We start from the raw sequence: 72,089 nt of genomic DNA on the forward strand, positions 1-72,089 counted from the left end.
AGTTGTGCAGGGCCCATCGTGATGTGTGTGTACCATCCAACCTGTCCATCAGTTGTGCCCCCCCAATGTTGGGCTCAAATCAAAGGAAGCCTGATTCAAAACTCAGGTGCACCACACAACAGAGAACAATGTTGAACAGTTGAGAAGGGGATGGCCACCACAAAAAATTTCAATATAATCGACCTATTTAATAGACTATTAGATAGTGCTTGATTGTAATTGACTTATGAAATAGTCTATTACATTACACCTGTGGGAATTTTATACTCCCATCTAGGGCTGTCAATGAACCGGCTTGGCCCAATAAGCTTCTGGAACTGGCCCGCCTCGAGATGGGCTCAGGCTGGAGTATGTGGCCCGAGGGCTGGGTTCGGGCATAAAATTTATGCACGTTTTTCAAGCAGGCTCGGCTTGGACTTATCCATCCAAAGTCTGTCAACCCAGCCCGGCTCATTAGTTTTTCAAAAGATTCAAAATACTCTCTTCCTTCCCTCTCTTTCCATGGACTAATGATCTCCAAGCTGTCGTGAGGCCCATCCATGATCTCCAAACCCTAAATCAATCGACCAGATCTCTCTCCTCCCCTGGCATCCACCAACAGTCAATTTCCAACCATTGGAAGCTTTTGTTGCAGAGAAAAGCTCCTCTCACCCTCCCATCTTTCTCATCTCCTTCCCCTTGCATCCACCATCTCTTCCTTGTGCTCCTTCCTCTGCTCCTTGGTGGGATCACAAAAGAAGAGACATTTCGAGTCGGTGGGGACAGTGAAGATGATAGCTTGGAGAGGCAAAGATTGAGATCAAACCGAATCCAGCAGCACCGAGATCCAAGACTGAAATCCATAGCTTGGAAAGGAGGAGAAGGGGTTCCCCATGACAGCCCCTTTGGAGAATGATATAACAGTTGGAAGGACATGAACCATTCTCATTGCGAATATGTTTGCAAAGATTCTGTAAGGACCACCAATGAGGCTTTTAAGCCGATAATCTTTAAAACCCGCGATCCCCTCTTTTCCCGAAATGAGGGTGATGAATATTGTTCCCATCTCCTTTCCAAGTCTTCCCCCTTGAATAAAAATCCAAGAGGAAATCAAGAAGATCAGTCTTCACGTCTTCTAAAAAGTCATATAAAAAGCCAATGGAAAACCATGAGTCCAGTAGCCCACTCACTACGCAATTCAAAAACAGTGGATTCAAGAATAGCAATTTCAGATTCCGATATCAAATCAAACTATGAATTGTCTGGTTTCGGTTGATGCTAATACTCTGCCATGTGCAACCTGTTGCAAAACTCCACAATTGCCAAACATATTTCAAATTGACTTCCAATCAACTGCCTTCTTCTTTAATTGCTTGGATTCAATTATTTCTTCTATCAAATACCATCCTATGAAAGAACTTACCATTCTTGTCACTTCCTTCACCCCCGTGGCTCTTGAGCATCCTTGCCATTTTAATTCTTCTTCCCCAACTTCTCTTTCAACGTTTTCTTTCAGAATCTGAGACCTGCCTTTTATGTCCTCGGATAACTCCCATGTTTCTTCCACTATCAATGTTTTAAATTTCTTCTAGAATATGGTCTTTGGACTCTTAAACCTCCAGAAAATTTTCTTTAGAATATGTTTCTTCCACTATCAATCTTTTATTCTATATCATTATATTTAAGGGCCAGTGTCTTGCTTCCATTTCCTTTGTAATTGAATGAGTGAGACCACTCTCTAACTTTATCCACTAAGTGGCTAAGCCACTCTTCAAAATTTAAAGGTCTTGTCAAGGACTCCATTCTCGAGTCAATTGGACAATTATCTGAAGTCTATTTTGGGATCACGTTTTCACATCCTGAATGCTTATCCAAGTGTAGATTGTGCCCATCAACCCCCTCATGGAGGAGTCAGCCTAACACCCAAAGTGTTAGCTAATCTAACTTAGGTAAGAGAGCACATAAGAGAGAATATGGACAAAAGGACTTTTATTGCTACGAGCTCAAGAGCTTACAACTTTTTGAGGTGCCTCCCAGATGAGGACCCCCCCTTCATATGTAGGGACAGGAACTTCTACCTACTTTATAAGAATGGCTAGGATGAAGTCATGTGGCACAATCCTCTCTCTACAACACCCCATTAGTGAACTCTAGAAACATCTAGAGATCTCTAAACTACTTTTCACACTTATACCATTCTCCAAAATTCTCTATAATTCTCTACACATAATGAACAAGCTTCTTAATCTATAAGAGATGAATTTGGCTAAGTTCCTAAAATAGCCTCTTGAGATTTATCTGGTCTGTGACAACTAACAACACAATGTAAAACTCTTGGAAGTGGCAATCCCAATCAGCAAATATCAAGAAGTGGCTGATTATAATCATAATTGGATTCTCTTGTTATTAGAACAAGTAAAATGATTCCCTCCCAATGGCGACTCCATCATTTCATCTCTTTCTAATCACTTAGCTAATTCACTCACACTTCTTATAATCTGAGTACATTGGAAAATGACGATGTTGAAATCTCCCCCAATGCACTAGGAAATCTCCACTTTTGACCCAGTATATCACCAACTCCTCCCATGGAAAATCCCTTTTAGCCGGATCATAAAACTTACACTGACATGAAGACCCAACAAAAACCATCTTGCACTGATTTCAATAGCACAAAAAGAGCGAAGTAAACCCACTTGGTTCTCCTCCTTTTGGACATGATCAACATATCATAAGATAATGTGCCCCCAAAGGCTCCCTCCAAGTTCAAATCAATCCAAAAACAAACTAACTCCACTCCAAACTAACCTGGTTAGGGAGTTTGATACCTCCACTAACTTAGTTTCTTGGAACGACACCAAGTAAGCTTTTTAAGATTTGATGATTGACTTCATTATCATGCCCTTCTCAATGGGAAACCAAGGCCTCTCTCACATTCCAAGGGAGCATCTTCATCCAATACTTGTACCAGTGCCTTTCCCCTGGAGTCCTTGACTGCTGTAACCCCTCGACCTACCTTCTATGTTTGTATGTTTCACCCAATGTTCAAAGTATCAATGTCGTTACATGTATTGGTAACTTGGGATTAGGAAACATGTATCAATCAGTGTTTTAAATAGCTACATTATGTAGCATGTAGCTTATGCTACATAGCGTAGCTTAGCCTTAACACTATGTAGCTCATGAAAATAGCTTAAGTCACATGTAACCTACACTACAAGATTATTTACATATGCTACAGGTTACATGCTATGTACCTCACATTACAAGTAATTTTTTAGTACAACATTAAAATTAATTAATGTTTTCAATGATTTGTTACATTTTTTTTATTTAAAAAAAAAATAGTTAATCTTTTCAATAGATTTAGTAAAAATAATATAAATAACAATATTAAATTTAATTAATGTTTTCAATGCTTTGTTGCATTTTTATATTTTCAATTTTTTTAAAAAAAACAGTTGATCTTTTCAATAGATTTAGTAAAAATAATATAAGTAATAGTATTAAATTAGTTTCGTTGCTCTTTCTTTACCTTTATACTTAATGATTACCTTTTCATATTAATTTAGGTTGCGTTTGGTTGCACCAAGTATCATAAAAGTTTGTTAAATTTCATTCTTAATCAGTCTAATTTGATGAATATCATGAAATTGAGGCAACCAAGCGCAACCTTGATTAAAAATCTAGAAGTAGCATGTAGCATACGCTACATGCTATGTAGCTTACGCCTCATGCTTCAAAGGGTTCAACGCCAGACTACACACTATTCACTTTTTAAAACACTGGTATTAATATACTCGATAATATCTAAAATAGTGTTGTCTAAGGGAAACAAGGTGGAATTTTTCAGTGAAGCTCTAGGAGATGTTAAAAGACACATTTATACACTTAGGACTTAATATTATAAAAACAACTACACATAGTAGTTTTCCATTCTATAGTGACCAAAACCATGAGCTATCAACAAAAGCAATTTAATGATCTAGTTAGGAACATCATTTGAATATTTTTCAATTAAAAGACCATAGTGATTTATCCATCCACCCATACATACATACATACATACATACATACAACCATACATAAATACAAACATACATACAATCTACCATCCATCCATCCACTCATAGCCGTAAGAAATAATTTATGAAATAACTTAATTATTTTTTTTTAAAAAAAATTTCTTATATTTTTAATATTTAAATATTTTTCAAAAAATAAAAATAAAAATTTGTGGCTAATTGATATATCGGCCAACACTCTTTATATATAAATTTTACACATTAGTCAACACTCATAAATATCTTTTTTTTCAAAATAAATAGTTATTTATTTATTTATTTTTAAATGATTAAAAAAATAATTGATGCATGACTGATGCATGAACCAAAGAACATGTGAGATCAAGTAGTAGAATTAAGACAATTAACAAAAAAAAAATACAGACATTGCCATAATTATCACAAATCCCATGAAAACCAAAAGAACATCATGCATAATCCTAGCCTAAGTTACCAACATCGTCACACAAGATCATTAAATAAGAAGAAACTACGATCTAATGGATGTTGGGACATCCAATTAGCATAGGGTATAGTTTATTTTAAAATAGAAAACCTCGTACGACCTAGGGTAAAAATTAGGGTTTGGGTAATTTGGGAAAGTAGGAAAGTTAGGGATTTTAAATTTAGGGTTAGGGTTTCTGATGCGGACACAGGTGCATTCAAGGTGTACCAACGAAGAAAGCGCCAACCACAAGTGCCGTCTTTGTGGATAAGCGAATATTGAGGAGTTGAAGACCTTTCACATGTGATTGGACATATAGAAGACCCCACTTAGGGAAGACACCTGTGAAGGAAGATTGGAGAAAGAAGACCGAGCACCCAAACTTTCCCATACTTATGTTATTTGCGCGTTTTTTGACTTAGTTAGGGGTCTTTTAGTAATCTTATATCTTTATTTGCTTATCCTAGGGGTATTTTAGTAATTTTATGTCTTTATTTGCTTATTTAAGTGGGGTAAAGCCCTAAACACGAATTTCAACTATTGATTAATGAAAAGCAAACCCTTTGATGGCCTCCTTCCTCTCTTCTCTCTAATGGTGTTTCTTCTCTCCCCTTGATCTTCTTCTTCTAATTTCTTCTTGTGCCCCTCCAACTTCTTCAAGGTAATAATTTTCTTCCTTCTATTTTTCAGTTTTGGCTAATCCTTCTTCGATCAAAATCTTGAGAACCGATCTAAACCCTAAATCCCCAAATTCTCAAATCCCTAATCCGAGAAACTTCTTGGTTCTTCGGACTAGTGATCTTCATTGATCGATTGGGTGTGACCATGCAAGATCGGGAGGTCTCATCCCTCGCTGGATCCAACCCAAGTAGTAATTGAATTCCATAACCCATGGTTGTAGTGATGGCCCGCTCCATTGCACGTTTCCTTTATGATTTTCTCAGTTATAATGATTACTGTTAGAATTTTAGATCATTTATTCCTTTTATTTCCGCTGTTTAATTGTGTCCATGAGCATGTATCATAATTAGGGTTGTCCTGCGTCAGTTTCGGAAATGGAAAAAAGGGGTTTGGGAGAAGACTAAGGCTAAGGTTGTAAGAATCGAAAAACTTGTAGACATTATCTTGGTGGAGGGGAAAAGAGATGGTGGTGTGGGGATAGATGGAGACCTCGCACCTCCATTGATGAAGATTAGCCTCACACCAATCTCCTTTCCAAATCTCATGAAAGTATCTTCAAATCGCATGAAGATGGAAAAAGAAGAAAGCAAGAGTCTTCCCTTTTTTAATCACCAAACCTAATGAGGGAGAGGGTCACACGCCCACCCTCTTTTTATAGTTTTAAGAAAGCTGAAAAATTACAATTAAAACCCTATTTTTTGAATTTTGACGAAAATAGCCCTAGTCTAACTAAAACACTCATAATGATGTCCAAACAAAACATAAACAAAACTAAATCCTATAATGTTGATAAAATCTAAGAAACTAGTGTGGATGATCCACGATCAACAGCTTGATCATGTGATCCAATGGCTCGATCATTACATCCCTCCAATCCAACGGTTTGGATCACTCCGTAAAACACCCCATGTGCATCTTCCCAGTATGGGGTCTTCCAGATGCTCGCGCATGCATATGGGGTCTTCAACACGATCACATGTACTCGCTTAGCCACAGGAAAATAGGTGCGGCCCGCCTCCTCCTCTGATACATAGGCAAGGGTGTACATGACGTAATGTCCTCATCAATAACTTTTCAAAAAAAAAAATTTGTGGTCAATCGATGAATCAACCACCACTCATGAACATATCAAACTTCCACACTTACGATCACATTTTTTAGGAGAAAATTGGAGAACAGCAGGATTTCCCCATTTTCCATCACTTGAATTTTGATTTTTGTTTTCACCTCAAATCCATGTTAATGCATGAGAATGATGCATAACCATGTATTTCCAGTGAAATTCATGCTAACATGTTGAAAAATCGAATTTTTCTCATCCTCAAGCCTCACCTTGGAGTTCCAGCCTATTTCCGCTCTCAAGTTGAGATTTCTCCCCAATATTTGAGATTTGATTTCAAACACCTCAAGAGAAATTATCTAAATCACCCTATAACAGATCCCTTAAAAAAACAACCATTTTAAAAAAAAAAAACTATTGGATTTTTTTTTTTCCAATTCTCTCTATTTTATAAGTATCTACATAGGATGTTCTGATATCGATGATGATATTGATAATATCATAGATGCCATGTATTTATGCTAAAGGGGTTGGCATCATATTTTCTGATAACCAAAATATCGTGAAATATCAATGATATTGTCAACAATATTGTCATTACAGTGTAAATTTTGCCATACCTATTATCTATATCATTGACCCAACAATCGATATTACCAATATCTAGAACATTGGTTTCACTCTATCATAGTTCACTAATGAAGACAACTTGAAAAGCACTTTCTTTCCTTTGTTTCTTCTTTAAGGTTGTTGCGGTTAATGTTTGCAGTATAGATAATATCAGCCGATATTATTGGTATCATAGCTCAGCCTGCTCAGCAATACGAAACGTTGTTGGAGTATCAAAAACCCATGACATCGTTAAATGTATCACAGTGTATCGTGCGATATCTCAAATGTTGCAATATATCCTGAGATATCGCTATTGTTTCTTTACCTTTTTTCCCATGTATATATCGACAAATATCGCGATACCATCAATAACCAGCGTTCTATTGAGGGAAAAAAAAAAAAGATTTTGTCTTTTTCCTTGTTTCTTCCCTATTCTAAACACCTGCAGGGTGGATTTCGGTCCACCTCTTGAATCTTTTGGGAGAAAAACAAAGTTTTGGAGTCGGAATCAAGATCAAATTAGATTTGGGGCCGGCTTCAATTCAGTGAGTATCTTCATATTTTGATCCTTATTTTTTATTTATATCATATCAAATCAATGCAAAAAGGTTAGAAATGGTTGATTCTTCATGTTTTGCATGGAAAAGCAAGGATTTGAACCTTCAATTTCAATATTTGATAGTAGATGGAGGAAAAATTGAAAATTCTGCAATTTCTCCCAAACTGGTTGCAATTTTACTGTCCAAACATGAAATCGAACATGTATGAGGCCTGATCTACTGATTCATGCAGTTTTGGAGATTTTTAGAAAAATATATTTTTTTAATTAAAATTTTAAAAAATATATTTTTTTAAAAAATCGAAATTTCTTTTCTATCAACGGTCAATTGACCGCATTTTTAGAACATTTAAGGGTTTTTTTAATGACTTTTTAAATATAATTAATAATTTAATAATTTAATTTTAAAATAATTAATAAATGTTAAAAACTATGGGTGATTTTAGGCTACCGCGCAGCTTTATGTGGGTCTGAGTCATAGCCACACATTATTCACAGGTATATTTCTAGTTTTCTGCTTCTTTTGCTTATGTATTGCTTGTATTTCCATACATGTTTTCTTACATTTATAAATTATATGAATAGACTATAAATATACTTGCATCAGTCTAATCAGACAGCGTATAGCTTAGGACCCTATACAAAGGAAACCTATTATGTACACTTGTTTTTTATGATGTTATGATTTAAAAGTGTGTATTAGTGTGTTTTTTAACAATCCTTGAAGACAAATTCGACCAATTTCCCAATGTTTTCCCATGTTTCCCAAAAAGTGCGATAAATTCGACGATACGACCAATATATCCCATGCGATAACCGATACGTATCCATATCCCAAGGGTGAGATACCGATACAGTAAACTCTAGTTGGGATTGCATCTTTTCCTTTTTCCCTTTATTCAAGAAACTAAAACAAACGACAAAAATATATTCTATAGGCTCAAATAAAACACCCATTGTTTGACAACTGATTCCCCATCACGTTTGTCCAAAGAAAGTCTTAAAGAAGGTTATCTCTATCATCTTGGACTTCTTATATAATAACTTTTTTTCTTCCTTTCAAAGTAGCTCCTTTTTCCGTCCCAACTTCAACGTGGAAGGGGAGTTGTGCAGGGCTGCCATTTTCAACATCCCCTGCAACATTGGAGCTCACTGGAAGGAAACTGTAGGTTATTTTTTCTTTCCAACAATGGTCAAATCTCAAAGAACCAAAAAACTTATTCTCCCACTCCTGTTCGATCTCCTTTGTGAAGCTCTGATCTTCAACCTAAAGTTGATAGTTTTCTTTCCTACCCACACTTGGGAGTGCCGGATTTCCACTTGAGCGCACTCAAACTTCCTCAGAGATCATGTCGAGCATCTGTGCTCCGAATTGCAGCAACTTTCAGGTTGGACACAAAGGAAACCCAACTGCAATTTGAAAACCACATTAATTGTAGGACATTCTATTAATCATTGCCATATCTTGATCAAATTGAATATTTGCATTTCCATTCACTCGGGCATCAACACAACCTAAAGTACATGACATGTACAAACATAATTTTCCCAATTCAACAACACCCTGCAAGTGACCCAAACACACCCAAACTGCTCCTAGAAAATCAGCTCACTAAGGGCCTGTTTGGTCGCTACTTAAAAATGAGTTCATATCATTTTAGCTAATTGTAATTATGCATTTTAGAGATTATATTTCTTTTTGGTAAGAATTAAAAATAATCTTGATAACCAACAACCTTGATCACCATTACATAATTACAAGTAATTAAGATGAGATGAACTCATTTGTAAGTGGGACCCAAACAGGCCCTAAATCTGTTCATTAATTCAGATTGAAAGTTTCAGTCATTCTGCAAATCCAAATCAATCAATTCGTGGAATTCCCTGCAGTCTTTCAGTAATTTTTTTAATTACACTTGAAATTCTTATCAAGGCGAGAAAATTCGATATCGTTTGCAGTCATCTCCACATACCAGCAACCAGAAATCCATAAATTAACAAAAATACAAAGAAATCCAAAAAAAAAAAAACCCCACACCTGAGAAGCCCAGTCGACTATAGGTGCAATCAACCGACACGGCCCGCACCAATTGGCAATGAACTCAACAAGAACAGGGGACTCCGACTTCAAAACCTGCTCCGAGAACTCGTTCTCGGTAATCACCACGACCTGGCAGCTCACCGCCAACTTCCGGACGGGGAATCCACAGCCGGTCTCCGGCGACAACCGGAACCTGGTTTTTCGACGAGTCTGCTGCCGGAAAACGAGATTCCTCGAGGGAGCCCGCAAATTCATGGCGAGGGCGGTTGTAGCGGCGGGTGGGGAAGAGAATCGAAGGGGCACCGTTGGATTGCAGATGGCGGTCGCCATGATCGGGTTTTCTAGGGTTTTCAGAAATGGAGGTCCAGAGGCTTTAGGGTCTGGAAAGGAAGGGATGATGTTGAAAATTTTCCAGCTCTTCAGGGGGTTTTCTGGAAATTTCTTCAGTTATATTATCCGAAGCCATTTTGAACGGAGAAATGGTTATCATCGGTTGTGTGGCTTTCGTTATAGCGGTACCAGAATCGTCTACTACACCTGTTTTACGCGGTGCGTAAAACACCAAAGCCCTGTGGGGCCCATCATGTTGTATATATAAAATCCACTCCGTCCATCAGCTGAGAAAAATTATTTTAGCCATAAATATAAAATATCATCCTAATATAGAACTCAGGTGGGCCTGATAAAAATGTATTATTGTTCCAAAAATCTATGTTCACGTGGTGTGGCCCACGTGTTTTGGATCAGCTTGATTTTTGTATATTTCCATCACTCCAATGAATTACACCTGATTAACGAGTTTTGTTAAAGACAAAAACCATGATAGCCACACAGCAAACCTACGGTTGGAATATCATCTCCATTGTTTTCGATGGTGTTGCCCATCCAAGTTGTAGATCTCTCTTATTTTTTATAACTATATCTAAAATCAAGGATAGAACATGATGAACGGAGTGGATTTTTGCACATACCACATGGTGGCCCCACAGAGTTTACGCGCTGCGTAAAACAGGTGCTGTCATCTTTAGACGAGGAAGCTCCCGAGGAAGAAGTAGGCACATGTGGCACCAGATCAACCACAGATTGTAGCTGCAGATGTCGTGGGTCCCACCCAGCATCCTTGCGCAGGAACTTCCTGCGATTGCGTCCTACCCCAGCTGGGAACGGGCAGGAGCTTTGAGTGGCCACCGTGATGCACGTGTTTTCCATCACTCTGGGAGCGGATTAGGTTCGGCGCCGGCCTCAGCCAAGAGGGTTGGCCCTTACCGTGGGGAAACATTGATGTATGTATTCTATATCCACGCCGTCCATCACTCTTGCCAGATCATTTTGAGGCATGAGCCCAAAAATGAAGCAGATCCGATTCTCAGGTGGGCCATACATTAAAAAACAATGGCGATTGACCATTAATGGGATCACACTGATATTTGTATTTTACCCTTCATCTAGATTTACGTGACCATATTTAGTGGTTGGATGGCAAATAAACACTACAAAACGATAGGCCATAGGAAGCTTTTAATCACCATTTTTTCAATTTTGATATCTTTATTTTTTAGCCTCATACCCTAAATTGATCCCCAAAACGGATGAACGGCATGGATATAGAATATATACATCAAGGTTGGCCCCATGATAAGGGCAGCACTGTCTTTGACCCGTCAGTTCCTTAGTACACGTGACAAAGCTATTTTAGCCCCACCGTCATGCATGTGTATTTTTATTTTTATTTTTATTTTTATATTTTTTTGTTCTATCCATTCATTTTAATGAATCTTTTGAAGCATGAGTTAAAAATTGAGACAAATCTAAAACTCAAGTGAACTACTCCATAGTAGTAGTGAGGAAGTTCACTATTGAAGCCTTCTTACAGTGGGGCTACTGTGATGTCTATCTGTCATCCAACCTATTTATAAGGCTACAGTGACCCAAGTGTAAGAAAAAAACAAATATCATTTGATCCAAAACTTCCGTAGCCACCAAGAATTTTTGAAAGGTAATCATCATTGTTCGTGTTGTTGTCACTGCTTGCTTTTTGTGGTGTGGTCCACTTTAGCTTTACATTTACTTTTTTATTTTTTTTCTCATGCCTTGTGTGGATAAAGCACATACATTATTGTATGCTTGCAAAGCTTCCCCACGTGTATTAAATACTAAGGGCTAAGCTGTGCTCTACCAACTCATTACAAGCGCCCTTTGCTAGGCCGGGGGGAAAAATCTGCCTACATGGAAATTCAAGTGGGATACACAGGAAGAAATGGTTAGGAGGAAATGCCCACCCAATAAAACCTTCCCCACTGTGTTGCTCATATTCCATTCATGATACGCTCGCTGTCCAGACAAGGGTCTAGCTGAAAATCAGGCCATTCAAAAAACACCCCAGGTCAATGGCTTGGATTGGATTCGTGGTTGATGCACTCCCACAGCAATCGAGTATCATCACAAGTTGGCGTGGTGCCCCCGTGAGTGCCAATGTGGCAATATAGTTGAGATGATGAAAATCTTGGGATAACATCCCAAAAATACACTGGATGCTATTGTTGCCGCATAATAACAATATTTTCAAAATATCCTGTATGTTTGGTTGCAGTAAATATCGTGAAATTCTTTGAGTCTAATTTGTGGCAAAATATCCCAAAAAAATTAAAATACACTAGATATTATTGTCACGGGATTGTAACAATATTTTCAAAATATTCGGCATGTTTCGTTGCACCTAATATTGTGCAATTAGGAGATTATTGGTGCACTAATTTATGCAATCTATTTGTTAATAATGTGAGTCCTTGTGTCATGTAGTCAGTTGAATCTTTAAAAGCTGAAGATCGAAGATACAATTGAAGGTGAAACATTAAGGAGCAAATAACAGGTAAACGTCGTACATTGGTGACCCTAACCCCTCACCCAAAACAATATAAACCTCTAAATTATCTTAAACTTAATAGGTAAACCTTTTATTGATCATCTATTAAGTCATATGAGCCTAAATTGCACAAATTCGGTAATCTTCAGTCCCATCGAGACCACCTTTAGTATGATTGAAAACAGTTAAAATAGGATAGCGCGCTTGGGGAGAATTTTGAGTAATTCAGTTGCGACTGAGTGCCACCTTTGGTCTCACTGAAGACCACTTTCGGTGCGACCAAAGACCACTTTCGATGTGACCAAAGATCACCATCTGTTGCACCGAAAGTACCTAAGTCTATCCAACAGCTTTAATGTCTAAATTTGATTCGATTGAACCTCAATTTAGTGCAACTAAATATAATTCGGTGCGATCGAACATGCCCTCAGTGCAACTGAAGACTAGCCGTTATAGATTCATCAGAGCATTTTCCTATAAATTTAGCAACCAGATCTTTATGGAAATGATAGATTTTAACATTTTAGAGACCCTAGTGCATCCCAAGTTTTACCAAACCTACTAAGCTCTATCCCAATGAGATATGTGCTCTCTTCTTAATGATTTTTTTACTTTAATGAGCATTACAAACTCCTCTACAAGAAGACCATGATCTCGAGCCCTCTCTAGAGTTAAGACACCATTTTTTCTTGCTAAATCCAAATGTTTATCAACCTTTAGAGTGCCCATCAAGTATAATCTCTTAGGGTTTACAATTTTTTATTAGTTGTAGGAGATTCTACCTAACCTCCAATCACCTTGGTCACTGCATCGGAGCATCACATGTAAGTTGTTTGATCTTGGAGTTGAAGCCTTGACAAAGCATTGATATCATGATTGGAGGAGTTGATTGAAGCACGGGAAAGCATGATCAAGCAACCCGAAAATTCACTATAAAAGAGGCTCATTCCAAAAAATAAGTTATCATGTGTAAGAGTTCATATAAACTCATTCCTTGTGTAAGAGTTTGAATTGACAAACTCGACTAGGTTAGGGCATAAATCAAAGTCCTTATATAGGCCACCAGACACAGGTGCATACGTGTTAGTCTTCGTGGGAACATCCAGCAGGAGTAAACATAGGTCCTTGGATTGGAACCGAAGTTATTGGTTAGCCTATAGAAAATTAACTAAAGTCTCTTGTGGGAGCCTTCAGCAATAGTGTACATCAGTAGGTTCTTTTGTATGACCGAGGTTCATAGAGAGCCTATAGAAAACCACGTAAAGTCTGTTACAGGAGCCAGTCCTTGCATTGGATTGTAAAGGTTAGAGGTGAACCTGATTTAAAACCTCTAATAGTGAAATCCAATATACTCATGGGTTGACTGTGTTCATCGGGAATAGAGTAGGGAAACCGAACAACTATACATGCTTGTGTTTGGAATTGTATTTAAGTACTTATTGAATTATGCTTATGTGATAAATGTTTAATGATATGTATGTAATATTAGGAGTTGATAAATAACGCATCCTACACACACATGTACACTATCATGTCTATAGAATAGTTGCTCAATTGCCACATCTTTTGTAGTCTATGTGATTAGACCATCTATTGGCTTAAAAACTGTTTACAACCCCAACTGTAGGGTCGTGATGTAGTAATAACTCGGTAAGACCGAGGTCAAATCCACAGGGACTAAACTTGAACGTATTCTGAAAATAACTAGAACTAGAATTAGAATAAGATCTAAATCTAAATTCTGAAATAATTGAAAGTGAGTGTGAATAATGTTGATTAAAACTTATGAATTTAAAGGTGGAAACTAGAGTATCAAGGATCCACTTGTAGCTATCAAGATGCTACCTTACTTAGATTCAAGCAACACACTTGGAATTGGAGTCCTATCCTATCCAATTGGAAGATAAAGCAATTTAAATCAAATCTGAACTTTTCATTGACTTAATTCTCAATAGAGGAGAATCGTGATGATTGGAATGAATTTCATCACCCTACCATGCTCAGGAGACAATGGTGAATAATAGGATTTACTAATCTCACAACCTCAAAACAGGAGAAAAAAATGACATCCAAAGCTATCATAGCATCTATTATAATTTAAGTCACAATAAATCATAAAAAACTAAAAATATTCCTTTAATATCAAACTAGAATTCAATGAAATTCAACATAAGCAAAAATTAAAGTAAGATGAACATCTCAACAAGTTACAAGCTTCACCTCTTAGCCCTGGCTAAGAGGTTTAGTTAACTATAGACATGATTAAACTAAAAACTCTTAAGTAAAACATGAAAATAAACTAAGGAAGAGGAAGAAAAAATCTTGAGAGGCTTCTCCACCCTTTGGCTCAACTCCTTAAACCTTAGAAGATGATTTGGGACATCCCAGGGAGTCCTATTTATAGTTATGAAACAATATCTTTTGCACTGCCTTGGAATTTTCGCAAATCGACCTTAAAACCGCCTCAAATTTACACAGTCGCGTTGTGCTTCAGTCGAACCGAAGTCGGGTTTGAATCGTGACAGGATTTTGTTTCATCAGTTGCCCGATTTCGATCACATTGAGCTTAGGATTGATCGGATCGAACTTAAGTTTTGGTCGAACCGAATTAATCCTCGGTCGAACCGAATTAACTCCAAAATTCATCGTTCTTCATTGGAGCTTTTTGTACACTTTCGGTTGCACCAATTCTTTCCTTTGGTAGGACCGATCTTGATCTCGGTCGAACTGAATTAATTTTTGGTTAAACCGAATTAGATCTGAATTTCATCGTTAGTTGCTGGACTATTTTGTGCAATTTCAGTCGGACCAAACCTATCTGTTTTCTGCTGCGGATTTTAAAATCTTTTGAGTCCCTTCTTCATCCTTTGTACTTAATTTCTTTGGATCTTTGACGTGTGAATTCTTCATTCTTGATCTCCTAAAATCTATCCTTTGACTTGGTGATTCTTGAGCATCAGATCCATGCTTTTAACATTCTTTTCAATCCAGGCTCTCAGATTCACCTCGCAACACAAACATGAATAAAATATGCCTATTAAGAATTATCATGTTCATAAAATGAAGATATAAACAAGGCGAAATAAATATTTGAAACTCAACACACCCCTAACTAGCATTTTGCTAGTCCCAAGCAAAACATGCGTGACATAATCTTCAATTCTCAATGTTCAAACCTCTTCCGGAAAACAATCTTTTGTGTAAACAAGTATAAATGATTATAATCCACTAAGGCGAGAGTGAAAATTTGTAAACCTAGAGCCAAATTAAGCGAGCGATCAATCAAATAGGTTCTTCATTAATCACTTAAGAGCATGAGTTCATATATCAAGTTTTTCCAACGTGCTCAGTGATTTCCAACTTACTTTCCATAAAAAATACTATTATTTTATAATGTTAGCCATGCTCATCACCTCAAGACTAATTAAATAATCAAGTATTGATTCTAAACTTATCCCATTTTTCTTCTTTTTTCAGTTTTTGATTTTATATCAATAGTCTCTTTTTATTCATTTAGTCTTTTCAGATTTTTCATTCTTTTCCAGTATTTGCATCATACATGACCTTTTTGTCAATCTTCTATTTTTTAACTGGTTTTTTTTTATCTTTTTAAGGTGGATAAGATTCTCCAGACTCAATCCTCAACATCTATCAATGATCGTCATACTAACAATCAAGAATTCTAGCATCATTCACAGAAGGCAAATTGAATGCATCTTATGATTTAGATTAATATGATATTCAAACTTCCTCTTAATCGATTAAATGAAAGAACTTAAGTGATAGTTTACTTAGTTGATCAAACTCCAACATTTCAAAATTCAATCTCCATCTTATCATTCACACTCAAGGCATTCTTAAATACACAAACTATCACTTTCCGAACAGGTTTTTAATTGAAAATTTTTAAAATTTTTGTTCAACGACTAAGAAAACACGGATTAGTTTACCTAATCCGCACTCCTAACCTAAAATTTACATTGTCCTCAATGTAAAAGATATAAACACACAATGCATATGAGACAATGAAAAGAAAGGAAAAGTAATGGAAAGATAGTACCTAAAGAAGGAGAATTGAAGCTTTTCTAAAGTTCTCAACATCAAATGGGTTAGCACGAAGACTAAACAAATTGAAAGCAAACTATCATAATCATAAATCTTATGAAAGTAATAAACCTAACTACATCTCCATCAAATTAGGAGGTCAATCCTGATACATAAGATCAATCAGAAGAATGGACATATCCTCTGAATCAAACTTCTCAACAAATGGCTTTAGATAATGTCCGTTCACTTTGAAAACATTGTCACTTGTCAGATTCTTTATCTTGACGGCCCCATGAGGATAGACATTAGTAACAGTGAAAGGGTCGGTCCAACAGAGCGAAGTTTTTTCAGAAAAAGATGTAATTGATAATTATATAGAAGAACTTTTTGACCGGTTATGAATGATTTCTGAAGGATGTTCCTGTCATGGAACACGTTCATCCTGTCCTTATAAATTTCCAAGTTCTCATAAGCATCGTTCCGAATTTCCTCAAGTTCATCTAGTTGAAGCTTGCGTAGCGAGCCAGCATTGTCCAAATTAAAGTTCAGATTTTTGATAGCCCATTAGGCTTTATGCTCCAGCTCCACAGGCAAGTTGCAAGCTTTTCCATAAACGAGTCTAAAGGGAGACATTTCAATGAAGGTCTTATAAGCTGTACAGTAAGCCCATAAAGCATCGATCAAGCAGATTGACCAATCCTTACAGTCAGGATTAACTGTTTTTTCTAGAATTTATTTAATTTTCCTGTTGAAAATCTCAGCTTGCCCACTACTCTGTGGGTGGTATGGAGTACTCACTTTATGAGAGATGTCATATTTCTTCATTAAGTTCGCAAATGGTATTTTACAAAAATGTGAGCCTCCATCACTAATGATGGGTTGAGGCATTCTAAACCGGAAAATGATATTTTCTTTTAAGAATCGAATAATCATTTTATGATCATTATTCCGGCACGGGATCACTTCAACCCACTTATTGACAGTCTACTTCAATAAGATGTAATTATTTCCAAATAATTGGGGGAATGGCCTGACGAAATCGATGCCCCAGCAATCAAATGCTTTAATGATGAGAATTGGGTTCAGTGGCATGATATTTCGACGGGACAACCCTCCCAATTTTTGACAATGCTTACAAGCTTTACAAAACACATGAGTATCTTTGAACATCGTGGGCCGGTAAAAGCTGCACTGTAGAGTTTTGGCCATGGTCTTTTTAACAGAAAAGTGACCACCACAGGCCTGAGAGTGACAAAGGGAGATTACGCTTTAATATTAGTTGTCTAGCACACATCTTCTTAGAATTTGGTCTAGGCAATATTTGAACAAATAAAGATCATCCCAGAAAAACTTATGTACCTCAGCGAAGAATTTTTTCTTATCTTGAGCAGTCCAATATGTTGGCGTGAAACCTGTGGCAAGATAATTCGCAATGTCAGCGAACTAACGTAATTAAGAGAGTTTAAACAGTATTCATTAGGGAATATATCATTTATTGGTGTCGGCTCAAGGGAATCAGGGAGATCAAGTCTAAAGAGATGGTCAGCCACTATGTTTTTTACTCCATTTTTGTCTCATATTTCTATGTTGAACTCTTAGAGTATGAGGATCCATCTTATCAAGTGGGGCTTAACATCATTCTTAAAAACAATGTACTTTAGTGCCGCATGATCAGTGTAAATGATGATCTTGGATCCAATCGAGTAGGACTGAATTTGTTCAAAGCGAACACTATGACTAAGAATTCCTTTTCCATAGTAGAGTAGTTCACTTGAGCAGACTTTAGAGTTCTACTTACATAGTGAATAACGTATGGTTTCTTTTCTTTTATCTGGCCTAACACCGCCCCAATAACATAATCAGATGCATCACACATAATCTCAAAAGGGATGTTCCAATCAGGTGGCTGCATAATAGGTGCGGTAGTCAACATGCCCTTGAGCTTAGTGAAAGCTTCTTGGCATTGTTTAGTCTACTAGTATAGTGCATCCTTTTGAAGTAGATTACATAAAGGACGAGAGAAGTGACTAAAGTCCTTTATGAATCGTCTGTAGAATCCATCATGTCTTAAGAAGGATCGCACATCGCGTATGCTTTTGGGAGGTGGTAGGTTAGAAATAAGATCAATTTTAGCCTTGTCCACCTCAATTCCCTTGGACGAAATTATATGTCCAAGAACAATTCCCTTGGGAACCATGAAATGACACTTCTCCTAATTTAAAACCAAATTCTTTTCTTTGCATCACTTTAGCACATTTTAAAGATTTTCTAAACACTCACTGAACACTCAAATCCATAGCTTAAGTGGTAGACTGATAAAGATACCTCGTCTCAACACTAAGGTCTTGGTATCGATTCCCTGGTGGGGGTGGCTAACAGTGAAGTATGAACTAACAATGGGTGTACTAACAAGCTAAAAAAAAAAAACACTCGCTGAAGGATGGACCAAAAATAGAAAAGTCATTCATGAAAACCTTTAAATATTACCCCACCATGTCAGAAAATATGCTCAATATACATCGCTGAAATGTGACAAGGGCATTGCACAGCCTGAATGGCATTCTTCGGTAAGCAAAGGTGTCAAAGGGGCATATTGTAACACCCCATACTCGGGTGTTACTGTGTAATCTAACTTAATTGAATGTTACCCTGAACTAGGCTAAAAACCCTAGGAATCATCAACGGTTATCTCTAGAATTGATCTGACATTTAAGTTATCAAGGATAATTAGTAGACACTCTAATCTGAGAGTTATGGTCCAGCTAAGCTATTGATGGTCTCACTGTCAGGCAAGTAGGCGATCATAAATTGTTAGACTTAATGGATGAGTTAGATTCCTGGAGAGATCACTGCGAACCCCTAAGACCATTCTAGTTCAAGTTTGAGAACAATCTAACCATTGGGTTACAAATGCAATTGTCAAAAGTTCACTAAACTAGTACGGAAAATATTAAGTGCGCTTAGGATCAATTTTGAAATTATCCGATCATTAGACTGGTCAGCCAATTCAGAAAATATAATATGTAATAATTATTAAATACATATAACTATATATATATATTATGTAATCTAACTATTTAATAATCATTTATAATAAACAAAATAATACAACAATATATACACTATGAAATGTTATTTATACACTTTATAAATATTTAAAATTACATATTAAAATGAGAAATAACTATAATCCATACTATATTCATACACTTATAACATCATTAATAAAAATTACAAATTATAGAATTTATATTACATAAAAATAAAATATACTATAAAATTTTATAATAAATAACAATTTAATAATTTATATAAAACTAAAACAAAACACGTATATAACTATATAAATAATATATATAAATCTTTGCTTACTAATATTCATATAATTTATATATTAATAATCTGTGATAATATAAACAAGTTACATTATTACTTGTGATTAATATAATAAAACAATATAATAATTGTAAGACCCATATCCTAGTCCGTACTGTTTCGTTGGCTTCCCTGGTCCTTCCGGTCGAATTCCGGCAACCTTCACACTGTATCAGATGTTTGCGCGCGATCCTAAGCCGAGTCCCGCTTACCGAAGTTGGCTCGAACCAAAACCTGTACCTTGGCGACCACGCCGTCACCTCGGTTCCAACGCCACAACTTGCGCACCGAACCGATACCCAGGCCAGGAGATGTGGGCCTACGTTCATTCCGAAGAAACGCCGCATGTTGCGAATATCAAGAGAATCTCTACGATATGTCCCATCGATCAATCAATCAATCAATGTCAAGTACAACCATACCTCAAGTACAACACTCATCCCTCCTTTTCCATAAGTCAACTCTCTCTCTCCCCTCACCATTCCACTTTTACTAAAATTTCAACCCAACCCATACCTCTCCTTACAACCACCACTCCACCCATCCTTTCATCCATTAATTCTCCATTTCTCTTATTTCTTAAAAAAACTCTCTCCCAAGCAACAAAATTTCATACGTCCAAGCTTCCCCCTCCCAAATGCTACGTGTGGCCCACTTTCCCTATTCTCTCATCTCTCATCCACACCATCAAAATCTCATAAACCACCATTAAAAGTGAATGCAAGGAGCATTGAAGGCTAAGGGAGCAAGGAGGAGGCATGGAGGTGGGTGATCTTTGAGTTTCTACCGTTGATTTCATGATTTGTGGGTCCACTTGTTGGTGGGACCCATTTCGATGTATGTGATGTATCAATGGAGGGCCCATAGTGGCGGGGTCCCTCCTCTCTATCACCGTATCTCTCTCTCTCTCTCTCTCTCTCTCTTTGAATGGTAATGATGATGAAGGGGTAAGTGTGGCCCACCATGAATCATATAGTTTATGTGGGACCCATTGGATGAATGTGTTGGATCTACGTCATCCAGCCCATTAGCGGGCCAAGATGAAGGAAAAACACAAGTATCAGATTGATCCAAATCAGGTGGGCCACGTTTATGTGGGACCCACCTTGACTAAAATGTGGGCCACGTGCATGTGGGGCCCACCATGATGTTGTGTATATTCATGCCGTCCAGCGTCCCTGGATGCTGGACGTGAGGCAGCGTGGTTGGCTAACGTGGAGTGTATGTACTGACATGGGTGTGTACTAATAAAGCTAATAAAAGAAAATTTTTCTTTTGGGATAGGCTCCCCATGTAGACTCCACCTTGATGTATGGGGATGATCCACGCTGTCCATTCCATTCTTCAGCTCATTTTAGGCGTTGAGCCGAAAAATGAAGTTGATCCCATTTTCTGGCGGGCCATACCATAGGAAATAGTGGTATTACCATTAAAATCCACCTTGATCATTCTATTCGCCAAAAACAGGCCGCATATTGGACTCTTTTGGTCCGTCTTGGACCATGGAATCCAATGGTTGGAGAGGATTCAGCTGATGTGGGTTCCACAGGGAAAAAACCATAGAATTTCTACTTTTCAAAAAAAAAAACAGCCAAGAGGCAGCACTGCTGTTGCTGACACATCAGCAGGCAGCACCTACGGCGTCTGGGCGGACGGACAGGCTGGGCCTCACGGCTCCAGCTGTGGGCTCCACCATGATGCGTTTCAAACATCAACACCATGCATTTGATGGGTCCCCTCGGACCAGGAGGCCGCCCCAAAAATCAGCTGTATACGGAACTCAGGTGGGCCACACCATTTAAAATCATGTGAAGACATGCCTAAACATATAAAAACACTTGGTGGGGCCTACTTGAAATTTGGATGCGGCTGAAACTTGGTCTGAACCCTCAGCCGAGTGGGACACACATAATGGGTGGGCTGGATTTGCAAACCACATTGCGGTGGGCCCCTGATCGTGACCCTATGAACAGTTTGGGTCGCAAATAAACGTTCCAGTGGGCCCCTGGTCCAGACCCTATCAACAGGCTGGATGCAAATAAATATTATAGTGGGCCCAGTTTCTCCCTTGGTCCACATGGCCTTGTGAACAGATGGGATGTAAATAAACGTTATGGTGGGCCCTAGTCCATGTGACCTTATGCACAGATTAGATGTAAATAAACATTACAGTGGGCCCAGGTTGGGTGGAAAATAAATATTTCTGTAGGCCCCAGGTCTGAGTGACCTTATCGATGGGTTGGATGGAAAATAAACATTATAGTAGGCCCCACATGGGACCCACTTATGTATGTATTGTAATCCACACCCTCCATTAGTGTGGGCTCCATCATGATGCATGTGTTCCATCCAAACTGTCCAACCATTTTGGAGATAATTTAAGGCTCATTGTTGAGGCCCATCTTGATGTATTGGTGGTCCTTGACGAGGCCCATCTTGATGTATTGGTGGTCCTTGTTGAGGCCCACCTTGATTTGTATAAGGCCCATATTATGAGGCTCATTGTGACGTATGCAAGGCTCATGTGATCAGGCCCATTTGATGTATTTGGGCCCTTAGGTCAAGGCCCAACAAGATCTATATAAGGCCCATTGCAATATGTGATTCATGGCAGGTCGTGCCTTGGGAGCAATGATGGTTTGATGTCCACATTGTAAGGATAATGTTGGTTAAATGTCTGCATTGTCACTCTCTCCCTAAGCCCATTAATAGGCCCATATCTGTAACATATAGGCCGTCTGGGCCCATCTTCTTTTTTATCAGAGCCCATCACCACATAACATGTATAGTATAAATCCATGATTCATGATCATGCGCATCATATGTATGCCATTATGAGAAGTGACTGATCATAGCATATGCCTTCGAGCAGATCGTTTATGGGCTCCCTGATAGGCGAAACTGTCCCACATGAGCGCTCGGTACACGCAGGATTGTTGCATGTCTGATAGCATGATTCATGCACTTGCATTAGTGTGATTGTGATTTATGTATGCCCTAGTGACATCAGGGCCATAGCCTCTACAGACACATCGTGGGTGACTGGATTAGATACCGAAAATATTGTTACTAAGCATCAGGGCGTCATAGATGTCCCTGGGTGAAAATCCCTAAACCCGATGGTACCAGAGGATGACTCCAACGTCGAGACTGAGTGGATATATGAGCGCACGAGGGCTGAATACCAGGAGGCCGCATCTCCCACTATTTCGTGGTCGGTTGAAAATGGGTGTGGCCTTACTCGCCCAGGGGTAGGGGGCAATACTAGGCTGAGTTTGACCAGCTTGCGAATGGGTCCGCTATTGACATGCCGGATAGGTATTGGCAGACTATTGGTCAGGCAGATAGTGAGGTTTCTTACGCTCACTTGGACTGTGCGGCTAGGAGAGCGGCAGTGCCACTTGGAGTGTACTAAACCCCGGTGATTACCCAGAATGAGAACTGTACTGATATATGATGAGGATTGGCATGCTTGAGTTGCATCCCGCATCGCATGGCCGTGTTATGGCCGATAGCATTCTTATCTTGCACCGCATAGCCTTGGTACGGCTGATTACATTCATGTACTCATCAGCATGATTCCGCATGACTATGACCTTACATTCTGAGTATGCTTATATTGCGAACATACTTACACCACCCTCTAAGCTTTCTATAAGCTTATGCACGATTGATGCGTGCATGTGACGCCAGGACGCAGCCGTAACATAGTAGCAGCAGGAGCGTGCAGACGAGCTTTTGAAGTTTCTATCTTTTGCATTATCTTGTATTTTCCTTTCTACGCCTTGTACTTAAAAGTTTTTTATCATAGTAGACTTTGTGATGGTGTTCTTGTGGTTATTGTTTGTAGGTTATGCTTATGGTTATTCTTATTACAATTAAACTGATGATTTGAAATCCTCATTGTAGCATCCCAGGATCGGAACCTGGCGTATGGGTGCCGGGAGCCGAGAATGGGGTACTACGGAGGCTTTCGGCGCTGGGTTCGGCGATCGGAAATTTTATGAGCCCGATTTCTGAGTTCGGGGCGTGACAATAATATCTAATTAGGATTTGCTATTAGATTCCATGTAATCAACCCTCAAGGCCCCAAATAGTCAATTAAACTATAATAGGAAAAGATTCGACCGTTAAACTTTCAAGGATCGTCGAGTATCATCACTAGATGCATCATACCAATATTATGGCCCACCTGAGTTGTAGATTGGACCCAGTTTCGGCCTCCAGTCATAATAAACCCCACACAGGGTGCGCGTGCACCACCAGTCTCGGTGCACAAAGTGCACAGGACCGCGCTGCTGGTTTGACCAGCTTGAACCCAAAAATCTCTTTAAAAGAGAATCTCTCTTATTCTCCCGCCTACGGGCTGTTTTAAACGGACACCGTCCGTACGCCCAGTTCGTGGCCCACTATCATGGTTGGAGGCACGATTTGGTCCGTCCATCTGGTAGAGGGGTCATGAGGGACCCAAACCTTGTGGGTTTTACAAGAGTATGGGCCCGATCACACAAACGACGAAGACCCAAGAGGACCAACATACAATGGAGATTGTGCTTCCAGCAGCACCTAAATCAGACCATGGAGACCTACACGGGCCACCTTGAGGTGATTCGGACCGTCCATCAGGTAGAGGACTTCCGTTCGACCCTGACCACGTCATCCGTATGCACCCATGCACACGTGCATGGACACAACGAAAGATGCTAGGGGCATGCGTGTGGTTGATATATTCTGAGAACGGAGACACTCTTCTGTTTCTCCTTGCCACGAGGGCAATCCACGTGCGTCCCCTTCTTTTCATCTCGGCCATCCGTTGAGAGTGCTTCTCTCGGTGCCAAAAATGGGCAGATAGCCTGTCTGGGGGGTGGAAGGGACGGTCAGGTGTTCCCTTTTGAGAAACCCGTCTAGCACGATCCAGGCCCTCCACAAAGCCACGTAGAGCAATCCCCACCATTCTTAGTAGGGCAGCAACGTCTCCCTTAGGGAAGCCTCCCATCTCGCAAGAAAACTTCGAAGGCGAGGAAAATCTCACGAGATGGGCGTAATTGTGACGAACGGCGGAAAAAGTGAGCCCCACAAGGATCAAGGGTCCCATCCAACCCATCCAGATAGCTTGGATCACCAGATGAGACCATTGATGGTAGTCCGCCATTGACGACCACTGCATCTTCCCCGTCCAACCAAAGGACCCACCCTGATGAAATGGGGCCCATTTCTTGATCAAAGGAGTCCTTTTGGTGTCCCTCAGTGGTAGAAATCCATCCCTCGTAGCAAATGGGACCCATACACGTAAGAAACAGAGAAGAGGACGTGAGAGATGCCGCACCAATCGTGACCGTTAGTTGTAACGGTGTAAGCGAACCCTAGGGCTATAAATAGGACCCTATTCTCTTGGGATTCCCACTAAGAGCCTAGAGAGATAGGGATATAGAGAGAGAGAGCGAGAGAAAATAGGGGAGGAAAAGTATGAGGGAGTGTCGGGCAGACTCTGATGCAGCACAACGTCAAGATTGTTCGAGTTAACTCGAACTCGGGGCGAGTTGCGGAGGGACCGGCCAGTAGCCCCGGCTCCGTGAGGAAAGAGGAGAAGAAAAAGGAGAAGAAAGAGGAGAGAAAGAGATAGGGAGAGAGAGAGAGAGAGAGAGTTTGAATGCGGTAGCAACGCCGTAACTTGCGCGATCGTGGCGTGACTCGACTAAGTCGCTGAGAGTGGCGAGTTGAGTTTAGTGTCTGACCCTGTGCATTCGGAAAAGGAAGGGAAGGAGAAGCATTGCCAGCTGTCACTACGCTCGGCAGAGATCGAGCAGTGAGTCAGTAATATTACCGACTCAACCCTCCCAGTCGCTATTGTTGTGCTCTTTCCATCAACCGTCATTCTCAACAACAGCAGCAGTGTGTCGTGCTCGAACCAAGCCAATGCAACCACTCTGCATCCTCACTCTCGTCGAACCCAACGTCATTCAACCAACAGCTTCCTATCGGATTCAACTTGATCCGCGCCCTAGAAGCCGACTCGGTCGATTGGCGAGTCACAGGGAAGCCTGGATTTAATTCGTTGTAGAAGATGTATTCGGATTTCCCACCTTACTGTCGGAAGAAGAGAACCCCCATCCAAGTAAAAAGAATAAAAACTCTCTATTCACAGTTAGAGATAGCTCAACTCGTTAGTGAGTCAACTCAGTAATTACTCAACTGAGTTAGGTTCATCTTATTTTCAAATCAGTACTTTGAGTTATTTAAGAAGTTGGGTGGAGATACTATCAAACTCATGGACGGAATGATCCAGGGACCAAGAACAGGTATTACCTCTCATTCCCACCATCTTACAAACTAAGAAACTAGACTAAGTTGACTCAGTGATAACCCGTTAAAATGGTGCATCCAGGTATACACCTAACTGCCTACACTGAAAGCTAATCCGACCTCCTCTCCTCTTTGACGAACGATCACCATTCATGTATAAAGAATAAAAATCAACACTTACTATCCGGTTTTAAGACCTTTCTTAACTCAGTTGTGAGTTGACTTGTCCAGTTTTCCAACTGAGTCGACTTAGCTATTACTCACCAATGCCTAGTGACATCCTATTCAGATACTACCTGAAATTGTCTACCTTGAAGGACACCCTTGCCTTCAATCAGTCCAAACAAGTAGAAGATAAGGTTTATTTAACTATTAAGCTAAATTTGAGTTGGAATTAAAAATATGGACTTATACTTGATTTGATTTTAGGATCATCGCTTTCACTTCATAGGAACATTACAAATCAGAGAAAATACCCACCAAGGGTGATGATTTCTTTCCCTTGAGCTTTTTATTTTTCCATTAGCTTAAGTAATAGTTTTTAATTTAATTTCGATTGATATTTGATATCTTTATCTTACAATCACATGTGTTAATTGTTGGATTTGAATTGTTAGATTACATGCTTAATATTTATCCTGCATAATTTCTCATGCTTGTGAACTACTTGTGGATTGCTTATGAAACTTAAATTGGTACATTAGTGGGAAACCCCCACTTATAAATGTACACCCATACTTAGGATATAACTCAATTGATCATGATTGTAATGGACCTTCGACTTAGTGGTTATTGAATGGTGGTTTAAATCGAATATTGATGTGGGCCTACCATCTAGGGGTTGTTGTGTCTAAATGGTTTTTAAGGATGGTCTTTTATTGCATGGTTTTGATATTTGCCCTATGTGGCTTAGTCTTGATATTTGCCCTACGTGGCATAATTTGATATTTGCCCTATGTGGCTTAGTTCTGAAAATTGCCCTATGTAGTATTTTTTTGGTATTTTTCCTATATGGGTTCAATGTCTTATTTTGTGCAAACATGCGATGGTAAGCCCCATATACTAAAATATGATTGGTCACTAGTCGACGAGTTTCCATTAAACATCTTAAGGTGGTAACCTCATGAGTCGAGGATGGTGGTATGGGACCTATGCCCTAGTTGTCGGCTTACGCTGGGTTATAAACCCCCCGTAGTGACCTTTGAGCTTTATTAAAATGGCTGATTGTAAATGGAGTAATAATGGTTTGCCTAATCATGCATACATGACATATTTACGATGACGGGTGGATATTTCTGAATGTTGTAGCACGTGTCTCCGAGTTATTAGGGTATCGTTTCGCTATCTGCCAGACCATCGACTATCGATTTACGTATGTGATGTACGATAGGCAGTCATTATGCGGTATGTGATGTAAGCACGTGATGTGCTTTGCTAATGGTCAGCCTTTGCATGTGTGACGAGCCCAATTGCCGAATGGATGAGCATTCCAGGGTTGATGATGCATTCACGCATCCATGCATCTAATAAGACCGCATCATGTATTGTTTTATATGCCTTGTTATGTTTTTATAACTATCCTTACCTAATGCGGCGGTGTTTAATCTTGAGAGAAATTCACACTGAGTTGGTCACTCATCCATCAAATATATAACCGTACAGATAGCACAGATGGCTTAAGTGATATTCAGGTTCAGGCTTATGAGGAGCTGTGTATAATTGGCAAGGATGAATGGTCGTACCTACCCAGAGGAGTTGCGTGATCTTGTGGCTCAAATTTATATGCTTCTTTTTATTTCTTTTATATAAATTATGGAATTCTTGTATTTATTATTTTCGAGATATTGGTTTGTATAAGTCATTATGGGCAGCCGCTTGTATATTCTAAATGTAAATGCAAATTTTCCATTATGTATAATTTGTTCATTCTACGCTAAACTGCTAACTCTGAATGAAAGGAAAGAAAATAATATGGAATCTGACTCTCTATAGGTTTAAACTCGGGTTTTTGGGAAACGAGTTGTATACTCGGGTCCTGAAAACATGGGGCGTTACACATGTGAACATTGTCTTCTTCTGATCTTCAAGGGCTATCTCTATTTGATTGTAGCCCGAATATCCGTCAATGAAGCAATAGTAAGAATGACCAGCTAGCCTTTCCCAAATTTGATCAATGAATGACAAAGGAAAGCGGCCCTTCCTTGTGACGGTATTCAATTTTTTGTAGTTAATGCACATTCTCCAAACCGTAGTGACTCCAGTTGGCACGAGTTCATTGTCGGCATTGGCCACGATAGTGATTCCGGACTTCTTAGGAACCACCTGAGTTAGACTCACCCATTGACTGTTAGATATAGGGTATATGATACTAACAACTTAAGTACCTCTACCTTAATTACTTCCTTCATGTTTGAATTTAATTGACGTTATGGTTGTCAGGAAGTTTTTGCAATATCCTCGAGATGAATGTAGTGAGTACAAATTAAAGGGTCAATTCCCTTGAGGTCTGTAATTGACCATCGAAGGGCTTTTTTATGCTCAATGAGAGTGGAAATAAGCACACTCTCCTGTTCTTTCTCAAAGTGAGAAGAAATCACCACCGGATGTCTCATCTTGACCTAAATAGACATATTTAAGATTGGCTGACAATGGTTTTAGGTCAAGTTTCAGTGCTTTGAGGCTAGATGGTAGAGGCACTACATTCGTTTGGGGTAATTTTTCATATTATGGCCTCTACCAGTTAACTTCAAGTATCTGCACAGCATCAAGCAAGACATCTATCTTTCTAATTGTTTCATCATCTAAATCAGGGGAATGAGCCAAGCATGTCTCTAGAGAATCAGGGTATAGAGTCAGGAGTGCTCTATCTTCCACGAAAGAGTCTATCAAATTAATATCATGAATATCATCAACATCCTCTAACTGTTTGCTTATGTTAAAAAAGATATTGAGCTTCAATGTCATATTTTCGAAAGGTAAATTTATAATTTCATTCCTACCATTAATGATTGCATTTGATGTAACAAGGAATGTACGACCAAGAATGACGGGAATTTGAGTGCCCATATCTACGATGGGTTGAGTATCCGAGGCAATATAGTCTACTGGATAGTAAAATTTATCAACCTGTACTAACACATCCTCAATCATCCCTCTCGGTACACGAACTGAGTGATCGGCAAGTTGTAATGTGGTCCGGGTGAGTTTTAATTCACCTAGACCCAATTGTTCGTAAACCGAGTAAGGAATCAAATTTATACTCACCCCTAAGTTAAGAAGTGTATGCTCAATCTAGTGATTCCCAATTATGTAGGTGATAGTTGGGCTACCAAGATCTTTATATTTCTGTGGTACATTTTGCTTGAGGATGACACTCACCTTTTCTATCAGAAAAATTTTCTTTTGAATGTTTTTCCGTCTTTTAGTAATGCATAGATCTTTCAGAAATTTGGCATGTGAAGGGATTTGTTTAACGGCATCAAGTAGATGAATATTGACCTTCACTTGCTTAAACACCTCTAGAATATCATGTGAGTTAGTTAGAGGTTTTGCTGCAATCAACCGCTGGGGAAATGGTACAATTGGCTTACTCAGTCTTTCTGGTTCTTCCTCATGTGGGGCATTGCTAGGTCTATCATTCTTAATTTCTTCCATGTCCTTCGACTTTTCAGCCCTCGTCGGAATAATTTTGTCAATAATCTTCCCACTCCTAAGAGTGGTGATAGATTTAGCTTGATCCATCTGATTTGAAGAGCTTGGGTCACTTATTTCATATTTCTAGGCTGGGGAGAGGCTGGGCCGGAAGGATCCCTTTCTCCCCAATCAAATTTTTTGTCTCAAGCCCTTGTATGGCCTTTATAAGGTCTTAAAAGGCTTACAGCATACCCTAATTAAAAACTCTTGATTTTGAATATGTTTTAAAACTGGATCCTCTTGAGGTTTCCTTTGATTTATAAATTAATTAAGGATCCCTTGAGGAGTAGCTGTTTGTCTGTTCCTCCAACTGAAATTTGGATGGTTCCGCCAACTTGAGTTATATGTATTTGAGGTGGGACCACTGAAAGGTCTTTGATAGTTGTTTATATCATTTGATTGTTCATTCAATATCCCTTTAGAAGTAGGAATTGTTAGACAATTCTTAGTTATATGTATGTTACAGGCATAAATACCACAAACAACTTCTGCAGCCTTTTTGGGTTCTACCTTTTTAAGTTCAATGAGTTTAGCCAATCTTGTGTTTATATCATCTTCCTCTTTTAAAACATAAATTGCTTCCCTTTCCTTTGATTGAGTAGGCTTAGAAGTGGTAGTTCTTGAGGAAGTATCCCATGATTGCCCGTTTTCAGCGAGTTTATCAAAATAATCCCATGCATCATCGACTTCCTTGTTCATGAATTCTCCATTACGCACCATCTCTACAAATTAGCGTATGGATGAGGTCAATCACTCATAAAAAAAAGCTCGTTATCCTCCATGTTTCATACCCATGTTGTGGACATAAATTTATGAGATCCTTAAATCGCTCCCAACATTGGATGGTCTCATTCTCTTTTTGTGCAAAATTCATGATTACTTTCCTTAGGGTATTCGTTTAATGATATGGAGAGAACTTTTTAAGGAACTCCCTTATCATCTCAGCCCATGTGCCAATGGACCATGATCTTAAGGAATGTAACCACGACTTAGCCTTTTCTTTCAAAGAGAAAGGAAACAATTTCAATCTTACTGTGTCCTCAGACACGTTTGGGAAGTGTAATGTAGATATTATCTCATCAAACTCTTTAATATACAAGCATGGACTTTCATATTCTAGTCAATGAAACTTAGGAAGGAGTTGAATCACCCCCGGTTTAACATCCACGGTTCCTGCATTTAATGAAAATATCATGCAGGAAGGTGCGCTGACCCCCGCCAATTGTAAATAATCATGTAGAGTACGAGGTGGGGGTGCATGATGCACCTCGTTTTCATCTTAGGCTTCCTCAACTAGGTGTTGAGGTGCAACCATAACTTTTATTGACTCAGAGGATCTCAGGTGGTGTCTAATCCGGTGATGGATAGGCAACCCTTCGATTAATCTTCCTTCACTTAAAAGACGTAGAGTGTTGTCATGGACCCACTTGGGCATGAAACACTCTCAGTCCTCAAGTAACTAAAGAAAACTAAACATAAGAAAAATAAAACTAAATAAAGCAAATAAGAAATCTAAAAAAAAATAGAGAGAATTGGAAAGAGGTCACCGAATTAGAGTTGCTATGTTAAGATCCTATAAAACAGAAAACAATGTTAGTTTCTAAAAACAATTTCAGAAAAAATCCTAACTTAAAAACAAAGCCAAAGGTTAACCCTAATCTTAAACTAATTCTAATACCAATTAATTTCAAAAAAATGTAGTCGTAGTCCCTGGCAACAGTGCCAAAAACTTGTTCACAACCCCAAGTGTAGGGTTGCGATGTAGTAATAACTGGGTAAGATCGAGGTCAAATCCACAGGGACTAAACTCGTACATATTCTAAAAATAACGAGAACTAAAACTAGATGAAGATTTAAATCTGAATTCTGAAATAATTGAAAGTGAGTGTGAATAATGTTGATTAAAACTTATGAATTTAAAGGTGGGAACTAGAGTGTCAAGGATCCACTTGTATCTATCAAGATGTTACCTTACTTGATTCAAGTAACACAGTTAGAATTGGAGTCATATCATATTCAATTGAAAGATAAAGCAATTTAAATCAAATCTGAACTTTTCATTGACCTAATTCTCAATGGAGAAGAATCGTGATGATTAGAAGGGATTCCATCACCCTACCATGCCCAGGAGACAATGGTGAACAACAAGAATTACCAATCTCACAACCTTAAAACAGGAAAAAAAAATATCTAAAGCTATCACAGCATCTATTATAATTTGAGTCACAATAGATTATAAAAAACTAAAATTATTCCTTTAATATCAAACTAGAATTCAATGAAGTTCAACATAAACAAGAATCAAATTAAGATAAACATCTCAACACGCTACAAGTTTCACCTCTTAGCCCTAGTTAAGAGATTTAGTTAACCGTAGACATGATTAAACAAAAAACTCTTAAATAAAACATAAAAATAAACTAAGGAAGAGGAAGAAAAACTCTTCGGAGGCTTTTCACCCTTTCGCCCCACTCCTTAAACCCTAGAAGATGATTTGAGACATCCTAGGGACACCTATTTATAGTTGTGAAACACTATCTTTCGCACCACCTTGGAATTTCCGCAAACCGACCTTGAAACCGTTTTAAATTTATGCAGCCACATTACGCTTCAGTCAGACCGAAGTCGAGTTTGAATCGTAATAGGATTCTGTTTCGTCAGTTGCTTGATTTCGGTCACACCGAGCTTGGGATCGGTCGGACCAAACTTAAGTTTCGGTCGAACCGAATTAATCCTCGGTCGAACAAATTAACTCCAAAATTCATCATTCTTCACTAAAGCTTTTTGTGCACTTTCGGTTGCACCTATTCTTCCCTTCGCTCAGACCGATCTTGGTATCGGTCGAACCAAATTAGCTCTAAATTTCATCGTTGGTCGCTGGACCGTTTTGTGCAATTTCTGTTGAAACGAACCTGTCTATTTTCTGCTATGGATTCTGAAACCTTTTGAGTCTTTTATTCATCCATTGTACTTGGTTTCTTTGGATCTTTGGCATGTGAATTCTTCATTCTTGGTCTCCTAAGATTCATCATTTGCCTTGGTGATTCTTGAGCACCAAATCCATGCTTTTAACACTCTTTTCAATCCAGGCTCCCAGATTCACCTTGCAATACACATGAATAAAATATACCCATTAAGCATTATCATGTTCATAAAACCAAGATATAAATAGTGAAAAATATGTAATATTTAACACTCAATGGAAACCTTAGAGTTAATTAACTTAGTTTAATTTGCATATTAGTTTAAGCAGGCAATTGTGATTTAAAATGCATAATTTTTAATTGGCCCTAATCACCTCCCCCCATCTAGGACAGCCATCATTCCTTAGCTCCACCAAGCTTCCAAACGTAGTCGCAATTTCATTAACTTGCCTACCAGTCTCTAGTATTTATCTAAATATGCAAGAGGCTCCCTCTACTCATCATTCAACATCACATTTGGATAGATCGAAGTGTCACACGATTTGCATCCCAATAATCTTGTCTTCTGTAATAGGTCAAGTGTGTATTTGTGTAGAGATAGTAAGATGTCCGAGTTGAACTGCATTACTTCAATTCTAAGAAAGTGTTTTAAATGATCAAGATCTTTCGTTTGGAGCTATTGTTGTATGTGATTATTAACTTTGCTTATATCTTCACCATCACTTTCCAAGATAATGATATCATCCACATAGACGATTAAAATCACTACTCCCCTGGGTCTGTACTTTTAAAATACCACATGATTGACTTTGCAATGGTGATAGTCAAAATCTAAATGAGACCTACTAAATTTTTCGAACCATGCATGCAGAGACTATTTGAGCCCATAGATAGCTTTCTTCAAGTTGCACACCTTCCCACTTGCCCCCTGAGGCCTGGACCTATTTGTTGTAATAGATAACAAATTTTGAAAGAGTTTAGTTTGATTATAGGTGAAAATGTTTCATCATAATCCAAGCTAGCAGTCTGAGTGTAGCCCTTAGCAACAAGTCACGCCTTGAGATGCTCAATGGCACCATTGGGTTTGTATTTGATTGTGTAGACCCATCTATATCCAATAACCCTTTTACCAAGAGGAAGAGATGTCAAGGACCAAGTGCCAGTGTGGTGCATCATTGAGATTTCATCCTCCATGGCTTTCCACTATTCTAAATGAACCAACGCATCATGGAGATGCAGGGACCACATCATAAGACAAAGCCAAGGCAAAGGAGCAGAAAGATGAAGAGAGACAATGATAGGAAATAAATTAAATGAGATATATGGTGGAGAGTGCATGATCAAATACATTTGCGAAAGGCAAATGGAGGTCCAAATCAAAGGGACCATAAGGTGAAGTAGGAGGGGCCTCCACAGCGGCGCCAATGGGGAAGGTGAGGCACATGGCATATCTTCACTTCCAAAAGAAGACATGAAAGGTGGTGGCACAAGGCAAGTTTGGGGTGGCAAGGTGCAAGATTGAGGTGAAGAATATTTGAAAAAATATGGCATGTCCTCAAAAGTGGAGACATCAGCACTAGCATACTCATAGTTGGTGGTTAGGTCTAAGCACCTATATCCCTTTTGAGTTATAGAATATCCTAAGAATTTATATTTTAAGGCATATGGATCAAGTTTATTAGTGGAACCACTCAATTTATGAACAAAGGCAATACATCCAAGCACTCTACCAAGCAATGCAAAATGGTCAACACTGGGATATTAAAAAAAAAAAAAGAATAGAGTAACCCCTTGAAGAATAGAGGATGGATGCCTATTGATGAGGTAACAAGCAATGAGCATTGCATAACTCTAGAAATGCTGAGGAACATTCATGTGAGTTAAGAATAAGTATGCTACTTCCAATAGGTGGCGATTTTTTGTTCAGTTACACCGTTCTGTTGGGGTGTTTAGGTGTAAGAAGTTTGGTATGTAATGTCACAGGAAGTGAGATAATGCGCAAAGGAAGAAGATATATATTTACCCCCATTGTCAGATTGTAGACAACAAATTTTCTTTTAAAATTGGGTACATATATTTATATGAAAATAGTTAAATACTTCAAATAATTCGAAACAATCATGAAGTAAATAAACCCAAGTCATTCTAGAGAAGTCAACAATAAAAGTAACAAAGTAATAAAATATGTTTAAGCTTGGGACCTAAAATATTTGAATGCATTAAATTAAAATGAGATAACCTATGATTTAAGGTACGAGATAAAATGGACAAACGACTATGTTTTAATAGTTGACATGCCTTACAAGTTATTTATGTGACATTAGATAAAGATGGAACCAATTTATGTAAAGAATCAAGAAAAGAATGCCCACTGCAGGTGTGTCATATTGAAGGAGGAAGGGGGTAGATGAGAGTAGTGCAGATTATATGTCGTTCGGTTCGGAGTAGTATAGCTGTCGTAGATCACTCCCCCCACTAATCTTCACTCTTATTTGGAGGTCTTGAAAAACACAATGTAATGGGAAAAAAAGTGATAGAACTGTTTAAAAATTCACTGAGTTTACTAACTAACAAGATATTCAAATGAAATTTTGACACAAATAAAATCGAATCCAAACCAAATTGAGTACTCAAAAATGTACTCCCTTTACCTAAGGCTGAAGAGAGTGATCTATCGAATAAGGACATAAGTAGGCAAGAGATAGAACAATAAAGGGAGGAGAGTAGTGAGTGAGTACTTGTCATACGATTTGTGGCCTTCGAATAAATCACTCAGGGTGAAGATCCAGTGAATGCGACTGAGTTACCTGAGGTAGCAAGTGAGGTAGATGCACTAACACCAGAATCTATGACCGAGGTACTGCCAAGTAATTTCTCCAAGTCTGCCAAGAGATGGTAATTGATGTGCTTAGAGAAGATGTCTCGCCAGAGAGCACAATGAGGCTGGATTGAGGAGAGCCATAGGAGGCATTTTTCTTCATGAGTTCCCAATGTTTATCTACTATGCGATTAGTCTTCTTACAGTAAATGCAAAACCTCTACTGAGAAGAGGATCGACCATGGCCACATATGCCACCACAGAGCCCCTAGGAGCTGTGTGTCCCCCTCGAACGGTATGACCCACATCAGATTAAAAGGCAACATTGTCTAGAGTGGACATTGAGTAATGTATATAGTTAAGGGTGAATAGACGTAATACACATGCAAAAATATCAAAAAGAAATGGCACATGCTCACTTCTAAGAATTTGGGCTTTACCCTGGTCTAAATAGAAGCGCACACTGGCGAAAAATAGTGCAACCAAGATCTCTTTCTATTGACGCTATTTTTAGGATTAAATCTTGGGTGAATGGGTGGTGAAGTAACCATTCATCAACTAGGCCATGAAATCGAGCACAATGTACATGTAAATTGTCACATTGTTTAATCGTTTGAAACTTATAGAAGATATCATATAGACATTATATATTCTTCTTTGTGGAGTAGTTTTGTCACAGATTGTCCCAAAAAAAAAAAATTGGTCTTTTGATATCTCACATTATTGTAAACTTGTTCTTCCATATGGTTAAGGAGTCAACTCATTACTTGGTAATCATCTTCTTTCCACTTATCGAATTTCTCACTTAGGTCATTCTCTGAAATTTGTTTGTATTTACATTTAGATCGTAGGAAGATGGTGATAAAGCGAGCTCACACCAAGTAATTTTCAACACCCCATCATTTAATCAATACGATTTATAGGTTCTTAATTTTACTTTCAATCCGGAACTCCATTTGCGATCAATCATAGAATAATAAGCAAATCGAAAGAAGTAAAAATTAGTTACCATGAAGGTAATTAACCAAGGCTCAGGCTAGATCGGCGTTGATTTGAACCCAGCTGTCGAGACTAACCAGCGTAGGTATGGTATGTCCTGATAACTTTCCATGAGTTTCTTGCATGTATACTTTCTTGATGTGGGACCCCTATTAAGAAAAATCAGCGCTAGTGGAGTTTCTTGTAGAGACGTGCTAACTTGTCGTGGTCAGCACACCAATATTGATGACACGCGGATGGAGGTCCACCACAGTGGTAAACTAATGAACACCCAAATGCGATAATGCAGTAATGGTCTCATGACCAGATCAACATTTAGCTACTCGCACTAATATTCCAGTCCAACTTACCAATCTTTCAACCAAAAAGTTATGTTAACGTGCGATCCAACGACCAAATGACCCAGAATTGGGAGCCTATGATCACTAAATTAGGTATAAAAGAAAACCTAATAATAACATTATCGATCATCCAGTGGTGGGGCATGGATCCAACTAATCCGAACACTCTATAGCTAATAAGGGTTCATTTGGATGCCTATAAAGTCCCCAAGTTGTAAAGGGATTACAGGTAATCTGATTACATGGGTTGTTTGGATGTAGGTATTTGAAAGTAAAGGCTTTGCAGGCTGTAAACACATTATAGTTAAAAGCTGTAATATGAAACCTAGTAAAAAACCATGTTTCAGATGACAAGTAGTCTTTACAGCTAAAAATGCATTATACATACTTCTCTTGCTCTCCCTCGAACTCAAAACCCCTTCAACCGTCGTTTCCCATGTTGCTTATGTAACACCCTGATTTTTTTAAAACTTAAGTATGAACCCAACTTTAAAAAAAACAAAAAAACAAAAAAACAAAAACAAAAACAGAGTATTAGTTCCAAATGTCGAAGTGTTCGGCAAATTGAGATCAGAGTATAAGAGATAAACAGAACATGTTAAATCATCACGTATCAAGTAGTATCAAATCTCTGTCCACACAGATGGAGACTTATTAAAAACTGAAATGTTTTTAACTAAAAGTTAACAGTCTTCATGTATAATTTATTGATTAACTCTATAAAGCTCCGCAACATCCTGAGAGGAATCCTCTCCAAGGATTTCTCCTTCACCCCTAGCTATTTCTACCTCATGATCCATGACATAGCCCACTTCCTCTAAGTTTGCACCGGCATTGTCTGTACATTTAGATATTCAAAATGAGTGATTACTCAGAGAGAACTCCCTCTAAGATTATGTACCAAAATATTAGGTGAGTAAAGAGTTATGATCAAAGAGTATTCAAAACATTTCAATCTATAGCATGAACAATTATGATAATAATTGAAAAAAAAAAAAAATTTCCAAAAGAATGGCCTCTTGATACAATCATCCCATTAATAGGAGAATGGGCCTTTGAAACAGTCAGTCTATTCATACATAAGGATGAGCCTTTTAAACAGTCGACCCATTAATTATGAGAATGAGCCTTTCAAACAGTCGGCCCATTAATTAAGAGAATGGGCCTTTCAAACAGTTGGCCCATTCATTTATAGGGATGGGCTTTTCAAACAGTCGGCCCATTAAATAGGAGAATGGGCCTTTCAAATAGTCGACCCATTCATTTATAAGGATGGGCCTTTCAAACAGTCAGTCCATTAAATAGAAGAATGGGCCTTTCAAACAGTCGGCCCATTCATTTATAGGGATGGGCCTTTCAAACAGTCAGCCTATTCACTTATAGGGATGAGCCTTTCAAATAGTCGGCCCTTTGAAGAGGAGAATAGGCCTTTCAAATAGTCCACCCATTCATTTATAGGGATGGGCCTTTCAAACAGTTGGCCCATTAAAAAGAAAAATGGGCTTTTCAAACAGTCAGCCCATTCATTTATAGGAATGGACCTTTCAAACAGTTGGCCCATTAAATAGGAAAATGGGCCTTTCAAACAGTCAGCCCATTCATTTTTAGGGATGGACCTTTCAAACAGTCGGCCCATTAAAGAAGAGAATGGGCCTTTCAAACAATCGTCCCATTCATTTATAGGGATGGGCCTTTCAAACAGTTGGCCCATTGGATAGGAGAATGAGCCTTTCAAACAGTCGAACCATTCATTTATAGGGATGGGCCTTTCAAACAGTCGTCCCATTAAAGAAGAGAATGGGCCTTTCAAACAATTGGCCCATTCATTTATAGGGATGGGCCATTCAAACAGTCGGCCCATTCAATTTACTCAAAATGTCCTATCAAGTTGAATTTCACATGTGTGTAGGAAAAATCAGTCTCATCCTTTAAGACGACACAAACTCTACCAATATTTCACAAACTAATGCATGTGACATGTATTATGAATGATTATAGTGGAAAACGAATTCATCACTTATAACATTTATCATTGTTCATAGTTTATTAAGGGAATCATGGTGATGTGTAATTATAGGGTATTTGTACTAATAAAAGAGTAATAAGCTTAAAGGGAGGAATTCTCATATGAGAATGGGGATTTGCTTTTGCTTTGCACAACTTGATTGGAAGTAGGTATAATTATGAAATTTGAAGGAATAAGTTCCCTATAATCATATCAGCATTTATGAGTCAATACATTTAATTAAGCTCTAATTAGACTTCTATTGATGGATAAGAGGTTACTCACCTCAAGCTTCAAGCCCACTAATCCTTCACAGCCAATCTAACTCGATTAAGATGGATATAATTTAAAGAACCTAAATCAACAAAATGAAGGGTAACGAATAATCTCTAATTCAAATCCTAATGCAAGAGAGTTTTAACTCACAAGGTTGATGAATTCACTGTGGCTATCCCGGTCCGAATTAGGACCTAATAGACTCGATCCTGCCTAGGAGTTAGAATAAGCCTGATCCAACTGCTGAATTGCTTGAACGACTGACCAAAATCCTTAGGCCATCAGAACTCACTAAGTCAATACAGCGTTTCCGTGACTCGCCAACACTCCGACTCAAATCTAAATCAAATGCCAATCCGACCAGCAAGCTTCCTTGAGTGATCCTGGAATCAGCTACGGAACTATCAGCGATTCTGACTGCACCTTGTAAATTGGCAGAAACTGATGTTGGTCGAGCTAACCCGACTGGAAACTCTCTTCCTCTCTGATCTTCTTCGTTTTCTCTCTCCTTCCTCTCCCTTTCTGATCTTCTTCTTCTCACTGCCTCTGCTTGGCCTGCTGTGACTGAGTGGAGGCTACTGCCAATGAGACTCGAGCTACGACTCGAGCAAGTCACTGCGATACAACTGGACGCCGCACTCGGCTCCCTCTCTTTCGCTCTTTTCTCTAGATTTTAGGGCATGCTTGAGGTAGAATCCCCTTTTGGAAAGGAGCTTTTATAGCTGCCATGTCACGCCCCAAACCCGGAAATCGGATTCACAAGAATCTCGATCACCGAATCTGGTGCTGACAGCCTCCGTAGTACCCCATTCTCGGCTCCTAACGTTCATACGCCAGATTCCGATCCTGGAATCCTACAAGGAGAATTTTTTATTTTTTATTTTAACTTTTGCATTTAACTCGTAATAAGCATAACCACAAGATCACCCAATTCACAAAGTCAACATCAACAACACATATCCACTAATATAATCATTTAAGTACAATGCTGAAAGGAAAATACATAAATCGAAAATCAAGCTCTAGAAGACCGCTGCATGCTCCAAGCTCAACAATGCTGTAACCTAATATCTCCTGCACGCATCTATCGTGCATAAGCTTATAGAAAGCTTAGAGGGTGGTGTAAGTGTGTGCACAAGGTAAGTGTCAAGTAAGCAATATCAGAGTAATCAAAGTAAGAGAAAGTGCTGACAAGTCCAGGAGTCATACAATATCAGGGTACACAATGCAAATCAGCTAGGCAAATAAAGTGTAAGAGCAAGCCAAATATTAGATGCCGAGGATATAATGTCATAAATCATACAATATCGAAGTAAGCGAAAATATACTGATAAGTCTATGAGTACCATCAGTTGTACCAAGGCTATGCGATGCAAGGCATGAGTACTAAAGGCCATATCCATGTAGAAACATGGCAACCCAAAATGTTAAGTACTGCGGATGCAATGTGATATGCGGTGCGAATGAAATGACTAAGCTAGAGTGAAGTCGGGATGATAGTAGTAGTATCGCAGGCTATGGAGTCCATCACGAGGGACTTCTATCCAAACCAGTCCCATACCTGAATTTGGATAGTCAGACTCAATGTGGTGAACTCCTAATCTCAAGTTAGTCGCGCGTCCAACCGAAATCCTGGCCATGCGAAGGTACACAACAATGAGTTGCGCACTACCAACCTGAGTGGATAGTGAATGAAACAAATACATAAGTTGCACTCCTACTCAATAAGTCCACATATCAGTACGGTTCCTCTCTGGAAAATCATCGGGGTCTATTACACTACAAACCAGATTGCCGCCCCATCGCGGGCAACCGGGTGAGTGGAAGAGACCTCACTATCCGCCTGCCAATATCGGGCCCGGCTCGTCGATAGCGGACCCATTCCTCGAGCTGGTCAGACTCAGCCTAGCATTGCCCCCTCCTCTCGGGCAGGTAAGGCCATACCCCCTTCCAACCAACCACGATACAGTGGGAGACGCGGCCTAACGGTATATGGCCCTCATGCGCTCATGCATCCACTCGGTCTAGACGTTGGACCAACCTCTAGAACCAAGAGGGTTTAGGGACTTTCACCTAGGGATATCTATATCACCCCATATAGAACAGATTTTCGGTGTCCCATCTGACCATCCACGAAATACCTGTGGAGGCTACGACCCTGATGTCGCTAGGGCGTATAGTAATCACAACACACAATGCAAGATGCATGAGTCATACAATCCAGTCATGCATCAACCCTGCGCATACCGCGTACTCATGTGAGAAAATCTCCGCCTACTAGGGAGTCTCATAACAACATGTCCAATGTCATATGTAATGGTCAATCATATCTCATAACAAACATGCAGATGATGCGTATGGGCATGTATCATGATGCTATGCTGTCACATACTCATAATCGGTATCAATAACTAGCACCGACAATCGGCATCGACAATCGGCCTCGACAATGTGGACATTTAACCAACATTACCCCCAAGGAGTGGCCCACATAGAGCCTAACATATAGTGGACCCGTGGCCTCACAAAGGGCCTGATATAAAACACCATGGGCCTCACTTAGGACCTTAGTATACATCACGATAGGCCTTTCACATGGGCCTAACATTCATTACAATGGGCTTTATCGCCTAGCCCTCAAATGCATCACAATGGGCCTTATCACATAAGCCTCGACAATCGGCCTCGACAATCAAATCGACCTCGACAAATCAAAATCGGCCTCGATACTCAGCCTCGACAATCGAAATCGGCCTCGACCAATCAGAATCGGCCTCGATACTTAGCCTCAACAATCAGAATTGACATCGATTATCAGCATCGGCAAATCAGTCACGCCAATCGAAATCGGCAATCGATCACGATACTCGGAATCAATCGATAATCAGAATCGGCAAATCGGTCACGTCGATCAAAATCGACAATTGGTCATGACAATCGGAATCGGTCGATAATCAGAATCGGCAAATCGGTCACGTCGATCGGAATCGACAATCAGAATCGATCAGTAATCAGAATCTGTAAATCGGTCACGTCGATCAGAATTGGCAATCGGTCATAACAATCGGAATCGGTCGATAATCAGAATAAGCAAATCGGTCATGTCGATCAGAATCGACAATCGGTCATGACAATCAGAATCGATCAGTAATCAGAATCGGTAAATCGGTCACGTCGATCAGAATTGGCAATCGGTCATAACAATCAGAATCGGTCGATAATCAGAATCGGTAAATCGGTCACGTCGATCGGAATTGACAATCGGTCACGACAATCAGAATCGATCAATAATCAGAATCGATAAATCGGTCACGACAATCGGGCTCAACAAGAATGAGCTTAACGGGAAGGTCACAATGAGGACATCTAACCGTCATTGCCCATCAACGTGGCCATCTAACCAATATTGCTCCCAAGGAGTAGCCCATATAGGGGATTCGTACACAACGTAATGGGCCATGCATACATCGCATTGGGCCTCAACCATGGGCCCGTAAATACTTCACAATGGGCCTTATCATATGAGCAGGAATATATCACAATGGGCCTCACTAAATGGGTCAAAAATATATCACCATGGGTCACGATATATGGGCCGAGTATACATTACAATGGGCCACGGCCCATGGGCCGAAAACACGTCTCAATGGGCCACGGCCCATGGGCCTCAGTACATCATAATGGGCCGCAACCCATGGGCCTCAAATACGACAAGTGGACCGCATCAATGGGCCTATATACACATCAAGTGGGTCGCATCAATGGGCCTGCTACACAACACAATGGGCCTCATACTTGAGCCACAAATACACAACAGGTGGGTCCCTGCATATAGGCCTAATATACATAACAGGTAGGCCCTGCACATAGGCCTCATATATATATATATATATATATATATATATATATATATATATATATATATATATATATCAAGTGGACAACGTGGATATGAAACACATACATCAGGTGAGTCACACGTCCCACGGACGGTGTGGATAAAACATACATCGTATGGAGTTTGTCCCATGGACAGCATAGATGGAATATGTACAACATGGTGGGCCTTGCGATTACACAACAGGTGGGCCCTGCATAGTCAGTAGGCGGGCCTACACCTTCCAAATGGGCCCAGTAAATGAATGACATGGATGATCAACACATATCTCATGGTAGGGTTCACTGTCTAGATCATGGTGGGCCACGTCAAATAGGTAGACGGAGTAGATACAACACGTACATCACGTGGGGCCCACGTCCCAACCAGGGATGGACGGCCAGGATATATATCACATACATCACAGTATGCACCACCATCCAGCCATCTGGGTGGTGGATACAAAACAGATGGAGGGCATTGATAAACACATGCATCATGTGGAGTCCACGTGTGCGTGGGTCCCACAGCTGCTATGCAGCATGAATAAAACACATACATCACAGCTGCCCACCGTCCCTGCCTCTGGACGGTGGGATACATAATACATGCATCTATGTGGGGTCCATATAGATAGACGGCGTGGATAACAACACATCAAGGTGGGCCACCGTCCACGTCCAGGGACTGGACGTGTGAATGAAACGCATACATTTTGTGGGTCCCATATGTGGAGCCACGTGCCACCAGGGCAGGCATGGATGGACCGAGCAGATAAAATGCTTACATCATGGTGGCGTTCCACCTGTCCAAAAAAGGACGGTGAGTATAAACATCACATGGGGCCCATGTACGCTATTGTCATTACTGCAGCTATATAGCTGTTAAGGGACACCAGCCACTCGTTTATCACAGGTGGGTCCCACGTGGGGCTCACCATACGTAATATGTATATGACAAATGCATATATATATCATCATTATTAAGATTATTATTATTATATTAAAATCTGCCAACATCTAGGGATATATATATAAACACCATATATATCCTATATACATACGTAATATAATACAATATTATGGTATAAAGCAGGTGAGAGGTATACCACCGTCCCACCGTCCAGGGATTGGATGGTGAGGATGCAACACATTCATCATGGTGGGGTCCATTTCCCAAACGGGCGGACGGACGGTGTGGTTGTTTAAACATCAAGGTGGGGTACATACGCCATGTCTGTAAGGTTGGATATAACACAACCTCGTGATCAGCCCCTACTGACGCCATCACAGCAGGTGGGTGGGACCCACGGAGCTCACGCCAATGCGGCAGCCGCACAGCGTGCGAGGTACATCAGCCAATCCGTTTTCCACCGTGAGTGGGTCCTATGTGGGGCCCATCATAACATTTATTTGCCATCTGATCTATTAATAAGGTCATACAGACCCAGATGAAAAGGAAAAACAAATTTCATCTAGGTCCAAAACTTCTATGGCCCAAAAAAAATAGTTTTAATGGTGGAAGTCCAATCTCATTGTTTCCTGCCATGTGGGCCATTTGAGCTCCATGTACGGTTGATTTTTGGGGAATCCTAGTTCCCAAAGGGGACCCATCAATTGCACAGAGTAGATGTGCAACATACATCGTGGTGGGGCCTGTGGTGGGGCCCACCGTTTCACCCTTAAACAAACAGCGAGGACGCTGCTTGCTGCATCTTATGGGATTGATGCAACGGATGCTTCCAACCCGTTTAAAAATGGTTCGACGGGAGTAAGCAAGGAGGGAAGCCTTCCTTTTCGGATTTGGCCGGGTCAAACCTGTTTTGACCGACTTATGGGTATGGTGCATTGCGGCCATGCACATATCTTGTCCACACGCACTGATCAAAGTGGGTCCACTGTGATGTATTATAAAATCCACTCCAGCCATTATATTCATCATCTTATGTAAGGTCGTGGGTTTGAGAATGGGACTAATCTACAACTCAAGAGGAACATACTTCTAAACCTTTGGTTCTTATTTATGAATTTTTGTCGATCCAACAATCAGATTCCTTTCTGTAACGTCTAGGAAAAATTCGTACAAGGACCCGAGTACCACCTCAGGCAGAATCACCCAGGACCAAAATCTTTAGAAATTAGGTTAATATTAGCAAGTGCTAAACTAGAGTACTTATGAAATTAGCACTAATCACTTTAAATATGATCTGTAAGACCCAAACCGTGCAGTATTATTGACGCTACATTACCCTGAAATCTAAAATCCATCCCTAAACCCGGTTGCTCTCTGGAGCACACCGAAACTCCGTATCGGACCTGGACCGCACGTCGAAAGTCCGATGACCGCAAAACTATACAGTTATGACCGCATTACTGGACTTGACAACCCCCTCAGAAATTAAATCTTAATTGTGTCTAGAAATGCACAACTTGAGCCCAGAGCAATGTGTGTGAGAAACGTGAATATCTTTAGAAATGGAATCTAAATTTAAGTAATCTGAGTCATGTCGCTTGCGGGCTAAATATAAGGATTTAGACCGTAAGAATCTGACCCCAATACACCCTCAGATCAAGGAAAATGTCTCATACATGGCCATGTACTTGTGGTCCTGATCGAGTGACCGTGACCGTTGAATTGAAACTGGTCCGCCACGGTCGATTTGCAAACCTAATCGGAGCGAAAACTCAGCCTGACCTAGATCCAATGTCAGGGAGCTTAAGTCCGACCGCACATGGAAAAGGGGCCACTAGAAGTGCTCCGATGGGCTGAAACAGACGCCCTTTGGATATAACTTAAGTATATCTTGGCCCTGGGGCCATTCCCATCAGTTCTGGGCCTATATAAGGGCCTTAAACTCTCTCTCTCTCATATTCCATACGAATTCTAAAACCCTAAGAAAGAGAGTAGAGGAAAAGGAAAGGAAAGAGAGAAAAAGTGAGAGAGTGAGTTGGAGATTCCTCCTGGGATTCGAACTCATTGCTCCTCGAGTTTAACTACCGCTTCTACATCGCTATTCCAACGACTCTGACTCTATACTTAGGTAAGAAAACCTAACCCTAACCTGTTATAGGGTTTCAAATATTGTAAGTAATGGAATAGCTAACTTATTTCATACTGTAGGTTGCCAATCCGTCGTTGACAAAGGCTAAGTGTCTAAAACGAATCCGTTACGCGTTTATCGACGTAAGGTGCAGACTATAAATGTTTAGGTTATGGTTTTCAAGGCTTTCAATGTTAGTTAATGATTTATGACTGACTTGAATTGTTATCACATGCTTAGACATGATGTTTCCCTCACTTTGCACATATATATGAACTATGTTAAATTTAGTACATTCTTGGGTTTGTTGATATGATTGAATGAGTATGAAATTTGGATTCACGCTTGCCATGATTATCTGTCATGTATATATGGTTGTTGTATATGTGACAACCATGGTGAAAGGGTTTGCCCTAACACCTGTTATAACTGACATACGTCATGTATGTTGAAGTTTGTCGACTAAGTGTTTGTTTAAATGTCTGAATGAATATAGAATTATGATTAGTACCTGTTATGATGGATGTTTGGTAATACATGATCGTTGTATGTGTTGCAACTCCTATGTGAAAGGATTTGCTCTAATATACGTTTTAAGTAAATTAATCTATGTATGTGATATGTGTAGTGTAAGTGTTTGATAAAACGCCTGTATGAGGAAATGCTTGTTTAAATGTTTGAAATGAGGGTGTTGAGACAGGATTCTCAATCCCCTTCTCTATAATTATAGTTTCCTTTATGTAATATATCGTCCTACTATGTGATTTATGGAAGTAATGCCTAGGTAAGATAACATGTGTACTATGTGTTTCATGAAATGCTAAATGCTTAAAATGGTTGAATTATTGTATAATGCTGCTATGCATATCATATGTGATATATAAACTGCAACTGAGTGTGATTGGGACTATGACTTAGTCCAGGCAATCGGTAACAGATCTCAATTAGGTGGCTGCGGTTGTTTTCACCACACAAGATGCGTTCGATAAACCCGAGTCATACTTTGGTTGTCAGCAGTGGTTGGGCCACACGGAGTGCTTACGCCCTTCATGTCGATCAACTCGAGGTGCGCTCGTACTACTCGAGCTCGTCTAGTAACTCGATTGACCTAATGTATGTTTACCATGTATGGATGCTACTGCTTGAATCTAAGGTACCAAACTCACCAGTGAAAATTTCTTTAACCTTGGTACCTCGATCCACTAAGACTCATGAGCCGGGCATGGTAGTATGGGACACCGTGGTAGAGCTGTCAGCCTACGCTGGGGTGACGAGCCTCCCTATAGTGTCCAGTGAGCAACACAGCCTCGTGAGCCGAATACGGTGGTATGGGAAACTGTATTCGAGTTATCGGCCTACACTGATAAGGTGACGAGCTCATTATAGTGACCTCAAGCATACACTAAGACTGCGTTGAGGCGACACTGTCCGTAGCAACAAGAGTACAAACTAGGCCTACACTGATAAGATGACGAGCCCTTTGTAGCGACCTAGAACCGTAACATCGTATAAGATTTACTAGGATTGACAACCCTAGAATGGATCATCGTTTGGGAATTGATATAAGGAAGGTACCATAGCTTCTCAATCCTGCTGTATGAAAAGGACTAATAAGAACTTGGTAATCACGTTCATGCACCGCACTGCATGTGCCGTTTGGGATTGAGTAGAGAGCACGAGGAAGTGACTGACATGCGCGACCGTTAAATGAAGATCGCAGAGGGAGTGTAGGTGAGGGCGTGCATCATTTATATATACCATTCTTGCATTAATCAGAGTACCTAGGGATATTTGATTGTATTGTTTTATCATTACTGCTTGACTGAATTGAGAACATGTTAACCTTCGCTTTATTGTTCCACTGAGTTGATCACTCACTCCCACGTTATGGGACGGTGTTTTAAACACCAACCAGACTCTGTCTTAGTTGCAGATGGAGACTCGACTGATGAGGTAGAGACGAACTTAGCAGACGATGAGGATGCTTTCTCATATATGCAGTATTCAAGTGGGTTTATATAAACCGTTCTGATCGACGGGGCTTCATGGTTATATTTGTAGTGGACTATTACATTTTTGACGTTCTGTATTTTGAAACAATACATGTAATTATTGACCTGGCAATGCATATATACTTTGGGGACCTATACTGATTTATAAAGTTATACATATTTGAGTCAGTCTTCCGCTTACATATTACAACTGTCCCTAGATTATGTTTTGCTGATTTGGCTTAATCTTATTCATGTTTTATGTACTAATACAGACAATATTTAATCATCATTAAATATGTTGCATAAGTGATGCGTTGGAACTCGAGAGTTGGACTTCTACTCGACTCCCAATTTTCAGGGCGTTACAAGTTGGTATCAGAGCATGATTTGGATTAAACCAGACCTAGGTTATGGTCACACGACGTGCGCTGACGCATTTAGACCTAGGTGGGTGCAAGAAAGATGTAAAGACAAGCTTAGGTTTTCCAGTTTCACCAATTGGAGAAATTTACCGAAAATGATCGCTGAGATAGGGTCCGTACACATCCGTGATCACCTGAGACGACCCTGGATCACCCCTAAACTGTCAATCAATGGGTTTAGACCATGATTTACCCAATCCCATCCTTCAACAATCGAGAAATGTGAATTTACATTAGAAAGTACTCGAAGTGACCCGAAACGACTCAAAAGGGAGTCGGGGGCCAAACAGGACACTTTCAGGGGGATCCTGAGTGGGCCCCACATGTTTTTAGGGTCCAGGGGGCAGGAGGACCTAGCCCCACCGGCGAGGCATCATTGGTTTGTCCAGAGGTCGGCGAGGACCTGATCGGTTCCGCGAGGCCTCGCCGGCTGGTGGGCCTGGCCAGGCGGGCCGGTTCGGGCCGATGCCTCTAGGGTATTGTATGGCCCACTGATGTAGGGTGGGTCAATTTTAATGCCTCCTAACACGCCCCCTCTTCATAACCTACCCCTCCGAGCTCTCATTTTTCTTCAAAAACTTTTATTTCTCTCTCAAATCTCCCCTCCATCCACCCATTTCATCATTTTCCTTAAACACACACACCCCTCCATCGTTTCTCATCAAAACCCTCTCCTATCTCTCTCTTTTCCTTCAATTTGAGTGCACAAATCTCTCATTTGTGTCTCACATACCTTCAAGTTTAACAACCTATCCTATTTCCACCTATCATTCCACTCCAATGGCTCTATTCGAGCTTGTGACGGCCATTTTCTCAATTTTCACGCTTCTTTCTCTCATGGGGAAGAAGAAGACTCCTACGAATGAGGCCGGGCCTAGTCGCCCTACTCGATCAAGAAGGCCTAGAGGCGCCGCCACTAGTGCAACTGTCGATCGGGAGATAAGGACCAAGCGGGAGCTTGATCCCCAGGCTCCCCTCGAAAGGATCCTCCTGATGAATATGTCTTATGGGAGATTTCAAGGTCGCAGGGTCCTCTTTGAAGATCATGTGGATGAGAGGCTCTTTGGGCAATATCTGGTGATGGACCGCCTGGTCGAAGCCAGGTGGGGTCCTGTATTCGAGGGTGAGTACTGCGCAAATGCGGGCACAGTCCGAGCCTTCTACGCCCACATTCGAGAGTCTACGTTGGAGCCCTTGCAGTTCAAGATCGCAGTAGGTAGAGATCGGGAGGCTATAATTGATGATGGGTTGATAGCTCGGCTTATGAAGATGTCGCTTGGTGAAGTGCATGCAAGCGAGAAGAATTTGAAGAGTGCATGTGAAAGGGATCGCTGCACGTGATTCATTTATGGACAACTGGCCCATTGGAATCCGAACAACAGTCTCTTAGCAACCAATATGACTGATGACTTCCGCCTGCTCCACATTTTCATGTACAACGTGTACCCTAGGTGGAGCAACCGCAGCGAGTGCACCTGTCTGATGGTAGATTTTATATACCAAGTGGGGCAGGGAGAGAAGTTGTGCGTGCCTATGCACATTTTGCGGTAGATAGTTCTTACCGCACGCTCCACTAGACCGTCTGATTCGTTCCCATTCGGCCGACTCATATGCAAGATTACACGTGAGTTTGGTTATAGACTTGGGGTGGAAGTGCTGATGCCGACCCATTACATCAACGAAATTACTCTCAATCAGATGAAAATTGGGCCACGACAGCGGCAAGCCCGACTCGATGAGACTGAGGACAAGATAGCCAGTGGGGAGTATAAAAGCGAGGAGGAAAGCAGAGAAGAGATAGAAGAAGAACAGGAAGAAGAAGTGGAGGCTCAGGACACGGATGAGAGCTCCCCTCCTACGGCAATGGAGCATGACCCTGATCGGGCTGCTAAGGAAACCCGTTTAGTTCGACTTGAGGAGGGTCAGGCTGCCCTGCGACAGAAGATCATTGATACCCGGGCCCTCGTAAAGCACAAGTTTAAGAAGGTGACTGGCACCTTGAAAGTTATCCTGTGCTGCCTGCAGGATAAGGGCGCCCCTCCTCCATCGCCAGACTCAGATGTCTAGTCATCCATGCCATCGCCCTTTAGTTTATTTTGTTACTGTTTTAGAATGTTTGTGTTTTAATGTTGATGGGCCTAGTAGTATAGTAGGTAGGAATGTTTGTGTTTGGTAGTTTGTTCTACTGTTTACAGCCTTGATTGTAATAGCTCATATGTGTTTCCTGTCATGATTCATGTAATGTGTATTTCATGTATTTGTGACAATTTTGGTAAATGAAATGCATGAAGTTTCCTTAAACTGTGTGTAAATGCTGCGTGGTTGAGGTTATGGGCATGCTGAATCTGACCTGGGTTGCACCCTATGTTGTATATAGAGAATGTCACCTAAGGCCGCACGGAGTACGGCATGGCTCACTTTTGGCGATTCGTCTGACATGGCACCTCCCCTAAGCGATAGCCATACGGACCTCAGTTCGAGCCCGTCTACCTCTGACACCATGCTGGACTCAGCCGGCCACTGGCCCCACCAATGGGCCTACACCTGTTGTACCACTGGTTCCAGAGCAGAACCGTGTGTCCTCTTCGACGCCATCTGTACCTCAGTCGGCTCCCCCTACTGATAGGTTGGAGCAGATGATATTGTTGATGCAGCAATAGCAAGTACAGCAGTACCAGCATCAGGCATAGCAGCAGCAGTAATTTTTGACCACCATGGCAGAGATTTTTGCCCAGAGCATGGGTATGGCTCCGCCTGCTCCATTTACACCCCCTGCAGGGAATGCAGGTGCCAGCGGCCACTTTGAGCGATTCCAGCGCTTACGGCCCCTTACCTTTATGGGTACTCACAGACCCGAGGAGGCCGAGTATTGGCTTGACCGCATCTTTAAGATGCTAAAGCCGCTGCACTACACAGAGCCCGAGCAGGTGGAGTTGGTCACCTTCATGTTCGAGAAGGAGGCCAGGTTATGGTTGGATAGTGTCCTCCGTACTGTTGCGGTCGGACACATATGGACGTGGACAGATTTTGAGACCTGCTTCCACAAAAAATACTATCTCATCGTCTATCGCCACGAGAAGGAGAGTGAGTTCCTTCACCTCCGACAGGGAGGGATGACAGTGGCAGAGTATGAGAACAAATTTACGGAGTTGGGCAGGTACGTCCCGTTGATTCTGGCAGATGAGCTGATGTGTATGCGGCATTTTTCTGAGGGCCTGCGACCAGATATTCGCTCGAAGATGTGCTACGCTAGCATACCTAGCTATGCTGAGCTAGTGAACATGTCCATGAGAGCTGAGCAAGACGGGGATAAGCAGTCCCGTATGCGAGCACCGATGGCTCCTAGGCCATGACCAGAGATTCCGAGCAGACCATTCCTCGGAAAGAGGCCGCGGGCAGATTCACCGTCGAGGCCGATGGCTTCACCTACCCCTGTGAAGCGACCTGATGTGTGGTGTGCCTACTGTAAGAGACCAGGCCACATGGAGGTGAACTGCTTCACCACGATGAGGGATAGCGGCTTCTCACCACCCCAGAGGGTCAACCACTAACTTCCCTAGGTTATATCGGCACCACCTCTACACTCAGCACCAACTCATCCATCATTCCGGTCACCCGTACCTCGATCTAGGCCACCTCAACGGCCTATGGTACCTCAGCCCAACCGTTTTCAGCAGGCTCGAGTGCACTCACTTACAGCTGAAGCATCAGAGGCAGCACCTACGCCACCTATGGCTTTTGATGTTACAGCACATATCCAAGGTACTCCAGTCTTTTTATTAGTGGACACCGGGTCCACTGTCTCTATCATATCATGCGCAGTAGTCAAGCAGCTGGGGTTGGAAACTAGTTCGATGGTTAGGGTGAGAATCCTTACCGCAATAGGGACTTTCTTGGATGCTACCAAGATTTGTAACGGGTGTTCGATAGATGTAGGGAGCAGGACAGCGCTCCTCGACTTGATTGTCACCCCATTACATCATTATGATGTCATTCTCGGTATAGATTGGCTCACAGAGATGAAGGCAAAGATCGACTACGATACTAGAGTGGTGACAGCCTATGGACCAGAGGGCACGACCTTTACATTCCCAGTGCAGGTCAGTTGGCCCTATCGCATTGATTGTTATGCTTCCATGCTGGAGGACGCTCATGGTCCAGCGCTTGAGGACACTCCTGTGGTCCAAGAGTTCTCAGACGTGTTCAGGAAGATACCTGGACTACCCCCTCAGTACGAAATCAATTTTACGATCGATCTAGTGCCTGGTACAACACCTGTGTCTCTTCCGACCTATCGCATGGCTCCGTGTGAGATGGAGGAGCTGAGGAAATAGATCGATGATCTGTTGGATGCAGGCTTTATACGACCCAGCGTGTCCCCATGGGGAGCACCCGTGTTATTCGTAAAGAAGAAGGATGGATCTCTGTGATTATGTATTGATTATCGCAGATTGAACCAAGTGACGATAAAGAACAAGTGTCATTTGCCCAGGATAGATAACATGTTTGATCAGTTGAAGGGGGCAAAGTATTTCTTAAAGATTGACTTGCAGTCGGGGTATCACCAGTTGCGCGTCAGGGATGAGGACGTGCAGAAGATAGCCTTCAGGACCAGTTTTGGACACTATGAGTTTCTCATAATGTCGTTCGGCCTTATGAAAGCACCGGCCATGTTCATGGACCTGATGAACAGGGTATTTCAGCCATTTCTATTCCGATTTATCATCGTGATTATTGATGATATCCAGATATACTCTAAGAGTAGGGAAGAGCATGAGGAATACCTGCGAGCAGTCTTGGATACTCTGAGGAAGAACCAGATGTTCACCCAGTACAAGAAGTGCGACTTCTGGAAAGAGGAAGTCAAGTTCCTGGGACACATGGTGTCTAAGGAAGGGATAGCTGTGGACCTTGCCAAGGTAGCCGCAGTTCAAGACTGGGAGCAGTCCGGTTCGGTTACTGAGGTGAGGAGTTTTCTTGGGCTGGCAAGTTATTATCGATTATTCATTTGGGATTTCTCAAAGATAGCCAAACCTTTATCTTAGTTGACTCGGAAAGATCTTAAGTTCGCCTGGAATGAAAAGGCGGAGGCAGCTTTTCAGGAGTTAAAAGACAAGTTGACGTCCGCCCCTGTGCTAGTATTGCCAGAGCAAGGGGTCAAGTATACGATATACACGGACATGTCTTGCGTCAGTGTGAGTGGTGTTTTGATACAAAATGACAGGGTTATTACCTACCTATCGCGACAGTTGAGGAAACGCAAGGAAAACTACCTTACGCGTGACCTGGAGTTAGCTGCGGTCATTTTTGCTTTCAAGATCTAGAGACATTACCTCTACGGAGAGGAGTTCGAGCTCTTTTGTGACCACAAGAGCCTCAAATATATATTCACCCAGCGGGACCTAAATATGAGGCAGCGGCGATGGATGGAAACCTTGAAGGACTTCAAGTTCGAGGTTTCTTACCATCCTGGTAAGGCCAACCTTGTGGCTGACGCGTTGAGCGGCAAGAAGACCATAGCATTTGCGGCTCCGCTAATGGTGGTAGAGTGGGACATGGTAGAATTTATGCGAGACTTTGAGCAGAAACTCACAGTGGAGGAGCCGTATGAGGGCATCGCACATATTCAAGTACAGCCCCTCATTGATGACAGGATTATCGCAACTCAGGTAGACGATGAGCTATTGGCGAAGATGAGAGAGCAGGTTAGTGCAAATGAGGACTCAGAATGGAGAGTTGTCACGGATGGGGGCTTACGTTACCGTGGCCGCCTATGCGTCCCGAACCTTCCTGACTTGAGGAAGGAAGTTCTTGTGGCTGCTCACAATTGAAGGATGGCTATGCATCCAGGCAGTACGAAGATGTATCGTGACATGAAGAGGTCGTACTAGTGGGACAATATGAAAGCTCACATAGCAGATTACGTGTCTCGTTGTCTCACGTGCCAGCAGGTCGAGGCAGAGCATCGCCGACCTCCTGGATTACTTCAGCCCATGCCCATAGTAGAATGAAAGTGAGATTTCATCTCAGGGCTACCGAAGACGAGGAAGGGACATGACTCTATTTGGGTGGTCGTGGACCAATTGACTAAGTCCGCCCATTTCCTCCCAATTAAGGTCTTGAACTCTGCAGAAGAGTTGGTCAGGTTGTACATCAAGTTGATAGTGCGTTTGCATGGAGTTCCTTTGGAGATCATATAGATCGAGACACACGATTTACATTTATCTTCTAAACTCGCATCCAATAAGCGATGGGTCTAAAGTTGAAGTTCAGTACCGCGTTCCACCCACAGACTAACGGGCAGACGGAACGGGTGAATCAGATTCTGAAAGATATGTTGCGAGCCTGTGTGCTGGATTTCAAGGACAGTTGGGATGACTGTCTTCCTTATGCAGAGTTTGCCTATAACAACAGCTTTCAGGTGAGCATTGGTTGTCTCCCTATGAGGCACTGTATGGGCGCCCGTGTAGAGCACCGCGTTGCTGGGCAGAGATTGGCGAGAAGAGCTTGATTGGCCCGAAGTTAGTTCAGGCGACATCAGTGAAAGTCGACATTATCAAGCGTCAACTTCTGACAGTGCAGAGCAGACCGAAGAGCTACGCCGATATGAGGCGGCGACCGTTAGAGTTCGAGTCGGAAACCATGTGTTCCTCAGAGTTTTCCCTATGAAGGGAGTCCTTCGGTTTGGCAAGAAGGGGAAGCTTACGCCTCGATTCATTGGCCCATTCAAGATACTTAATCGAGTAGGGGCGGTGGCGTACCGCCTTGCTTTGCCCACTCCACTCGCGAGCGTGCATAACGTATTTCATGTATCTATTCTGAAGAAATACGTTCCCAATTCTTCCAACATTATCATATGGGAGCAGGTACAGTTGAGCGAGGACGCTACTTATGTACTGCGATCGACACGTGTCCTAGATAGGAAGAAACAGGTGCTGCGTAGCAAGGTAATTCCACTTGTGAAAGTGTTGTGGACGCATCACACGGAAGAAGAGGCTACTTGGGAGACAGAAGCCGAGGTTCGAAAGAACTGCCCTCAGATTCTCGAGGAGTACAAAAAGGTATTAATTTTAAGGATAAAATTTTTCTTTAAGGGGGGTAGATTGTAACGTCTCGAAAAAATCCGTACAAGGACCCAAGTACCACCTCAGGCAGAAATCACCCAAGACTAAAACTTTTAGAAATTAGGTTAATATTAGCAAGTGTTAAACTAGAGTACTTGTGAAATTGGGACTAATCACTTTAAATATGATCTGTAAGACCCAAACCGTGCAGTATCATTGACGCTACATTACCCAGAAATCTAAAATCCATCCCTAAACCCGGTTGCTCTTAGGAGCACACTGAACTCCATATCAGACCTGGACCGCACGTCGAAAGTCCGATGACCGCAAAACTATACAATTATGACCGCATTACTGGACTTGACAACCCCCTCGAAAATCAAGTCTTAATTGTGTCTAGAAATGCACAACTTGAGCCCGGAGCAAAGTGTGTGAGAAACATGAATATCTTTAGAAATGGAATCCGAATTTAAGTAATCTGAGTCGTGTCGCTTGCGAGCCAAATATAAGGAATCAGACCGTTAGAATCCGACCCAAATACACCCACGGATCAGGGGAAATGTCCCATACATGGCCATGTACTTGTGGCCCTGATCGAGTGACCGTGACCATTGAACTGAAACTGGTCCACCACGGTCGATCTATAAACCCGATCGAAGCGAAAAATCAGCCTGACCTAGATCCAATGTCAGGGAGCTTAAGTCCGACCGCATATGGAAAAGGGGCCACCAGAAGTACTCCAATGGGCTGAAACAGACGCCCTTTGGATATAACTTAAGTATATCTTAGCCCTGGGGCCATTCCCATCAATTCTGGGCCTATATAAGGGCCTTAAACTCTCTCTATCATATTCCATACGAATTCTAAAATCCTAAAAAGAGAGTGGAGGAAAAGGAAAGGAAAGAGAGAGAAAGTGAGAGAGTGAGTAGGAGATTCCTCCTGGAATTCGATCCCATTGCTCCTCGAGTTTAATTACCGCTTCTACATCCCTATTCCGGTGATTCCGACTCCGTATTTAGGTAAGAAAACCTAACCCTAACCTGTTATGGGGTTTTAAACATTGTAAGTAATGGAATAGTTAACCTATTTCATACTGTAGGTTGCCAATCCGCCGTTGACAAAGGCTAAGTGTCTAAAATGAATCTGTTATGCATTTACCGGCGTAAGGTGCAAACTATAAATGTTTAGGTTATGGTTTTCAAGGCTTTCAATGTCAGTTAATGATTTATGACTGACTTGAATTGCTATCACATGCTTAGACACGATGTTTCCCGCACTTTGCACATATATATGAACTATGTTGAATATAGTACATTCTTGTGTTTGTTGATATGATTGAATGAGTATGAAATTTGGATTCGCGCTTGCCATGATTATCCGTCGTAGATATATGGTTGTTGTATATGTGACAACTCTGTGGTGAAAGGGTTTGCCCTAACACCTGTTATAACCGACATATGTCATGTATGTTGAAGTGTGTAAACTAAGTGTTTGTTTGAATGTCTGAATGAATATGGAATTATGATTAGTACCTGTTATGATGGATGTTTGGTAATACATGATCGTTGTATGTGTTGCAACTCCTATGTGAAAGGATTTGCTCTAATATACGTTTTAAGTAAATTAATCTATGTATGTGATATGTGTAGTGTAAGTGTTTGATAAAACATCTGTATGAGGAAATGCTTGTTTAAATGTTTGAAATGAGGGTGTTGAGACAGGATTCTCAATCCCCTTCTCTATAACTATAGTTTCCTTTATGTAACCTATCGTCCTACTATGTGATTTATGGAAGTAATGCCAAGGTAAGATAACATGTATACTATGTGTTTCATGAAATGCTAAATGCTTGAAATAGTTGAACTATTGTGTAATGTTGCTATGCATATCATATGTGATATATAAACTGCAACTGAGTGTGATTGGGACTATGACTTAGTCCGGGCAATCGGTAATAGATCTCGATTAGGTGGATGAGGTTGTTTTCCCCACACAAGACGCGTTTGATGAACCCGAGTCGTACTTTGGTTGTCGGCAGTAGTTAGGCCACACGAAGTGCTTACGCCCTTCATGTCGATCAACTCGAGGTGCGCTTGTACTAGTCGAGCTCGTCAAGTAACCCGATTGACCCGATATATGTTCACCATATATAGACACTACTGCTTGAATCTAAGGTACTAAACTCACCAGTAAAAATCTCTTTAACCTTGGTACCTCGATCCGCTAAGACTCATGAGCCGGGCATGGTGGTATGGGATACCGTGGTCGAACTGTCGGCCTACGCTGGGGTGACGAGCCTCCCCGTAGTGTTCAGTGAGTAACACAACCTCGTGAGCCGAATACGGTGGTATGGGACACTGTATTCGAGCTGTCGGCCTACACTGATAAGGTGATGAGCCCTTTGTAGTGACTTCGAGCGTACGCTAAGATTGCGTAGAGGCGACGAGCCTTTCCGTAGCAACAAGAGTACAAACTAGGCCTACACTGATAAGGTGACGAGCCCTTTATATCGACCTAGAACCGTAACATCGTATGAGATTTACTAGGATTGACAACCCTATAATGGATCATCATTTAGGAATTGATATAAGAGAGGTACCTTAGCTTCCCAATCCTGCTGTATGAAAAGGACTAATAAGAACTTGGTAATCACGTTTATGCACCGCACTGCATGTATCGATTGGCGTTGAGTAGAGAGCACGAGGAAGTGACTGACATGCGCGACCGTTAGATGAAGATCGCAGAGGAAGTGCAGGCGAGGGCATGCATCATTTATATATACCATTCTTGCATTAATCAGAGTACCTAGGGATGTTTGATTGTATGTTTTATTATTACTGCTTGACTGAATTGAGAACATGTTAACCTTTTCTTTATTGTTCTACTGACTTGATCACTCACTCCCACATTACGGGATAATATTTTAAACACCAACCAGACTCTGTCTTAGTTGTAGATGAAGACCCGACTGATAAGGCAGAGACGGACTTCGCAGACGATGAGGATGCTTTCTCATATATGCAGTATTCAGGCGAGTTTACATAGACCATTCTGATCGGCGGGGCTTCAGGGTTATACTTGTAGTGGGCTATTACATTTTTAACATTTTATATTTTGAAACAATATATGTAATTATTGACCTGGCAATGCATACATACTTTGGGGACCTATACTGATTTATAAAGTTATACATATTTGAGTCAGTCTTCCGCTTGCGTATTACAACTGTCCCTGGATTATGTTTTGCTGATTTGGCTTAATCTTATTCATGTTTTATGCATTAATACAGATAATATTTAATCATCATTAAATATGTTGCATAAGTGATACGTTGGAACTCGGGAATTGGACTTCTACTCGACCCCGATTTTCAGGGCGTTATACTTTCACAATCCAACCCATAGTATAATTTGATGGGTTGTTCATATAAAATTTGACTTGAATGGTAACACCTGAGTATCAAAAAATACAGGGTGTTATGACTTGCCCGGGAGCTCCAGCTTTCGCTTGTTTTCGCTTCCCACTTTCTATATTATTACTTTAAGAGTGACCGCCTGCCTACGCGGGCTAACCTACCCCTTCTAATGGCAGCTTGATTAACTAGAATTAGCCAGTTCGAAAGAAATTGGAGCGTTAGCTAGTCACTTGATGATTGATTAATTGGACTAGTTCCCAAATCTAGATCAAGATCGTGCTTCCCATTCTCATGTAGCACAAGAAAGGAGGGGGGAGCCTTTAAGAGGGGTGGAATCTAGCTGAAGTGTTAAAACACAATGGTTAATATATACTCATGATATGTGGGGCCCATCATGATGTGTACAGTACATCCAATCTATCCATCATGTACTTCCCTTGATGCTCTCCAATGACCCTAAAAAAGTAGCTCGTCCATTATCAAATGGATCACATGAGGGAAGGATGGACATCCACTTTTAAAAATTTTTATATTGCATTTGGGGCCCACTGTGATGGATGGAAAACATTCAATCCGTTTTGTGTGTGCATGCTTTAATACTCTCTTAGGGCCCTAAAAAAAATAAGTCTTTCTTATCTGATTTGCAAATTTTAAAAGGTTCATTGCCTCTATGGTATAAATACCTACTTTATTATGTTTAAATAATTTACAGGCCAGCCAAACACATAATTTATTTACTTATAATAGATTACACTTAAAAGCCAAACAAAATAGCATGTAAATTGATTACACCAAAATTCTTTTTAGGTGTAATGTATTTGCGTACTAAAAAAATTATAAACATCCAAACGACCCCTAAAAGAAAACCAGTTTTGGAAGAAGAAGAAGACGACGAGATAAGACAATTTACACCACTAAGCCGATAAGGAGGTGAGACGGTTTACACCATCAAACTAGTCAATGAAGTGGCCAAATGGTGAAGACGGCAACAAGATCAGATGCTACAACAGGATTACTCTGATACCAAGTGAAACATCTTTGGCGGGTGAAGATCGACAACATGATAGGTTGATCTGTCCACGAACAATGGTGGTATCGCAGTAGTGGAAGAATGAAAAGAAAGGTAATGAAAAAAAGAGGAGATAGCGCAAGAGATGGAGGTGAGGAGAAGGTTGTGTCCTTTACGGTTTTTGGATCTCTCTTCTTTACTTTATTTAACAAAAACTTGGATTGGGCCTCGGTTCATAAAAAAGGCCCATTACAATAATAAACTAGGCCATGGCCCTTTTATTCTTTAACACTTAGATTTACCTTAATTTTTCGGCTTCCACCAAACGTAAGCCAATGAAAGTGATGGACGGAGTGGATTTTACATGGACATCTCGATGGGCCCCACAAAGCTTGTTGTTGCAAGAGGAAGCAGATTGCTTACTAAGTTACTAGGTTAACTCTGTGAGGCCCGCTGTGGATGCTTGTCTCTTATACACATCGTCCATCCATTTTTCCAAATCATTTTAGGGCGTGTTTGGACGGGCGAATTGGAAGGGTTTGGACAGAATTAGGGTGGATGGCATCAGTTTCAAGGTAATAATGGTTGCGTCAGTGGATTGGTGCCAATCCCATGGGATTGGTATATCCCATAGCCCAATATGTGGCAGGTTTGGCCGGGCGGACTGAACTTGGGATTGCAATGAGTGTGCGTGTTTGGATGGGCATGGGATTACAATCCCATGGATTGAATCCAAAGGCTGCCATCTCTGTGGGCAGATTCGGTTATAACCGTCACTGGACAGGCCCACAGCATGTGCGGGCAGGCCTCTGTGGGGCCCACTGTGATGTATTTGTCTCATCCACGCCGAGCCACTGGACAGATGTAACTACATAGTCCAACAATTAAACATTGTCCATATCTCTAGTGGACCACATCAAAGGAATGTGTGGTGATAATCAAACCATCGTATATGCGATTCCATGGGCCACCGCTCTTTACTTTGTTACCATCCAAAAAAGCAGTGGGCCACACCCTAAAATCTGGTTTATTCAATCAAATATTAGTCTCACGTGGGACATGTCCACGTATCCTGTGGACCACACCATATGACAGTGTTGTGATACAGACATATCGAGATAATATGGACAAAATATAACATAAAGGAAAGCTTTTAACGGCTCATGTGGCTGATGTGAGCATAAGTCATACAAGAGAACCCTACTAAAAAGAATAAGTTATAATCCTAAAGTAACAATACCAGTGCTGGGCTAGAATTTAAAAATAATAATCAAGGCAATAAAAAAAATTACGACGGCAACCAAAAGTGCACATAATCTCTCTCTCTATCTGATAAGGCAATATCATCAGTCGATGCAGCCTAGAAACCATGGCCTGGGTCGTCAGTGTCGTCTGTCGGATAGACGAAGTCGAAGAATGGTGGATGTCTACCTCATCAGAATATGCGGTCACGAGATCACCACAGGAGATTCTATGCGAGGTCTCAACAGTGCACTGGTCTTACTAAAATGACCATCCCAATATGCAACAGCTTCATTCCAGTTCTTGAAGGCTTGGTGTCTTGCACCGCTAAATCCTTCCACCTCCAATCTAGCATCGTCCCATGTCATATATATATACCTGGCCGACGTCGCACCAAGACAGCATAGTACTTCTCATTTCCCATCTGCAATGACATTAAGAGAATTGGCACGAGATTCATGTTTTCGAATAAGATGGCTAACGAAGTATACATGCACTATTGTCTTACTAAAAAAGAAGTACAGATAAGCTTGCTAAATGAGAAGAAAAAATTGTTGTAAATATGTACCCTTCCTCCAAGCGATGTGTGTGGTCTTATCTGTCTTAATGTGAATAATGTAAGCATGTGATTACGAAAGATGTTAAATATACGTAAAAAAAAATGTCATCATCGCATAAGTCATATTGGTATACACTACGCATATACCAGCATATATCAATCCCAAAAATAAAAAAAAATCCAAAAAACATGAAATCATGTCTAAATAAATTATTACATGCCCCAATTAAGAAACAGGAAAACATAATCAGGGACTACACCCTGTCAGACGGATCCAACACCTTCATCACCAAAGTTATCACGGAGTGTTTTCTTCAACCACTCCACGCGGCACTCAGGTCGAAGACTGATAAAGAACGATGTCAGCTTCTTGTCCCTAGTCAGGAGCTGACCAACTTCAATAAACTCTAAGTTGGTCAAGCCTTCCACCTCTTCTAGTACATCAAGTACTCTGGTAGTATGATTCACCTATTTGTTGAGGCCAATGGAGAGAGGTCCTGAGTACATCACAGGGATGAGGAGGGCGCGATCGTTTCCTTGTTGTGCTCCCACCCCAACTACCATCGGAATCAGCAGTTCGAGCGGGAGTGCTACGGGGGCCGCGTTGTCCCATCAAAGGATTGTTCGGAGAAAACGGAATGGTCCTTGTGGAGTCTGTTATATAATCCTCAGAGAGGTCAATTCTATCGTCGATATCATCATCGAGCTCTCTTCATGCCTCATTAAGATCTCGTTAAAGACGCAATGATGATGCTGATGTGGTCATACTCCTACTGCCTTACACATAACGTCCCGTGGCTTGGTCGGATCCGACGATAACTGCAAGGTCATCCATTCTATCGATACGTTTCCCGCGGAGTCTTTTGGCATGCGAGTGAGACTGTAGCCATAGAAGACAGTTGTAAAGTTAGTAAGTAGTAGATACTGATGTGAAGAACAGTATTTCAACTTTTGTAAATCTACCTTAAGATATTCATTCCAAATTTCATCAGGAGCTGTGACCACTATCCGCTCATTGTCTCATCTAAACCCGCTGGTCGTCAGCATATCCTTCATTGCATTATACTCTCTTATAATACCTCAGTCGATTTGACACATTTTGCCACCTGACGACTATATCAGTATGCTTTGTCACTTCCTCGGCAGCAATTTGGTACGCCTCCCATTTGAAACCATTATCGGCTTTATATCCCAATGCAACTTGTTCGAGAAATGTGTCGAATAGAACCTGATCCATAGCAGTAGTCCATTTGATTTTTGGTGCTCGGGACGAAGGCTCGGCTAGGGAATTCACCATCTTCGCACGTGAAGAACATCGAGTGGGTACCACAGTGTTTTGACCGGTGATTGTGTTGGTGTCGATGTATCATTACACAAGGAGTCTGCCATACCACCTGAATATCAAGCACAAATGATGTTTTGCAAATGTCAACCATAATCATGAGAATGACAATTATTATAAAAGAAGGATTAGCAAAACATTCACTAGTCATTCCATATGATGAATCCATCTATTTAGAATTTGGAAGACCATAATTCCATTGTCAGATACGTAAAGTTTTGTGAAACTAAATATCAGCAACTAAGTCATGAAAATTAAACATATAAAGATCGACTATCTACTCCTACTATTCTGTTGCGCATCTCCTCACATTCTGGTAGCAATATCATCGCACATGCGAATCCAAGCATCCTTCTCACTCTAAGTTACTCGCAGTAACCATTGTCGCTTGTCATTCATTGATACCTCATGAGGCGTTGGGTTACTCTCCCCATTGGCAACAGATATACCAGCGTATTCTCGATCTTGACGAGACTCATGTCAGGTACGTATGAAATTGTGTACGACGCAGCAGGCTATCACAATTTTGACTTTTGTGTGGAATTCATATTGCACGACACTCTTCAAGATGAGGAATCTGTCTTTCATAACACCAAAACAATGCTTGATTGCATTGCGTAATTGTGCATGTCGGTAATTAAACAGCTCCTTCATGTTGGCTGGCGCTCTCCCAGTTCAATACTCCTATAAATGGTATCGAACGACTCGGTATGGAGTCATAAAATTGGGTAAATGAGCGTATCCAGTGTTGACAATATAATATTTTTCTACACATTTGAATCAATGTCCCATTGAGTGAACAATCAAAAAATTCAAAACTATAAAATATATTGGTAATCTTTTAACAGATAACCAGTACTATGCGGGACAACTAAGGGATCATCTGATCGACTCAATACGCTGTGTAGCACCCTCGCATCCGAAGAAGAACCCTCCCAACCGACTAATACGTATATAAAATTTATATTAAATGAACACGCCGCCAGTATGTTTTGGGAGAGGATCCCCTTTCTGATTACGAAAGCTCGCATGGTCGACTGCGGGCACATGAGCTGGAATGTGTGTACCATCAATTGCACCGACGCAATCCTAAAGTCATTGGATCAAATGTCATTTCAACTAAAGGTGTGAATGCAGGAAAGTGAAAAATACATATATAAAAATCTAACCCAATGGAAATAATACCTGAAAGTAAGCAGCCCAATTTACGTTTGTCTGAATCTCAGAGGGAGTCATTGGTCCGGCTTGTTGTAATGCCCTTAAAATTGGAGGTCATGCATACGCTCGACTCCCGAGTCCCAGGACATCACTTATATCTGATTTTTATTAATTTACGGTTAATTGGGTTTAATTACGCAGCCTGGAATTTCCTGGAACATGAAGCACAACCATACAAGTCTATTGAAATGAAGGAGATCAATTATATATACAGGTCCAAAAATAAGTATAAATGGGTCACATAAAGCATTGCCCAACAACACCATAAAAAGAATAGTAAGTCTAAAAGAATGAAGCTGAGTCCACTACTCAGCGATCCAACGCCCCATCTACTGAGCCGAAGAAGACCGGCTCATCAATTGAAAGTATGAGAACTCGTCCTCCTCCTCGAGGCTCGCATCGCCAGGCTCCTCAAAATCTGCATCACCTGCATATATGGGCGAGTCTGGTTGGTGTTTTAAAACAGTCCCAAAGTGGGAGTAAGTGATCAACTTAGTGAGTGCTATTAATTTTAAGTTGTAACAGGCATTAATTACATTATGAACTTAATGAAAAGCAATCATTCATAAATACCTAACTAATCTTATTAATGCATATACATGATAGATGATATGATGCATACCCTCACCACAATACTCCCTCGAGCGACTCCATCTAACGATCGCGTATGACCAACACTCCCTCAGAGCGACCTCGACTGTCGAGTCACCACCCTAACTAGTGCAATGTAATGTGATCGTGTTAGTCGAGTTCTTAGTTAAGTCCATTCATCTAGCAGGTTGGGAAATCTGATACACCCCACGTATCAATACCCTAAACTGGTTGCGAGGCCAAGACCTCCCAACATGTGAGGCCAATACCCCGTGATCCTTGATCCCATCGGGTTCCCCGTCCCCGACTTTAAGTATATGGGGAGTGCCGAGAAGAAGGGATCTCTAGCGGTCACTACGGGGAGGCACGTCACCCTAGCGTAAGCCGACAACTCAGACATAGTGTCCCATTCCACCATGCCCGACTAACAAGGTAGTGGATCAGTTTCAATTCGGTTATTGATGGGTTACAACGGTTATAGGGTGTTCCAGGTTCCATATATATGTAAGCAAACAGGGTTAACAAAATAAGATTGGTCAGATAGTAGACTAGACCACATGAGTTCAGGCAAATACGTGACGGAACGACATCGGGTACGAGCGACCCATGTAGTTTAACTACTGTCGCCCACATGCACTCGTCCAAATCTATGGGTTTAGCCTCAAGGCAGTCCTACCAACGGGGCCACCTTTGCTCTCCTCGTATTCCTGACTAACCCAAGGGTTTGGGTGGTGATGCACAACATGCCAATTAACAGGGTTATCAACTAGCATAAATAACATCATGTTCTCAAACTACTCCACATACAACTAGCAAGAGAGCCTAACAATATCATGAATAAAGGTGCATGTATGTTGTGTGGGTTGGTGAGGAAGTTAAACACTTCCTACATCTCGTAGAATCAAATGCACAAGAGTTAATGAATCAAACATGTTATAAAATAACACCATATGAGAAAAAATCACGCAAGACATGAACATGTAATAATCCATTGTAACCTAATCATGTGAGAGGCACGAACAACATCATATGAGAACTAGACAAAACATACAATTCCATACATTCCAAAACAAACATCTAAATCCTAGGTTTTCTCTAGATTCTCCAAATTTATCATCCAAGCAATCAAAATCAATAGACTCATGGTATAATTAGTGCTACTAGAGCTGGGCAGAAAGGGACTGATCCGGTGGATCCACCCCAATCCGCCCCGAACAGATCTGAACCGAAGGCCATGATCGGACAGGATCGAGGTGGACTAGCAAGATCCGACCGTTAATCGGATCGATTTCGAATCAATGGTCAACCCGGACCGACCGAATCCGAAATCCGATCTGAATGGATCCGATCAGATCAGATTCGATTCGATCCGCACAATGTTTGTTTACCATTGTTTCCTGTAATGTTGTCCACTTGAGATTGGGATATACCTTTTTTTTTAATACCATCAAATGATTTAGAAAAATAGATGGACAGCAGAGATGAAGTAAATACATCATGGTGGGGCCCACAGAGCACTGACTTACCATCATTTAAATAGTGTGATGCGGAGTACCCAATCTACTTCTCTCACACGTCCCCATGTTCCTCGAGCAGAGCTCCCTGACAGTTGAGGGAAATTGGGGAAAGAAATTCCCACCATTGAAACCTTCCTGAACCCCACCTTGATGTTTATATGCAACCCAAACCGTTTATAAGGTCATTCCAAATTGAATGAAGTGAAAAAACTAAAAATATAGCCTGATACAGAAATGTTATGGCTGTAAAAATGTATCAACGATGCTCACTGAATAACAACTATTTCCTCTTGTGTGGCCCAGTTGAGTGCTTGATACATCTATTTTTTGGTCGCACATCCTAAAATTATCTCTCAAAAAGGATGGATGGGGTAGATTTCACACAAACATATCGGTGGGGCCCACCCAGCATCCTTGCGCAGAAACTCCCTGCAAAAGGCTTTCGCAGGAAATCCGCGTCTAAGGATTGGCTACTCACCAGCCCATGGGTGCTCTATGGACCCCAACATGATGTATGTGTTTCATCCATTCCGTTCATCCATTTTATAGATCATTTTAGGGCTTTATATAAAAAAATGATAGGGATATAATCTCAGGTGGACCACACTATGGGAAAACAATAATGATTGGATATCCACCATTATAATCCTCCTAAGGCCCACTGCACTGTTTATTTGAAATCTAATCTGTTGATTAAGTCATAAGGACTCAGATGAAGGGAAACAACAAATATCAGCTTGATCAAAAACTTTTATAACCTCCAAAACGTTTTTAATGGTCAACGTTCATTGAACACGGTTTCTTATAATGTGGTCCACTTGAGATTTCGATATACCTCTTTTTTTTTTTAATAACATAAAATCATCTATAAAAATAGATGGAGGGCATGGATGTAACACATACATCATGGTGGGGTCCACAAAGCGACGACCGGTGGCAAGGGAGTAGTCAGTCCGTTTCGTAACGCGTCTGGCATCCTCGTGATCCAAGCGCTCCTCGAGCTCCGAGTTGTATAAACGGTTTAAAGGAGATCAAAGTTATATGGGCCCCACAGTGATGTGTTTATTATATCTACACCACTCATATATTTTTATAGATAATTATAGAGCATTTTTCAAAAAATGAATAATATCTAAAGATCATCTGGACCACACCACAAATATCAGCAAAGAATGATTTTCCATTGTTAAACCATTCATGTGGTCCACTTGATAGTTAGATCTGTCTTATTTTTCATCTCAAGCCTTGAGACGAGCTTGCCAAATGGATGAACGGTTTGGATATAACACCTAGCCCATGATCAGATCCGCTAATGTGGATACACAATTCAAAATCATCTTGCGCAGGCCGTGCTTGTGTGAAAAGCAAATAGTTCCGTGAAGAGCAAGTAATTTTAAAAGTTAAATAAAAACATATACATGGAGATTAAAAGTTCTTTCAGAGCCATGTGGGGCCCACCTTGATGTATATATTTCATCTAAGCCGTTTATTCATTTTGAAATATTATTTTAGTTATTGGGCACAAAAAGGAGATATTAAAGGTTAACTTAGACCACATCATATGAAACAATTTGATTTAATTCATACTGTTTGAATCGTACCTAATCCGACCCGGCTCGATTTTCTTGACCGAGGCGAACTCGGTTCGGGTAAGGTCAACCAGGCATCAGGTCTGTCCGAATCAGGTGACCCGGATCCGGTCTTGGATCGGATCGAGTTCGAGTCTAACCATTAGAAATTCGGATCTGATCGAGTTATACCTGATCCGATCCGATCAGGACCGATGCCCAGCTCTAGGTGCTAGGCCACATAAGGATAATAGTCCGCACCTATTGATCGTTGGAGGCGTGAAAAATGACCTAAGAATGTGGATTTTTAGGGTCGAACGGCTGAAATCCCTAAAGCAACCATTTGCATGTTAGAATTCCATGCAAAACCTTCCTCAACTCAAGGGTTTCAAGAAAAGGGATAAGGGCTTTTACCTAGACGATCAATGGAAAGAACGGGCAGTCGTGGTGGAGGGTTTCTTCTTCGAGAAGAGGTAGGGAGTTGCAAGATTGGGTTCCCTTGGGCCCACCTCGATCTAAGGTTCACCCTTGCTCTCTTCTTCACTCTCTTTCTTCACTCTCCCTAGCTCTCTCTCTTCTCTCTTTACTCTCTCCCTCTTCCTCTCTTTCTCCCCTTTGAAAATGGAAAATCGTATGGGAAGAGGAGTGCCCCAAATGAGGCCCTTTTATAATGCCAGATTTGGTGCCAATGGCCCCAAGTGTTGGGTCTTTACTATATTAACCCTATGGGAGAGTTTTTTAGCCTCTAGGGCCCACTATAGGGTGTAGGAGTCGATACTCACTATTGAATAGTTGACCCTAGTGATGATCTACGTATGCATATGATCGGCCCGCCATTTGGATGCGTCGATCAACAGATATGATTAGAAGTCTATTCAATGGTCACCGATAGTCGATCGGGGCCGCGGCTATACGGATATGAGTAGGGAAATATCCTTACTCCACGTGTGAAGTTTGGTCGCAAACCGACGGTCTGAAATCTTCAACTTTGCATAAGAGTGGACAACCTAATTCACTTAAGTCTCAGCTTCTTCCTTTAGGGTATTTGCACTTCTCATGCACTCGTCCTTTGGCTCAAGTTGAGCAGTTCTGGACAATACCCAGGTCCGACTCCCGTAATGGACGTCAAGCCTAGTAAGACGGACATTTCTCTATAGTTTTGGAAATAGTGGCCCTCCAACGAGCAGTTTAGAGCTTGTTCGGAAAATCGGGACATTTCTGTAATGAATTAGGTATTGAGATTTCTCGTGGGCAATGATTTGGGTTTAGATTAACTATGTTCATAATGTGGCCTATTTATAACTAGTGAAAGTGGAGATTTGGTTATGATTATTCTAAATCATTGGTTTTAGGCTACAGGAGTAACGGGGTGGATTTGGTCTATTACCCAAGATTTGGGTCTTATCTAACTCGGCTTCAGTTAGATCTTTAATTTAGTCATGATTGTCTTGATTAGTTAGCGATGGGTCGGTTAGATTTGGGTCTTATGTGAGTAAATCATGGGGTTACAGCTAATGTTCAAGTGATCGGGCGGATTCGTTAGCTTCCTACGGTTGATTAATCGGACTTGTGCGGTTCTTTACTGGTACCACCCCTGTATAAACTAACATTGAGTGATATTGGTCATTAAGTGATATTATAAGTTAATTAAAAAAAATTTCAAGGATTTTTGGAATCCAAAACAGTGAAAATCCAGAGTGTTACACCTGTTTAACGAAATTAGGGTACATTGATACAAGTGCATCTAGTACACGGTAAAAGTGGTGACTCACGGTTTCACCCGATCGAATGAATCTATGACCAATGACATGATTTCGAATATTATGTCCCAATGTATGTAGGAAAATAACTAACTGTTCTTCATGACTCACGGTACGAGTATCGCGCAGGTGTGTCTTCTCCTATAACTGGGTACATAGTTAAAAGAATGTATCTCAATTCATCCTAAGTTGCGTGACACAATCCCGGTCACTGGTCCGAATGATAGAGTTGATGAACCTAACTTGCTTATCATCTCCATGATGAGCCGGTTGTTTGTACATCTATATGCGATAGTATTCCCCGACAGCTGCTACACAAGCCATCATCGCTTGAACAACAATAGCCCTCTCCATCTCTTCCTCTTCTTCATTTTCCATCGCCAACTGATAACCAACACTATCGGGTTCGGATTTCTTTTAAATATGTATCTTAAATCTATTGGTTTATGTTACATTATTATTCTATGTCTTATTTCACGAAAGTGATAGGAGCATGTAAATATATATCTATACAAAGACATAATAATATAGGATCTAACATAATAATTCATCCTCTATATAAAGAATGAAAATATATCCCATTTGCTGATCTCATCTGATTGGGGTCATGTTAATGTGAAAAATTGGTAGAAAGCATCCAGTTTCATGAATGGCTAGGATCATCTCATATGAAAGATATTATGGTGAGAACCATTCCATCAAATCAACAGCTTGGGCTTACTCAAAAGTGGGACCCACTTGTACCACTGCAATTCAATTAGAAAAAAGAGAGTTATTTCTTTGGAGCAAACACTATATAACATCTCTATTTTAATACCCACTGTCTAATGTAGTCGTTCGTCCAAGAACTGTTGTACGGAGGAACTTTGTGAATAGCCAAAGCAGCAGCCTGTGATTATAGTTCCATTGAAGTTAATCCATCATGAACATTCTCAAAAAAATGTACTTCTGATTTCTAAATCCAAAAAAAAAAAAAAAAACTGCATAAACAGACCACTTAACATCAATTTCAAAGAAATTAGTAGAACCTGATCCATATAATAATCCAGGCTATCAAAAGTGATATAAGAACCTCATAACAAACAAGAAAACATATGAAATTTTCATGGATGTGCCTGTATTATCATTCCAATCAAATCAATCAAAAGAGACTTAAAAATTCAGATGTAGCACACGAAACTTACTGGTTTGGCTGTATTATATTTTCAATCGAACCAATTAAAACAAAAAAAAAAAAAAATCAGATTTAGCACACAAAACTGAGAAACTGTGAAGGATGATCCCATGTCTTCTGAACCTGTTAATAGACATGCTGACAGGACCCCAAGACAACAAAATATCCAAGAAACGAGTCTTTGTAGATTAAAAGTCTTTTGAACAGTCTTGATCTTTTCCCATTAAAAAAGCTCCACTCTAAGGAAAGAAGGCAAAAAGCTTCATTCTAAGAGTTGATCTGACACAACTGAATGTATAGATATAGATGATGACATGCATTAGATATGGACCCACATCATCATCGAGTAACTGTTAATCTCAGCAAAGACATGTGCAGGATAACTAGGCTAAAAATTAGATCTTACAAATCCTTAGCCCACGGAAAATCATGAAGAACAATGAACATCATTTTCAGATAAATTAGTAGAACCTAATCCATATAACCTTTATGCATAATATATAAAAAACATAATTCATCTGCCCACTAACTGAGAAACAGTCAAGGCAAAATAGATGAGAGTGACCATACCAGAGATTTATAACAAATCCCGGAAGGGAGATCAATGAACACCAAGTCAATGAAACATTGTTGCGAGTAACCAAGAGAAATCCACATAATAGAACCTGACTTTATGTGTTAAAAATAAGTCATAATGATGTATTAAGAAGGAATCTAACTGCACATATCTGAATTGAATCCAAAGAATACTCTTCGAACCACAAAACACAACAATTTTCATATATACTTACAAAATAAAAAAAATTTCTTCCTCTATATATAAACCAAGAAACTTCTTCCATAGTACACTGAATGTGAAGAATAGGATACAAAATAATCTTTACACAAACACACCACTTGACAGATGCAAGTAGATGAATTTATATACATTATGCCATATCATAAGGTTTCAAGAGTAGGAAAGTGCAAACGGGAACATAGCTCTGTTAATCAAAGAGTCACTTTGGTAGTTTAAATGAAATTTCATAACTGGACTACATGGAAACCAACATTAGTAAATCCATCTGAGAATGTTGTTAGGAAGAAGAACATATTGAACTCCAACTCCAACTGTACCAGCATATATGATATTAAATCAAAGTAACATCTCATAGGAAGTAATTATAAATTCACGAAGAACATTCCACATCAAGTTTAGAGAAATTAGTAGAA

General features: G+C 40.7%; 1 protein-coding gene and 1 non-coding gene across 2 annotated transcripts in view; one reads left to right on the forward strand and one right to left on the reverse strand.

Moving 5' to 3' along the window:
* The window catches only part of LOC131242902 (thioredoxin X, chloroplastic-like), a 10,941-nt gene extending 1,013 nt beyond the window's left edge, over window positions 1–9,928 (reverse strand). The window contains exon 1 of the mRNA XM_058241862.1: window positions 9,439–9,928. Coding sequence (XP_058097845.1) covers window positions 9,439–9,771 — 333 coding nt within the window. The 5' untranslated portion in view covers window positions 9,772–9,928. The remainder of the gene's footprint in view (window positions 1–9,438) is intronic.
* A 20,582-nt stretch (window positions 9,929–30,510) lies between these two features.
* On the forward strand, window positions 30,511–30,614 carry LOC131244779 (small nucleolar RNA R71). The gene has a single exon (XR_009170556.1). It is a non-coding gene; the product is annotated as a small nucleolar RNA R71 (small nucleolar RNA).
* Window positions 30,615–72,089: the final 41,475 nt, after the last annotated feature.

This window comes from Magnolia sinica, chromosome 4 (assembly GCF_029962835.1).
Source record: "Magnolia sinica isolate HGM2019 chromosome 4, MsV1, whole genome shotgun sequence".
Classification (NCBI taxonomy): domain Eukaryota; kingdom Viridiplantae; phylum Streptophyta; class Magnoliopsida; order Magnoliales; family Magnoliaceae; genus Magnolia; species Magnolia sinica.